The following is a 72089-nucleotide window of genomic DNA, read 5'->3' as shown; positions in this document are numbered from 1 at the left end:
TCATCTAAAATATTTTTTGGGACATCACGTTGCAAGGTCTGTGTCTTTTCAACAACATTGACAAAGACAACCATTAAAGTTATTGTCGATCCTTCAGAAGAACCTTTTTTTCGAGAACAAGATTTGAAAGTGTGGATTATGGGGTGAACAGGCCAAATGCCGACATAGACTCAATACTCTTCTAGAGTGGGCTTCTTTTAACAAATGATAAAATATGATCATTACATTGAGAGGATGGGATAACAATATCTTGACTACAAATTGTAGTATATTGATTGTCTTTCCACCCCTGCGAGGTGCGTGCACAACAAAAAGTGTATTACAAGAAACACATGTGAGCAAGGTCTTCATTATGACACTAGCTAACTTATTATATCAAAAGTCTACGGAGGATCAATACATTGCGATGGTCATAAACCAAAACTTAACTACAATTTTTGTACATTGGTCCACAAATAAAAATATAATAAAAAGTAATAACATTTCGTGTGAAAACAAATTTTAATATGTACACTAGTTACCTGTAGTATGAGCACCAGTCTTCATAGCTTTAAACCACATGGAGAGAGGTTCATCATCAGACATATTTAAAGGAAACCAAAATGTGGACATTTCTTATTCTTTGAGCAAAGCATCATTTCCATCAAACTCTCTCATTTTTTGAGCACCAGGGTCTTAATTAGAAGGTAAACAAATAGCTATTAATTTAAATAAAAATTAAACAGAAATGACCACTGACCAACAAATAGTTAACAAATAGTACTATATGAATACTAACTTACTTGTTTTAAAACAGCGGTTTTGAGTGTTTCAAACCATTTGGAGAGAGTTTCATCATCTAGCAATGGTGGACTTTTCCTCTTCTTTCATAAAGATTTTTCCTAAACAACGTGCAAAACTATTATGAGGTAAAATAAATGCTAGATGACCAGGTAGCTAATGATGGTGTTAAGTTTTACCACAAACAATTTTTGTTCCTTGAGTTGTAGATGAAAGGTCTATATGTGGGGTTCTTGATCGGTTCTTCTTCTTCCTTTTTTTAAACACACATTTTCATGGATTTGAACTGAGTCTTCATTCTACGATAATTTAGTATATTAATTTTTTACTTTAAAAATATTATTCAATTTTACCCTATTTAATCCATTAGAATTTTATACATAGTTAATTTTTATATAATAATTATAATTAGTATAATGTTCATTTTCTATTTTAGAAAACTAATATGATTTTATATGCATATAAATTTTGTGGTATATTTATAAATACAAATGTGTCATTGTGGTCCACCTCTTTCCCTCACCGACACACACTCTCCCCAAAAACAAAACTCACCTGCACATTTACCCTAATTTCAACACCATTATCCATGTCTTCTAAAAGATACAATTTCACTTTCTACTTAATTTCATAACTTGTTTATTTTTAACTGGTGAAATTTAAAGACCTCATGATATATATATACTATTTTCACTTTGTACATTTTTCATAACTTGTTATATTTTAATTTGTTCAATTTTATGTATTGACCTCTATGATATGATAATTAGAAATTAGAGTAACACATAAATACACACACATACATATACATATATATATTTTTCTCTCTCAATGTTTTTAAATAGATATTGAGTTATATATACCATCTATATAATTTTCTATTTAAAATCAGAGTATAAGCTCTATACATTTTTAGTTATGAAATTAGATGTTGAACATACCTACACATAGGTCATGGCACAATTTATGTTTTAAAAATCACCTAATTCACTCAAATTTTGAAATTAATATAATTTTTTATTATAATCCCAACAATTTTTTAGAAAAAAATTAGATGTTTATTGTAGAATAAAGTCCAGTTGAAAAGAAGAAAATGTGTGTTCAAAAAAAGGAAGAAGAAGAAATCCATCAAGAACCCTATAAACCCTGCAACTCAAGGTCCAAAATGTGTATGTGGTAAAACTTACCACCGTCATTAGCTACTACGTAAAGTTGCCAGAGTACGATTAACCTCCGGATTTGAAATCATTACCTCATTATAATTTTGCATGCTCTTTAGGAAAAATCTTTATGAAAGAAGGGAAAAAGTCCACCCTCCTTGTACCACCATTGAAATTGCTCGATGATGACCCTCTCTCCAAATGGTTTGAAACACTCAAGACCGCTGTTTTAACAAGTAAGTTAGTGTTCATATAGAACTTATTGTTAACTCTTTGTTGGTAGATGGTCATTCCTGTTTAGTTTTTATTTAAATTAATAACTATTTGTCTACCTCCTAATAAAGACCGTGGTTCTGAAAAATAAGAGAGTTTGATAGAAATGATGCTTTAGTGAAAGAATAAGAAATGTCCGCATTTTGGTTTCCCAAAAATATGTGAGACGACGACCTCTCTCCATACAGTTTAAATCTATGAAGACTGCTATTCATACTACAAGTAAGCTAGTGTACATATCAAAATCCGTTTTTAGACGAAATGTTATTACTTTTTTATTCAATTTTTATTTGTGGACCAATGTACAATAAGTTGTAGTCAATATTTTGTTTTCTCACCATCATAATGTATTTCGTAGAATTTTGATATAATAAATTAGCTAGTATCATATTGAAGGCCTTGCACAGATGTGTAGAAGTTTTTTGTAATACACTTTTTGCTAATGTAGGCACCTCACAAGGGAGGAAAGTTAATCAATGTACTACATATTGTCGTCAAGATATTGTTATCCGATCCTCTCAATATAATGATCATATTTTACCATTTATTAAGAAAAGCCCACTCTGGAAGAGTATTCAGTCTATGCAGGCATTTGACATGTTCCCCCAGAATCCACGCTTTCAAACCTTGTTCTCAGAAAAAGGGGGTTCTCGTGAAGGTTCGACAATAACTTTAATGGTTGACTTTGTCAATGTTGTTGAGAAAACATGCATCTTGCAACCTGATGACTCAAAAACATTTTAGAAGACACGGTGGAAATCTTTCATGATTTGGAAAATAATGGGTTTCATGTCAATGTAGTAGGTGATCGTGTAGTGCAATTTCTATCAATAAAGGACATGCGGGATGAACTTAAAGCTAAGTCAAAGGAAGCTACAGATCAGATCGAGGAAAAGGAAGAAAAAATCAATGATTTGGATAATCGCATAGGTTTAATGCAAGAAGAGCTTCCCTTGGCTTTGTCAACTAAAGAGCAAAAATATTCAACTATCGCTCATCGGAAATAAAACAGATAAAGTTGGACTATCTCCATATGAGGGGATTATGCATGTTTTTCTTTTTTTGGGGACTCTCAATCATTTATAACCTATTTCTTTCATCTTATTGGTTAGTGTCACATACTGACTTTATTGTGACACCAATAAATAAGTTGAAAGAAATAAGTTATGAGTGATTGAGAATCCCAAAAAAGGAAAAACATGCATAATCCGGTCATACGGAGATAGTCATTCTCTATCTGTCTTATTTTAGATGAGCAACAGTTGAATTTTTGTGCTCCTTAATTGACAAAGCCAAGGCAAGCTAATCTTGCAGTAAACGTATGCGATTATTCAAATCTTAAATATTTTCTTCCTCTTCCTCGACCTGATCTGTAGGTTTCTTTTCCTTAGCTTTATGTTCTTCCCGCTTGTCCTTTATTGATAGCAATTACATTACATGCTCACGTAATACATTGACGTCAAACCCATTATATTCCAATTTATGATGGATTTCTACCATATCATCTAAAATATTTTTTGGGACATCACGTTGCAAGGTCTGTGTCTTTTCAACAACATTGACAAAGGCAACCATTAAAGTTATTGTCGATCCTTCACAAGAACCTTTTTTTCGAGAACAAGATTTGAAAGTGTGGATTATGGGGGTGAACAGGCCAAATGCCGACATAGACTCAATACTCTTCTAGAGTGGGCTTCTCTTAACAAATGATAAAATATGATCATTACATTGAGAGGATGGGATAACAATATCTTGACTACAAATTGTAGTATATTGATTGTATTTCCACCCCTGCGAGAGGTGCGTGCACAACAAGAAGTGTATTACAAGAAACTGCTACACATGTGAGCAAGGTCTTCATTATGACACTAGCTAACTTATTATATCAAAAGTCTACGGAGGATCAATACATTGCCATGGTCATAAACCAAAACTTAACTACAATTTTTTGTACATTGGTCCATAAATAAAAATATAATAAAAAGTAATAACATTTCGTGTGAAAACAATTTTTAATATGTACACTAGTTACTTGTAGTATGAGCAGCAGTCTTCATAGTTTTAAACCACATGGAGAGAGGTTCATCATCAGACATATTTAAAGGAAACCAAAATGTGGACATTTCTTATTCTTTGAGCAAAGCATCATTTCGATCAAACTCTCTCATTTTTTGAGCACCAGGGTCTTAATTAGAAGGTAAACAAATAGCTATTAATTTAAATAAAAATTAAACAGAAATAACCACTGACCAACAAATAGTTAACAAACAGTTCTATATGAATACTAACTTACTTGTTTTAAAACAGCGGTTTTGAGTGTTTCAAACCATTTGGAGAGAGTTTCATCATCTGGCAATATTGGACTTTTCCTCTTCTTTCATAAAGATTTTTCCTAAACAACATGCAAAACTGTTATCAGGTAAAATAAATGCTAGATGACCAGGTAGCTAATGATGGTGTTAAGTTTTACCACATACAATTTTTGTTCCTTGAGTTGTAGATGGAAGGTCTATATGTGGGGTTCTTGATGGGTTCTTCTTCTTCCTTTTTTCAAACACACATTTTCATCGTTTTGAACTGAGACTTCATTCTACAATAATTTAGTATATTAATTTTTTTCTTTAAAAATATTATTCAATTTTACCCTATTTAATCCATTAGAATTTTATACATAGTTAATTTTTATATAATAATTATAATTAGTATAATGTTCATTTTCTATTTTAGAAAACTAATAAGATTTTATATGCATATAAATTTTGTGGTATGTTTATAAACACAAATGTGTCATTGTGGTCCACCTCTCTCCCTCACCGACACACACTCTCCCCAAAAACAAAACTCCCCTGCACATTTACCCTAATTTCAACACCATTATCCATGTCTTGTAAAAGATACAGTTTCACTTTCTACTTTATTTCATAACTTGTTTATTTTTAACTGGTGAAATTTAAAGACCTCATGATATACATATACTATTTTCACTTTGTACATTTTTCATAACTTGTTATATTTTAATTTGTTCAATTTTATGTATTGACATCTATGATATGATAATTAGAAATTAGAGTAACACATAAATACACACACCTACATATACATATATATATTTTTTTTCTCAATGTTTTTAAATAGATATTGAGTTATATATACCATCTATATAATTTTCTATTTAAAATCAGAGTATAAGCTCTATACATTTTTAGTTATAAAATTAGATGTTGAAAATAGCGACACATAGGTCATGGCACAATTTATGTTTTAAAAATTACCTAATTCACTCAAATTTTGAAATTAATATAATTTTTTATTATAATCCCAACAATTTTTTAGAAAAAAATTAGATGTTTATTGTAGAATAAAGTCCAGTTGAAAAGAAGAAAATGTGTGTTCAAAAAAAGGAAGAAGAAGAAATCCATCAAGAACCCTATAGACCCTGCAACTCAAGGTACAAAATGTGTATGTGGTAAAACTTACCACCGTCATTAGCTACTACGTAAAGTTGCCAGAGTACATTAACCTCAAGATTTGAAATCATTACCTCATAATAATTTTGCATTCTCTTTAGGAAAAATCTTTATGAAAGAAGGGGAAAAGTCCACCCTCCTTGTACCATCATTGAAATTGCTCGATGATGACCCTCTCTCCAAATGGTTTGAAACACTCAAGACCGCTGTTTTAACAAGTAAGTTAGTGTTCATATAGAACTTATTATTAACTCTTTGTTGGTAAGTGGTCATTCCTCTTTAGTTTTTATTTAAATTAATAACTATTTGTCTACCTCCTAATAAAGACCCTGGTTCTGAAAAATAAGAGAGTTTGATGGAAATGATGCTTTAGTGAAAGAATAAGAAATGTCTGCATTTTGGTTTCCCAAAAATATGTGAGACGACGACCTCTCTCCATACGGTTTAAAGCTATGAAGATTGCGATTCATACTACAAGTAAGCTAGTGTACATATCAAAATCCGTTTTTAGACCAAATGTTATTACTTTTTTATTCAATTTTTATTTGTGGACCAATGTACAATAAGTTTTAGTCAAGATTTTGTTTTCTCACCATCATAATGTATTTCGTAGAATTTTGATATAATAAGTTAGCTAGTATCATATTGAAGGCCTTGTACAGATGTGTAGAAGTTTTTTGTAATACACTTTTTCTTAATGTAGGCACCTCACAAGGGAGGAAAGTTAATCAATGTACTACATATTGTCGTCAAGATATTGTTATCCGATCCTCACAATATAATGATCATATTTTACCGTTTATTAAGAAAAGCCCACTCTGGAAGAGTATTGAGTCTATGCAGGCATTTGACATGTTCCCCCAGAATCCACGCTTTCAAAACTTGTTCTCAGAAAAAGGGGGTTCTCGTGAAGGTTCGACAATAACTTTAATGGTTTACTTTGTCAATGTTGTTGAGAAAACATGCATCTTGCAACCTGATGACCCAAAAAACATTTTAGAAGACACAGTGGAAATCTTTCATGATTTGGAAAATAATTGGTTTCATGTCAATGTAGTAGGTGATCGTGTAGTGCAATTTCTATCAATAAAGGACATGCGGGATGAACTTAAAGCTAAGTCAAAGGAAGCTACAGATCAGATCGAGGAAAAGGAAGAAAAAATCAATGATTTGGATAATCGCATAGGTTTACTGCAAGACGTGCTTTCCTTGACTTTGTCAACTAAAGAGCTGAAAGATTCAAATGTTGCTCATCTGAAATAAGACAGATAGAGAAGGACTATCTCCGTATGAGTGGATTATGCATTTTTCTGTTTGGGGACTCTCAATCATTCATAACCTATTTCTTTCATCTTATTGGCCCGTGTCACATACTAACTTTATTGTGACACTAACCAATAAGATGAAACAAATAAGTTATGAATGATTGAGAATCCCCAAAAAAGGAAAAATATGCATAATCTGGTCATACGGGGATAGTCATTCTCTACTTGTCTTATTTGAGATGAGCAATTTGTTGAATTTTTGTACTCTTTAATTGACAAAGCCAAGGCAACCTAATCTTGTAGTAAACGTATGCGATTATTCAAATTTTAAATTTTTTCTTCCTCTTCCTCGATCCGATCTGTAGGTTTCTTTGTATTAGCTTTTTGCTCTTCCCGATTGTCCTTTATTGATAGCAATTCCTCTACATGCTCACGTACTACATTGACATCAAACCCATTATATTCCAATTTATGAAAGATTTCCACCATATCATCTAAAATATTATTTGGGTTATGAGGTTGAAAGGTGTGTGTCTTCTCAACAACATTGACAAAGGCAACCATTAAAGTTATTGTCGATCCTTCGGGGGAACCCTTTTTTCTGAGAAAAAGGATTGGACGGGTGGATTCTGGGGTGAACAGGCGAGGAATGAGCTGTACCCTAACTTATTATATCAATAGTCTATTGTGGATTAATACATTTCTATGGTCATAAAACAAAACTTCACTACAATTTATTGTACATTGGTCCCCAAATAAAAATATAATAAAAAGTAATAAAATTTTGTGTGAAACCAAATTTTATTATGTACACTAGTTTAGTTGTAGTATGAGCAGTAGTCTTGATAGCTTTGAACCACATGGAAAAAGGTTCATCATGAGAAATATTTGAGGGAAATCGAAATGTGGACATTTCTTATTCTTTGAGCAAAATATCATTTCCATCAAACTCTGTCATTTTTTCAGCCCCGCGTCTTAATTAGAAGGTAAACAAATAGCTATTAATTTAAATAAAAATTAAACAGAAATAACCACTGACCAACAAAGAGTTAACAAAAAGTTGGATACGAATACTAACTTACATGTTAAAACAATGGTTTTGGGTGTTTCAAACCATTTGGAGAGAGGTTCATCATCTACCAATGGTGGACTTTTCCTCTTCTTTCATAAAGATTTTTCCTAAACAGCATGCAAAATTGTTATCAGGTAAAATAAATGCTAGATGACCAGGTAGCTTCAGTTGTAGATGGATGGAGTGTATGTGGCGTTCTTGATGGGGTTTTCTTCTTCATTTTTTTAAACACACATTTCCTTCTTTTTGAACTGAGACTTCATTCCACAATAATTTAGTATAATAATTTAAAAAAAATTCTTATTCAATTTTAACCTATTTAATTCATTAGAACTTTGTAAATAGTTAATTTTTATAAAATAATTATAATTAGTATAATGTTCCTTTTTAATTTAAGAAAACGAATAAGAATATGCATGCATATAAATTTTGTGGTATGTTTATAAACACAAATGTGTCATTCTGGTCCACCTCTCTCCCTCACCCACACACTCTCCCCAAAAACAAAACTCCCCTGCATATTTACCCTAATTTCAACACCATTATCCATGTCTTCTAAAAGATACAATTTCACTTTCTACTTTATTTCATAACTTGTTTATTTTTAACGAGTGAAATTTAAAGACCTCATGATATAGATATACTATTTTCACTTTGTACATTGTTCCATAACTTGTTATATTTTAATTTGTTCAATTTTATATATTGATATCTATGAATGATAATTAGAAATTAGAGTAACACATAAATACACACACATATATATACATATATACATATATATTTTTCTCAATATTTTTAAATAGATATTGAGTTATATATACCATCTATATAATTTTCTATTTAAAATCGGAGTATAAGCTCTATACATTTTTAGTTATGAAATTAGATGTTGAACATACCAACACATATGTCATGGCACAATTTGTGTGTTTAAAAATTATTTAATTCACTCAAATTTTGAAATTAATATAATTTTTTATTATAATCCCAACAATTTTTTAGGAAAAAAATTAGATGTTTATTCTAGAATAAAGTCCAGTTGAAAAGAAGAAAATGTGTGTTCAAAAAAAGGAAGAAGAAGAAATCCATGAATAACCCTATAGACCCTGCAACTCAAGGTACAAAATGTGTATGTGGTCATTAGCTACTACCTAAAGTTGCCAGAGTACAATTAACCTCAGGATTTGAAATCATTACCTCATAATAATTTTGCATGCTCTTTAGGAAAAATCTTTATAAAAGAAGGGAAAAAGTCCACCCTCCTTGTCCAACCATTGAAATTGCTCGATGATGACCCTCTCTCCAAATGGTTTAAAACACTCAAGACCGCTGTTTTAACAAGTAAGTTAGTGTTCATATAGAACTTATTGTTAACTCTTTGTTGGTTAGTGGTCATTTCTGTTTAGTTTTTATTTAAATTAATAACTATTTGTCTAGCTCCTAATGAAGACCCTGGTACTAAAAAATAAGAGAGTTTGATGGAAATGATGCTTTACTGAAAGAATAAGAAATATCCGCATTTTGGTTTCCCAAAAATATGTCAGACGACGACCTCTCTCCATACAGTTTAAGGCTATGAAGACTGCTACTCATACTACAAGTAAGCTAGTGTACATATTAAAATCCATTTTCACACGACATGTTATTACTTTTTTATTCAATTTTTATTTGTGGACCAATGTACAATAAGTTGTAGTCAAGATTTTGTTTCCTCGCCATCATAATGATCATATTTTACCATTTATTAAGAAAAGCCCACTCTGGAAGAGTATTGAGTCTACGCAGACATTTGGCATGTTCCCCCAGAATCCACGCTTTCAAACCTTGTTCTCAGATTAAGGGGGTTCTCGTGAAGGTTCGACAATAACTTTAATGGTTGACTTTGTCAATGTTGTTGAGAAAACATGCATCTTGCAACCTTATGACCCAAAAAACATTTTAGAGGATACAGTGGAAATCCTTCATGATTTGGAATATAATGGGTTTCATGTCAATGTAGTAGGTGATCGTGTAGTGCAATTTCTATCAATAAAGGACATGGGGGATGAACTTATAGCTAAGTCAAAGGAAGCTACAGATCAGATCGAGGAAAAGGAAGAAAAAATCAATGATTTGGATAATCGCATAGGTTTACTACAAGAAGTGCTTTCCTTGACTTTGTCAACTAAAGAGATGAAAGATTCAAATGTCGCTCATCTGAAATAAGACAGATAGAGAAGGACTATCTCCGTATGAGTGGATTATGCATTTTTTCTGTTTGGGGACTCTCAATTATTCATAACATATTTCTTTCATCTTATTGGCCAGTGTCACATACTAACTTTATTGTGACACTAACCAATCAGATGAAACAAATAATTTATGAATGATTGAGAATCCCCAAAAAAGGAAAAATATGCATAATCTGGTCATACGGAGATAGTCATTCTCTACTTGTCTTATTTCAGATGAGCAATTTGTTGAATTTCTGTACTCTTTAACTGACAAAGCCAAGGCAAGCTAATCTTGTAGTAAACGTATGCGATTATTCAAATTTTAAATTTTTTGTTCCTCTTCCTCGATCTTATCTGTAGGTTTCTTTGTATTAGCTTTTTGCTCTTCCCGCTTGTCCTTTATTGATAGCAATTCCACTACATGCTCACGTACTACATTGACATCAAACCCATTATATTCCAATTTATGAAAGATTTCCACCATATCATCTAAAATATTATTTGGGTATCAGGTTGCAAGGTGTGTGTCTTCTCAACAACATTGACAAAGGCAACCATTAAAGTTATTATCCATCCTTCACGGGAACCCTTTTTTCTGAGAACAAGGTTTGGAAGCGTGGAAACTGGGGGTGAACAGGCCAGGAATGAGCTGTACCCTAACTTATTATATCAAAAGTCTATGGAGGATTAATACATTGCGATGGTCATAAAACAAAACTTCACTACAATTTATTGTACATTGGTCCCCAAATAAAAATATAATAAAAAGTAATAACATTTTTTGTGAAAACAAATTTTATTATGTACACTAGTTTACTTGTAGTATGAGCAGTAGTCTTGATAGCTTTGAACCACATGGAAAAAGGTTCATCATGAGACATATTTGAGGGAAATCGAAATGTGGACATTTCTTATTCTTTGAGCAAAATATCATTTCCATCAAACTCTTTCATTTTTTCAGCCCCGCGTCTTAATTAGAAGGTAAACAAATAGCTATTAATTAATATAAAAATTAAACAGAAATAACCACTGACCAACAAAGAGTTAACAAACAGTTCGATATGAATACTAACTTACTTGTTAAAACAGTGGTTTTGGGTGTTTCAAACCATTTGGAGAGAGGTTCATCATCTACCAATGGTGGATTTTTCCTCTTCTTTCATAAAGATTTTTCCTAAACAGCATGCAAAATTGTTATCAGGTAAAAGAAATGCTAGATGACGAGGTAGCTTGAGTTGTAGATGGAAGGTGTGTATGTGGTGTTCTTGATGGGTTTTTCTTCTTCATTTTTTTAAACACACATTTTCTTCTTTTTGAATTAAGACTTCATTCGACAATAATTTAGCATAATAATTTTTAAAATAAAAATATTATTCAATTTTAACCTATTTAATTCATTAGAACTTTGGACATAGTTAATTTTAATAAAAATAATTGTAATTAGTATAATGTTCCTTTTTTATTTTAGAAAACGTATAAGAATATGCATGCATATAAATTTTGTGGTATGTTTATAAACACAAATGTGTCATTCTCGTCCACCTCTCTCCCTCACCGACACACTCTCCCCAAAAACAAAACTCCCCTGCACATTTACCCTAATTTCAACACCATTATCCATGTCTTCTAAAAGATACAATTTCACTTTCTACTTTATTTCGTAACTTGTTTATTTTTAACTGGTGTAATTTAAAGACCTCGTGATATACATATACTATTTTCACTTTGTACATTGTTTGATAACTTGTTATATTTTAATTTGTTCAATTTTATGTATTGACATCTATGATATGATAATTAGAAATTAGAGTAACACATAAATACACACACATACATATACATATATATATATATATATATTTCTCAATGTTTTTAAATAGATATTGAGTTATATATACCATCGATCTACATTTCTATTTAAAATCCGAGTATAAGCTCTATACATTTTTAGTTATGAAATTAGATGTTGAATATACCGACACATAGGTCATGGCACAATTTGTGTTTTAAAAAATACCTAATTCACTCAAATTTTGAAATTAGATGTTTATTGTAGAATAAAGTCCAGTTGAAAAGAAGAAAATGTATGTTCAAAAAAAGGAAGAAGAAGAAATCCATCAAGAACCCTATAGACCCTGCAACTCAAGGTACAAAATGTGTATGTGCTAAAACTTACCACCGTCATTAGCTACTACGTAAAGTTGCCAGAGTACGATTAACCTGAGGATTTGAAATCATTAGCTCATAATAATTTTGCATGCTCTTTAGGAAAAATCTTTATGAACGAAGGGGAAAAGTCCACCCTCCTTGTACCACCATTGAAATTGCTCGATGATGACCCTCTCTCCAAATGGTTTGAAACACTCAATACCCCTGTTTTAACAAGTTAGTGTTCATATAGAACTTATTTTTAACTCTTTGTTGGTAAGTGGTCATTCGTGTTTACTTTTTTATTTAAATTAGTAACTATTTGTCTACATCCTAATGAAGACCCTGGTACTGAAAAATAAGAGAGTTTGATGGAAATGATGCTTTACTGAAAGAATAAGAAATATCTGCATTTTGGTTTCCCAAAAATATGTCAGACGACGACCTCTCTCCATACGATTTAAAGCTATGAAGACTGCTACTCATACTACAAGTAAGCTAGTGTACATATTAAAATCCGTTTTCACACGACATGTTATTACTTTTTTATTCAATTTTTATTTGTGGACGAATGTACAATAAGTTGTAGTCAAGATTTTGTTTCCTCACCATCATAATGTATTTCGTAGAATTTTGATATAATAAGTTAGCTAGTATCATATTGAAGGCCTTGCACACATGTGTAGAAGTTTTTTGTAATACACTTTTTGCTGATGTAGGCACCTCACAAGGGAGGAAAGTTAATCAATGCACTACATATTGTCGTCAAGATATTGTTATCCGATCCTCTTAATATAATGATCATATTTTATCATTTATTAAGAAAAGCCCACTCTGGAAAAATATTGAGTCTATGCAGGCATTTGGCATGTTCCCCCAGAATCCACGCTTTCAAACCTTGTTCTCAGAAAAAGGGGGTTCTCGTGAAGGTTCGACAATAACTTTAATGGTTGACTTTATCAATGTTGTTGAGAAAACATGCATCTTGCCACCTGATGACCCAAAAAACATTTTAGAGGATACGGTGGAAATCCTTCATGATTTGGAATATAATGGGTTTCAGGTCAATGTAGTAGGTGATCGTGTAGTGCAATTTCTATCAATAAAGGACATGCGGGATGAACTTAAAGCTAAGTCAAAGGAAGCTACAGATCAGATCGAGGAAAAGGAAGAAAAAATCAATGATTTGGATAATCGCATAGGTTTACTGCAAGAAGTACTTTCCTTGACTTTATCAACTAAAGAGCTGAAAGATTCAAATGTCGCTCATCTGAAATAAGACAGATAGAGAAGGACTATCTCTGTATGAGTGGATTATGCATTTTTTCTGTTTGGGGACTCTCAATCATTCATAACCTATTTCTTTCATCTTATTCGCCAGTGTCACATACTGACTTTATTGTGACACTAACCAATAAGATGAAACAAATAAGTTATGAATGATTGAGAATCCCCAAAAAAGGAAAAATATTCATAATCTAGTCATACGGAGATAGTCATTCTCTACTTGTCTTATTTCAGATGAGCAGTTTGTTGAATTTTTGTACTCTTTAATTGACAAAGCCAAGGCAAGCTAATCTTGTAGTAAACGTATGTGATTATTCAAATTTTAAATTTTTTCTTCCTCTTCCTCGATCTGTAGGTTTCTTTGTATTAGCTTTTTGCTCTTCCCGCTTGTCCTTTATTGATAGCAATTGCACTACATGCTCACGTACGACATTGACATCAAACCCATTATATTCCAATTTATGAAGGATTTCCACCATATCATCTAAAATATTTTTTGGGTTATCAGGTTTGCAAGGTGTGTGTCTTCTCAACAACATTGACAAAGGCAACCATTAAAGTTATTGTTGATCCTTCACGGGAACCCTTTTTTTCTGAGAACAAGGTTTGAAAGTGTGGATTCTGGGGGTGAACAGGCCAAGAATGAGCGTTACCCTAACTTATTATATCAAAAGTCTACGGAAGATTAATACATTGCGATGGTCATAAAACAAAACTTCACTATAATTTATTGTACATTGGTCCCCAAATAAAAATATAATAAAAAGTAATAACATTTTGTGTGAAAATAAATTTTATTCTTTGAGCAAAATATCATTTCCATCAAACCCTCGAACGTAGGGGTTATCGAACTCCGATTCGGGCGTGCCATATATCAAATCGAATCTCTCAAAAAGTACTTTCTGAATCAATCATCCATTTTAGTGCAGAAATCAAGGTGTTTTTCTTATTTATTTATTTTAATTCGAATTATTTGATAATTAAAATATGAATTTTTGGTCTTGATGTTGTTTATGTGATTTGATGCTAGAATCATGTAGATCTTTTTTTCCTGATCATTTGGTATATTATACGATTAATTTGGAGTTCAATAACATATAGAAAATTCAGTTTGATTCTCGAATTTAAAAATTAGGGTTTATAGATTTTGAATGTTCTTAATTGAAATTTGGGCGTTTTTGATTCAAGAATTATTAGATAAAATTGATTCCACAGAATTGTAGATCGTTGAAAGACAAATGTATTGGTATATTTGTGATGAACAAACGATAGCCGAAAATCGTTGGTCGGAAAATTGAGGTCAACAGCGGTGTAAACTTTGATCAGTTTTTCAGGCTTGTTCAGGAAGTGTTTATGATTTGTGTTTGTAAGATAGTGTTCCTGGGAGTCAAAGCTTTACTTCATGTCAAAGCTATGCCTGCCGGCCGCCGAAGTTGGTAGAGCTTGTGGAAGACGACTGTAAAACTTACAGTTTAGTCCCCCAAGTTTTGAAACCATTTCATTTCTAATATTCCTGTTTTAAAATCTTTTAAAAATCCGATTTTAGTTTTAAAAATATTTAAAAATCAGATTTCTGATTTATTATTTTTAGAAAATGTATTCTCTTTTTAAAATATTTTCAGAAATTGATTTTTATTTATTTTAAAATTCCAAAATTTAGTATTTAATTTCTGTAAATTATTTTTAAGTTAAAAATAAATATTAATTAATATTAGTTGATATTTAATTATTTAATTAGTGAATTAATTTACATATTAATTGATCAATTAATTTAATTATTTCTTAGTTAATTTTAATTCATTATTTAATTAGATTTAATTATTTATTTTTGATTTAAAAATTCCTGAAAATTGTTTCGAGCTTTAAAATATTATCCAAAATTATTTTCAAGACTCGATAATCATTATAAAATTATTTTAAGGTCAGATTCGGGTGTTCGAACCCTATTATTTTGATATAATAAGTTAGCTAGTATCATATTGAAGGCCTTGCTCACATGTGTAGCAGTTTTTATTCATACACTTTTTGATGATGTAGGCACCTCAGAAGGGAGGAAAATTAATCAATGCACTACATATTGTAGTCAAGATATTGTTATCCGATCCTCTCAATATAATGATCATATTTTACCATTTATTAAGAAAAGCCCACTCTTGGAGAGTATTGAGTCTATGCAGGCATTTGGCATGTTCCCCTAGAATCCACGCTTTCAAACCTTGTTCTCAGAAAAAGAGGGTTCTCATGAAGGTTCGACGATAACTTTCATGGTGGACTTTTTCAATGTTGTTGAGAACAAATGCATCTTGCAACCTGATGAGCCAAAAAAAATTTTAGAGGATACAGTGGAAATCCTTCATGAATTAGAATATAATGGGTTTCATGTCAAATATTAAGCAAGTGCTGTATGTAAAGCAAGATTTTCAGGAATTCCCATACCCTAAATCATTTAATTATGTAGTAGAAAATTGCCACAAATATTACAAGCCATTAGTTTTCCGTAAATAATATTAATACTAATTAAAAAAAAACAAACATGAAGATAACTAGATAAGTTAATGCACCTGAAATTTGTATAATTTGTCAGAATTGTCAACTGAGATACAAATATTATCAACTGAAACAGACATATGCAGATACAGATAGAGAGTAATACAGAGAGATTCTGAAATATAATTATACTTCTCCTTTAAGCTGATGTAAAGACCTTGTGGATGCCTGAAAATGCTTCCATATTTCAGACAAGCTTCACCAACTACAGGAGTGTACACAATGGGGAGGAGCTCCTCAACATTATGGATTAGAAGCTTGTAAATTAACCTTTCATTTTTTCCTGAAAAGTTGAAAAGAAAGTATGACGAGACCTCCTGTTGCCTTGAAACATCCTTAAACATTGACGAGGTATGATAAACAATAGAATATGATCAACTTGAGGTAGGATATAAAAGAAGGAAAACTGATCACAATAATTCAAATTACAAACATATTTGTTATTTTAGGTAGAGGAACACCTGAAGATCCATCATAGCCATGTACTAAACCCTCAAAATAAACCCTAAATCGAAATACTAAAGCCCCAAATCAAAAGCCCTAAAAATAAACCCTAAATCGAAATACTAAATCCCCAAATCAAAAGACATAAAAATAAACCCTAAATCGAAAAAAAGTTCAAAATATCTGCAAAATTACCTGCAAAATCCACCAATGTAAAGCCCCCAAAGTATCTGCAAGTTAAAAACGAAGCTCAGATTTAGAAAACGTTGCCTAGATTTAGAAAACGAAGCTCAGATTTAGAAAAAATGTTGCCCATACTTACCAATTGAAAGAGTTTAAAGAGTGAGAAGGAGAGAGTGAATATCAGGCTTCGAATATCAGCTCAGATATTTGGCCTCTTGCGGAAAATGCAGAGCTCTGCCTTTTCTCTCTCAAATAAACTCCCGCCCTTATCTCTCGCACCGGTTACCTTTAATCATCTCGTTACTTCTTCAACTTTTCGTTGTTTTCCATCAATCTCTTGCTATTTTTCTTCATCATCCTAATGTTGGATTCCGACTCCAGAGCTTTCAAATAAAAGCCAATATGATGATAGTGTAGGAGAATACAATAAGAAGGTGAACGGAGGAGAGGATGGTGGAGGTGAGAAGGGGTGTGAAGATTCGAGTGAAGAGAGGGATTGAAAGACGAGGCGGCTACTGCTAATGATTTATGTTTGTTAGGGTTTTATATAAAAATGATAAATTTTTGGGGCTTGTATGTTAACGGACTAGGCCTTGACTTAATTAAGTCTTTACAATCATAATTTCTTAATTATTTTGATCAATATCTTGTTTCTTTTCTTTAAATTTTTTTAATAATATTTTAATTTTCGAGTATCAGCTCCGATTTAGAGAGAAAGAGTGAATTTTTGTTAAGGGGGAAAAATAGCCGCCCAATTATTTGGCCAGGGAAAGTGTGCAGATCTGTGTCTCAACATCATTTAATTATTTTTTCAGTTTTTTATTAAACATTTACAATTTTAAATATTATAAGAAAATTGTATAACTAATGTAAAATATATGTCAAAATAACACGAAATGATAAAATTAATCGGAACAATTATTTGTATAATTGAATTTTCGAACAAAATTTTTTAAAAAAATAGAAATCATTCGGGACAAGAATCTACAAGGGACCCGTGTTGACCGTAATTTTACTATTTTAAAAACATACGATATAAAATCTAAAATTTTTAAAAAAAATTACACATCTCAACAATTAGTAGGTAATATCATCCGTATGGTTGGATCGTTGAACAAGAATTTTGAAAAAAGGGAATCACCACTCGCGATAAGAGTTGGTTATAGGACCCCGCGTTGACCGTAATTTGACTATTATAAAAATACACGCTATAAAATCTAAATTTTTTAAAAAAAATTTACATATTTAAAAAATTAGTAGGTATCATCATCCATACGGTTGGATCTTTGAACAAGAATTTTAAAAAAATAGAATAATCACTTGGGAAAATACTAGGTAACAAGAACCTATGTTGACCGTAATTTGACTATTAAAAAAGCACGTGATATAAAATCTAAATTTTTTTAAAAAAATTTAAACATCTCTAAAATTAGAAGGTAACATCATTCGTACGGTTGGATCGTTGAACAAGAATTTTAAGAAAATAGAATCACCACTCGGGACAAGTCATGGTTATAGGAACCCGTGTTGACCGTAATTTGACTATTATAAAAACATATGATATAAAATCTAAATTTTTTAAAAACCATTCAGACATCTTTAAAATTAGTAGGTATCATCATCCGTACGGTTGGATTGGTGAACAAAAAATTTAAAAAAATAGAATCACCACCCGGAACAAGACTACGTAATGTGAACCCGTGTGCATCGGGGTTTGACTATTAAAAAAACACGTAATATAAATTTTTTTAAAACAAAATTACACATCTCTAAAACTAGTAGGAAATAAAATCCGTATGGTTGGATCAATTAAAAATTATATAAAAAATTAGAACATGAATATAACAATTTTTTTTAAGAATAGTACTATAACTAACGCAATACTAAATAACCTACTGCAACACCAGAAAGCAAAATGGAACACCTGAAGTGCCACGTCAGCTGCCACGTCATCAAGTGGGCCCCACTGTGTGCCGCGTCACCATTTTGGTCCCCCATGTGGGTCCCACTGATGCCACGTCAGCATGCCACGTCACTAGTGGGTCCCATATGGGGCCTAAAATGCTGACATGATATGACACGTCAGCATGCCAAGTCCGCACCCGTGGGTCCCCAACATGCCACCTCAGATTTATTTTCCACGTCAGCATTTATTAAATAAAAAAAATATCTAATGCAACGCTATGACCTCTACTGTTGCATGCTGCGCAACACTAACAGTTATTAGCAACAGTAGCTTCAATGTAATGTAACGCTTTCACCACTGTGTTGCAATAAACTGAAAATTTTATAGATAATGGAACGCTTTTCGTGCAACGCTGGATAAAAACCATTGCCTATGTGCACTTATGGCGTAGTGCAACTAGTTGAAGTTGGTGAGAAAAACAATGAACATACCCTGTGCTGGGATTTTCCTTCAAAATTGATAGACCTTGTTTTGTCAAAACATTCTTAAGGACAAGTTTCAAAAATATAGCAGATGTGTCACTAACATGTGTCACTCCTATAAAATATTGGAGTACCTCACCGAACTTATCCACATATCGTAAAACAAAAGACGTTTGTTCCTTCATTGAACTATCACGCGCACCATTTGTCAATATAGAAAACACACAATTTCCAATGTTTTTGATGATATCTTTCTGAATATTGGAGGAAGTGAGTTGATTATTCCTTGGGGCATTTTTGAGGCATACATTTTGTACTTTAGGAGACCGTTCATTGTACCATGTAGAATTTCTAAGAAATTACCTTTATAGGATGAATGTTCCGACTCATCATTTCTAAGAAATTACCTTTCTAAGAAATGCTAAACCACTTCTAAGAAGTAAACGGACCACATCGACACTTGCTGTTAAGCGAGTTCTGTAAGCCCCGTCAAATCTACCTTTTGCATCTGAGACACTGTATACTATACTTTGCCTTTGATCTATATAAGAAAAATATTGTATTTCGCAGTCATGATGAACACTCCCTAACTCTCCCACACGGTCTTTATATCTTTCTAATGCCTTCTTCCAATTTTGAAAACCTTTTTTCACAAAAACTGCATCACCAAATACTGTTTGCTCCTTGTTTCCTCTAAATAGATAGCATAAAAAACAAAATACAGCATCTTTTGACTCACTATATTCCAACAAATGACATGTTTCAAACCAACTCTTTTGGAAAAATCTATTTTTTTATGAAATAATAGTCGATGGAAAATTGTGTGCTAATGGTTGACCAGGTCCAATAAGAATGTAACGTCTTTTCACCTCATCTCGGATTTGAGAATCAAATTCTTCAATAGATTTTGGGAGTCCCAGACTATATCCTCATCATTTACCTCCATATCATTTTGAACTTTCTTTTTTTTTAATCCAGCTTTGCTAATTTCACATTCTGGTTCTCCATTTGACCCAATATTGCCTTCCAAAATCAATGGCCTTCAAACTTTGTCATAAAATTTAACATTTTCATGCAAACACACGTTACAAATTATGAGTATAAAATATTATAACTTAAATAAACAAATAGAATAAATTTTAATGATACAATGAATATTTCTCCCAATTTTAAGCGTCGTAATTATTTGGCACTTGGCAACATATTAATACTAATATTTAAACAGTTAAATAAGATAGAACAAAATTAAAGTTGAATAGGAAAATTTAAAATCATAAGATAATTTAGTAAATCAATAATTTTAATATATATGCACACACATGCACACATTTAAATATAAACTATAAAATAATTTTTTGGTCACACTATTATTTTTTTTGTCTCAAAAATTTCACACTATAAAAAAATGCACATGTTAACACTAAATATAAACTAAATATGAAGTTAATCAAGATAAATAGGAAAATTACAATTAAAATTGAACTTAAGAAACAAACCTAGTAGAGAGAATATAAATATTAAAAATGGTAAACACTGATGCCTTATTTATTTTTGTGGGGACAGTAACTTATGTTATCATATTGTTGGATTTATCGTGTTGTTGGGGCAGTTGTACCGTAAAGTAGAATACAGATGACCTGATCAATTGGTTAGTGGCAGATGACATGGTCTTTTTAGTTAGTGGGGTCACAGTACAAAAACTTATTATTTATATTTTAATATATAAAATTTAATAATAAAATTTTTAGTGTAGTGGGTCAAAGGACCCTGCATGACCCCAACTAGTCTGGTCACTGATTACAAGTAAGCTAGTGTACATATTAAAGTTCCTTTTCAAACGAAATCTTATTACTTTTTATTCAATTTTTATTTATGGACCAATGTACAATAAATTGAGTCAATATTTTGTTTTCTGACCATCACAATATATTGATCCTCCGTAAAATTTTGATATAATAAGTTAGCTAGTGTCATATTGAAGGGCTTGCTCACATGAGTAGCAGTTTTTTGTAATACACTTTTTGATGATGTAGGCACCTCATGAGGGAGGAAAGTTAATCAATGCACTACATATTGTATTCAAGATATTGTTATCCGATCCTCTGAACATAATGATCATATTTTACCATTTATTAAGAAAATCCCACTCTGAAAGAGTATTGAGTTTATGTTCCCCCAAAATCCATGCTTTCAAACCTTGTTCTCAGAAAAAGAGGGTTCTCGTGAAGGTTCGACAATAAATTTAATGGTTGACTTTGTCAATGTTATTGAGAAGACATGCATTTTAGAGGATACGGTGGAAATCCTTCATGAATTGGAATATAATGGGTTTTATGTCAATGTATAAGGTTATCGTGTAGTGCAATTGCTATCAATAAAGAATACGCGGGATGAACTTAAAACTAAGGCAAAGAAAGCTATAAGTCAGATTGAGGAAGAGGAAGAAAAAATCAATGATTTGAATAATCGAATAGGTTTACTGCAAGAAGAGCTTGCCTTGGTTTTGTAAACTAAAGAGCAGAAAGATTCAACTGTCGCTCATCTGAAAACAGACAGATATAGAAGTACTATCTCCGTATGAGGGGATTATGCATGTTTTTCTTTTTTAGGGGACTCTCAATAATTCATAAGTTATTTCTTTCATCTTATTGGTTAGTGTTACATACTGACTTTATTGTGAAACTAACCAATATAATGAAAGATATAAGTTATGAATGATTGAGAATACCCAAAAAAGGAAAAATATGCATAATGCGGTCATAAGGAGATAGTCATTCTCTATCTGTCTTATTTCAGATGAGCAACAGTTGATTTGTTTGCTCTTTAATTGACAAAGCATGGCAAGCTAATCTTGCAGTAAACATATGCGATTATTCAAATCTTTAATTTTTTCATCCTCTTCCTTATTCTGATTAGTAGGTTTCTTTGCCTTAGCTTTATGTTCTTCCCCCTTGTCCTTTATTGATAGCAATTGCACTACATGCTCACGTACTATATTGACATCAAACCCATTACATTCCACTTTATGAAGGATTTCCACCATATCATCTAAAAGAATTTTTGGGTCATTAGGTTGCAAAGTGCGTGTCTTCTCAACAACATTCACAAATTCAACAATTAAAGTTATTGTCGATCCTTCACGGGAACCCTTTTTCCTGAGAACAACGTTTGAACGTGTGGATTCTGGGGGAACAGGCCAAATGCCGACATAGACTCAATACTCATCTAGAGTGGGCTTCTCTTAACAACTGATAAAATATGATCATTACATTGAGAGAATCAAATAATAATATCTTGACTACAAATTATAGTAAATTGATTGAATTTCCTCCCCTGCGAGGTGCGTGCACAGCAAAAAGTGTATTACAAAAAACTGCTACACATGTGAGCAAGGCCTTCATTATGACACTAGCTAACTTATTATATCAAAAATCTAAGCATGATCAATACATTGCTATGGTCATAAAACAAAACTTCACTAGAATTTATTATACATTGGTCCACAAATAAAAATGAAATTAAAAGTAATAACTTTTTGTGTGAAAACAGATTTTAATATGTACACTAGTTTACTCGTAGTATGAGCAGCAATCTTCATAGCTTTAAACCACATGAAGAGACGTTCATCATAAGACATATTTAAGGAAAACCGAAATGAGGACATTTCTTATTCTTTGAGCAAAGCATAATTTCCATCAAACTCTTTCATTTTTTCACCGTAAACAAATAGCTATTAATTTAAATAAATATTAAATGAAAATGACCACTGACCAATAAAGAGTTTTATATGAATACTAACTTACTTGTTAAAATAACAGTTTTGAGTGTTTCAAACCATTTGGAGACACGTTCATCATGTAGCAATGGTGGACTTTTCATCTAATTTCATGAAGATTTTTCCTAAACAACGTGCAAAATTGTTATCAGGTAAAATAAATGCTAGATGACCACGTAGCTAATGATGGTGGTAAGTTTTACCACATATACTTTCTCTACATTGAGTTGTAGATGGTAGGTCTTTATGTGGGGTTCTTGATGGGTTCTTCTTCTCTCTTTTTTAAAACACACATTTTTTTCTTTTTCAACTGAGACTTCATTCTACAATAATTTAGTATATTAATTTTTTTCTTTAAAAATATTTTTAAATTTTAACCTATTTAATTCATTAGAATTTTATACATAGTTAATTTTTATATAATAATTATAATTAGTATAATGTTCCTTTCTCATTTTAGAATACGAATAAGATTATGTATGCATATAAATTATGTGGTATGTTTACAAACACACATTGTCACATGTGTCATTCTGGTCCACCTCTCTCCCTCACTAACACACACCCTCCCCAAAAACAAAACTCATGTGCACAGTTACCCCAATTTCAACACCATTATCCATGTCTTTTAAAAGATACAATTTTCAGTTTCTACTTTATTTTATAACTTTTTCATTTTTAATTTATCAAATTTAACGACTCTCATGATCTACAATTACTATTTTCAGTTTGTATATTGTTCATCAGTTGTTATATTTTAATTTGTTCAATTTTATGAATTAACATCTATGATATAATAATTAGAAATTAGAGTAACACATAAATACACGCACATACATACATATAAACATGTAAATATGTTTTATTTATTTTCTCAATGCTGTTAAATAAATATTGAGTTATATATACCATCTCAAATAACTGAGGAATTTATATAATTTAAAGAATTTAATACATACATGTGCAAAGATCATTTTAATTGTACAAAATGTAATATATTTATATAATAGAAACCAACCTTATTATAAATATTAGAAACCAATGACAAATTATAGCTTGAAATGAATCTCCACCACACAAATTTTATCCAACCTCTTTGTGTCTCCTCCCCTGAATTCCAACTGAAACTCCCTATAGTATATCTATTTATAAAAAAAATCTATATATTTTTAATTTTGTTTCATTAATGGACAAATGTTTTTTAAAATCTGACTTCATTATATATTTCTCTATCTTCCAGCAATTAATTTGTATACCATGTTTGCTATATTATGATGATAATCACTATTTATATTTAACACAATCACTAAACTAAAATTACTATAATTTCAGAACTTTCTAAATTTTAGTGATTCTTGTAAACATAATTAGTGATTTATTACTTTTCTCCCATACACCTTTCTCATATAACACACTTTTTTCCTAGTGTCCCATCTTTTCCCGCATGATATACCATTAATCTCCTAATACACCTTTATCGTACCACACCAATTGGAACACTACCCCATCATACTTAATAAATTAATTTTACCCCAAATATAATCAGAGCGGTGCCTGAGGGTGTGGAAGTGGTGTCTGTTAAAAATAGCACCTGTATATACCAGTTTATATATATATAAGTGTTTCTTTATCTGAGAGAAAACAAGATAGATGCACTAGTAAGCGTCTGTTTTATTTCAAAAGAAGAACAGTACAATATAAGAGATTGGTTTAGCTGATAATGGCTAAAAACCAGGGACACAACTGATTCTCCTAACACGACTGAAACACACGATTATTTCTCTGGACTCCTATAAAATCTCTACTACGTGAAGACTAATTCCACAAGCTGATCTCTAGACATGCAGCAGTAACAGGCACGTGCATGTGTAAAAAGAAACTTACATTAAATAAAATAACAAGCTTAAATTAAAAACCCAACAATCACCCTCCTAATTTAAGCTTGTTTGCTTAACTCCTTCACTCCCAGTAGTTTCCGCATTCTCTCAAATTTAACAGTAGTGAGGCTCTTCGTTAACACATCTGCTCGCTGAAACTCCGTGCTGACATGCTTGACAATTATCTCACCCCTTTCAATGCATTCACGGATAAAATGATAGCGGATATCTATGTGTTTGCTACGGCCATGAAACACTGGATTTTTGGCCAAATCGATCGCGGATTTGTTGTCTATGTATATAACCACAGGACTAACAAAATCTCCAGTTATTTGTTTCAACAGGTTCCGTAACCAAATAGCTTGGCACGCAGCCGCTGTTGCTGCCATGAACTCCGCCTCGCAGGATGAGAGAGCAATGCACCGTTGTTTTTGAGATACCCAGGTCACTAAACTTTCATTCAGGTAGAATACCATGCCTCCAGTACTTCTTCTGTCAACAACAAAACCACCCATATCGCTGTCAGAATAACCAGTGAGAATATTGTTTCCACCTTCCTTTGTGTATACCAGGCCAAAATCAATTGTACCCTTTATGTAACGCAGAATTCTCTTTGCTGCATTCATGTGCATCGTGGTGGGCTTTTCCATAAACCTACTCACCATCCCAACCGAAAAAGCAATATCTGGCCTCGTATTTACAAGGTAACGTAACCCACCTACTATACTTTTGAACAGAGTAGAATTCACAGGCTTACCGTTCTCATCCTTTGACATTGATTCCTTGGGATCCATCGGGTATTTGACTGGATTGCAGCCTGCCAATCCTGCTTTCTCTAGATTTTTTTTTGCGTACGCTGCTTGCTTCAATTCTATGTAATCAGCACCTTGCTCGACTTCAATTCCTAAGTAATAGGATAATCTCCCTAGATCACTCATTTCGAATCTGCTGCTCATCTTTGCCTTGAAGTCTTGAATGATTGACACACTTGTACCCATCACTAGTAAGTCATCCACATATACACCCACGATCAGAAACTCATCTCCCTCCCTTTTGGTGTAAACAGCATGTTCAACAGGACATCTCATGAATCCCAGTTCCTCAAGGCATTTGTTTAATTTCGCATACCATGCCCGGGGCGCTTGTCGTAGCCCATACAAAGCTTTTAACAGCTTGTATACTAAGTGCTCCTGGCCCGCTTTCTTAAACCCTTCCGGTTGAGAGACGTAGACTTCCTCAAGAATCTCCCCGTTGAGGAATGCCGTTTTTACATCAAGATGGTGCACCTCCCAACCATTTTTAGCAGCCAAAGCAAGAAGCAATCTGACGGTTTCAAGTCGAGTTACAGGTGCGAAGATTTCCTCGAAGTCAACCCCATGTTTCTGTACATATCCTTTAGCCACGATTCTAGCCTTGTGTTTCACAATTCTTCCATTAGCATCCTTCTTCAATTTGAATATCCACTTCAGACCAATAGCCTTATGTCCAGCAGGTAACTCTGTCAACTCCCAAGTTTTATTTTTCTCAACAGCCTCCATCTCTTTCTTCATAGCTTTCCTCCACTCCGTTTCTTTTGCTGCCTGTTCATAGCACACAGGCTCATCCACTCCCATGAGGTACAGTTCTTCGTCAAGCTCTATCTCTTCTGTATTGTCATAAATATCTGTCAATGATCTGTAGTTTCTGGGTTCGCTGCTGGTGGAATCTAGATCAGAGAGTGTCTCAGATGATTGAGAGTTTTCAGTTTCTGTTGTATGTTCATTTGTATTGTCTGAGCTCGCACTTTGAGATGTGAATGTTTCCTCCTCGCTTGTATTCTCGGCTGATTCTGTCACAGATATGTTCTGAACAACAAACATTTCAGGGTGAGTGATCTGCACTTCCTTATGTTTCTCCCACGACCACATTTTAGATTCCTCAAAGACCAAGTCTCGACTTACATGGATTGTGTTTGCCACTGGATCGTACACCCTGTATGCTTTTGTACCTGGCTCTTTGCCGAGATGAATTACAGGCTTACTACGATCATCGAGTTTTTTAGTGTATGCATTTGGAATCTTCATGTGGGCAACACAGCCGAAAACTCGGATATGTCCGATCTGTGGCTTGTAACCTGACCAGGCTTCATATGGAGTAATATCGGACACAGCTCTCGTCGGCAATCTGTTAAGGATATACACAGAATGACGAACTGCCTCACCCCAGAACATAGAGGGTAAGCGTTTCTCCTTCAAAAAGCTTCTAGCCATTTCTACCACAGTTCTATTCCTCCGCTCCACGATTCCATTCTGCTGTGGAGAGAAAGGGGCCGTGAATTGCCTGTTGATTCCAGCTTCCTCACAATAAGACATGAATTGCTTGGACATGAACTCCCCTCCTCTATCAGTTCTCAATGTTTTTATTTTCTTTTCCATACCATCTTCAACTTGTGCTCTGAATCTTTTAAAAACCTCGAAGGCTTCGTCTTTGGTTTTTAACATGAAAACCCACATGGCACGGCTGAAATCATCCACCAATAGAAAAAAGTACTTGTTTCCTGCAGGAGTTGTTGGTGTTATCGGGCCACAGAGGTCACCATATATCAATTCCAAGACTCTTTTTGTACTATAGTTCGACTGTGATGGAAACGGGTTCCTGGTTTTCTTCGACATTAGGCAGCCTGTACATGGTTCTTTAGGATGATTCACATTTGGCATGCCATATACCATTTTACTTGTGGACATCAGATTCATAGCCCTGAAATTAACATGTCCTAGTCTCGAATGCCAAAGCCACGAAGACTCATCTGACTTAGACAACATGCATTTAGATTTGCTGTTCTCAATAATAATTTTATAGAGCCCATTGTGAAAACGTCTTACTTTCATAAGCAGATTTCCATTCAAGTCTCGAACAAACAGATAGTCACCACGTAAAACAACCTCATTTCCAGATTCAGATAATTGACCGAGGCTAATGATATTACTACGAAGTGTAGGGATATAATATACCTCATTTAAAATACGCTCCTCCCCGTTCTTGCAGTTCAGCACTATGTTTCCCTTCCCTTTGATATGAACTGTTGAACCATCTCTAAATTTGACTTGTCCAGTTATCTTCTCATCCAGTTCTCTGAATTTTGATTTTTGACCCGTCATGTGGTTGCTTGCGCCATTGTCTAAGTACCACAAGTTTGAGTCACCTTTTGCCTTTTCATTTTCAGCAGTGTTCAACTTTGGGGCTATCCTTTCTTCATTCAACATCACACTAGCATTTTCCTCTTCACGCTCTGTTAGCAACAGAGCTGGTTCATCATCTTGAATCTGGGCTATGTTAACCTCCTGTTTTTGATCTCTGTCACGTCGCGGTTTGCGACACTCTGCTGCATAGTGTCCATGTAGTTGACAGTTAAAACATCTGACTCGGCTCTTATCTCGCACCAGTCGATTATTGTCCCTTCCACGATAGTCATTGTTATTTTTAAAACGTTGCCCAGACTCTGATCCTCCCTTGCTCCCTCGCTTGAGCCATTCCTCTCTAGTGAGCAATAACTTGCTCTCCTCGCCTTCTCTTTTCAACCATTCTTCTTCTGTGAGCAGCAACTGCCCTCCATTGACCTCTACTTGGCCACGTATTCTTTCTTCATGTGCCTTAAGCGATCCAACAGCCTCCTCGACGGTCATAGTTTCCAGATTCCCAAACTGTTCAATGGTGGACGCTATTTGTAGAAACTTTGAGGGTACTGCTCTGAGCAATTTTTTCACCACATATTCCTCCTCAATAGTTTCACCTAGGGCTCGTATATTCGTCACCAGGCCATGTAGCTTCATGCAGAAATCATCTAGGGATTCCGTGTCTTTCATGTTCAGCATCTCGAACTCGGTTTTTAGAGTCTGTACCTTCGCTTTCTTTACTCGTTCTGCTCCCAGGCACATGGTTTTTATGGAATCCCAAGCTTCTTTAGCCGTCTGTTTTTCAGCAACGGACAAGAGAATGTCCTCAGGTATGGCTTGATATATCGCAGCGAGTGCGATCTTGTCCATTCTGTCCTCGACCTTCGCCGTGTCGTCTTTTGGCTCCACTGCATCCCAAACACCGTGTGCCTGCATAAACACTTTCATCTTTAAAGACCATGCTGTGTAATTTCCTCTTGATAGCATGGGATAGCTCAAACTGACTGCACCTTCCTTTACTTTGCTTGTCTCGATCGTAGTCATTCTTGGCATATATTTGGGCATTCACAGGTTGCTAGCTCTGATACCAGAATGTTAAAAATAGCACCTGTATATACCAGTTTATATATATATAAGTGTTTCTTTATCTGAGAGAAAACAAGATAGATGCACTAGTAAGCGTCTGTTTTATTTCAAAAGAAGAACAGTACAATATAAGAGATTGGTTTAGCTGATAATGGCTAAAAACCAGGGACACAACTGATTCTCCTAACACGGCTGAAACACACGATTATTTCTCTGGACTCCTATAAAATCTCTACTACGTGAAGACTAATTCCACAAGCTGATCTCTAGACATGCAGCAGTAACAGGCACGTGCATGTGTAAAAAGAAACTTACATTAAATAAAATAACAAGCTTAAATTAAAAACCCAACAGTGTCACCCCACAAGCCCTAAAATATGATAGGCCACATTTTTCTATATACAGGTGTGTATACATATGTATACTAAAATATGATTAAGAATGTTTAGTAAATTTTTTTTTTAATATTAAAAATTTGTAAATGAAAAATAATTGGAAAATATTATACATTTAAATAATTTTAAATTATTATCTTGAATAAATCATATTACTTCTAAAAATACAAATATAAAAATCATTTAAAATTGAAAATTGCATTGTAAATCACCATTAATTCTCTAGTATGATGAGGTAAACTACTACTTTTAATAAAAAATTATAGTTAACTAATATAATTATATATACTTATTTTCTATTGGTGACAATATATACATTATTATGTCATTTAAATAATGATTCAAATTTCACGTATATTATTCATCTTAAATATATCCATATTTAATGTATATATTATATGAAACAAGTCAATTTTATATCAAATAAATTAAATAATGGGTTTAGAAGATCTAAATTACAAGTAAATATTTAAATTAGTTTTATTTGACTATCTTTTTTGTTTATCAATATTATATCTTACTTTTTTATAAAAATAATATATCATAAGTCACATGTATAACTTATCTCTTTAAGATAAATATTTAACTTCTAAAATATAGTATAACATATTAAAAATTACATGAATAACTGTTTTTTAGTAATATTTGTTATGTAATAAAATTACTTTTTGTACTTTAATTATTATATTTTGTTTATAAACTTTAGTTTTTTATTATTTTATGTAAATTTTTTTAAAAAAATTTAGTAGGGCACTTTTTTTGATTTTGAACAGGGCACTTAAAATTTGAGGCAGGGCTATAATAAATCATCACTAACTTCTGCGACCAACAAGATTGACCATTTTCCTCAAATTATGTCATAAAAATATGTTTGTATATATCTTTTACGTATAAAACATTTGGTGATTTTTATAATATAAATTGGTGATTTGTGTGATATAAATGAGTTATTGTTGTCATAAGCTTTAGTGATTGAAGTCATACTGTTAGTATTTATATTAATATATCATGTTCAAATTTCAGATTTGGTGTTTTTTATTGGAAATTGCTGGTTGATATCGGTGACTGTTCATTAATTTTATATTTGGTTAATATATAATCTCCCCTTATTTGAGAGTAATCGTTCAATAGACCCCAAACACCAACACCCTTGTTGTGTATTTTTAACTTTGATCATCTTCATCATTTTGTGTTATACGGTTGGATTATATATTAATCTAAACATATTATTTTATTAATTGTATTTTGCATTAGAATAAGTCAGCTACACCTGTACGTAGTTGCATAAGAATAGGTCTCTGGTAGTTGAGTTTGGGTAGGAGAGTCGTGTGGCACTAACGGGAGTATGCTCCTGGTTTTTAGCTGTGACACTTAGCTTGATAGTTGAAATATCACTGTGTAATTTCTTTTCAAATTAAGAGAGTAATCCACCAGCCTTTGAGTTGAGTATCCAAGTTAGCTAATTACTTGTGTCATTTGCATATTCATTTTATCTAATATCTGGTATCAGAGCTTCAGTAAGTAACCCTGGTGAATGCCCAAGTATATGCCAAAATTAGTAACCATGGAACCCAGCAAAACAAAAGAAAACACAGTTGGCCTAACCTACCCAATGCTCACAAAAACCAATTACACAACATGGGCACTAAAGATGAGAGTTTTCATGCAAGCGCATGGCGTGTGGGGAGCAATCGAGCAGAAGGATCCAAATGCAGCAGTAGAGGAGAGAATAGACAAGATCGCAATGGCAGCAATTTATCAAGCAATTCCCGAGGAGACATTGTTATCTGTTGCAGAGAAGAAAACGGCGAGAGAAGCTTGGGATGCCATAAAAACCATGTGCTTAGGAGCTGATAAGGTGAAGAAGGCAAAAGCTCAAACTCTTAAAGTTGAGTTTGAGTCAATGACCATGAAGGAGACAGAGCAACTTGATGACTTTTGTGCGAGATTAAATGGTGTGGTGACGAACATTCGAGCACTAGGCGAAGTAATTGAAGAAACATACGTGGTCAAGAAATTACTGAGAGCAGTGCCAACAAAGTTCCTGCAAATTGTTTCAGCAATTGAACAGTTTGGAAATCTGGATACTATGTCTGTGGAAGAAATCGTGGGCTCACTCAAGGCTCACGAGGAGAGGTTAAAGGGACAGACAGAGACCAATGGAGGGCAACAACTATTACTTACTGAAGAGGAGTGGGAAAAGCGAGAAGCCAGTGAAGGACAGTTGCTGTTGTCACGAGAGGAATGGCTGAAAAAGGCAAACAAAGGAGTGGCTCGAACCAGTAATGAGAATCGTGGTAGAGATTATGGACATGGACCACGTGACAGAAACAAATTGAGGTGTTACAACTGTCATGCCTTCGGACACTATGCAGTAGAGTGCAGAAAACCAAAGAGAAATAGAGAACAAAATTCTGAGGTGAACCTGACCCAGACAACAGATGATGAGCCTGCACTTCTTGTACTGGAGTGTGGAAGCGAAGAAAAGGGTACGGTTCTGTTGAATGAAAGTGGAGTGAACCCAAAGATGGAGTCGAATATTGGCAGCCAAACTGGAGAATCAAATGTTTGGTACTTAGATAACGGGGCGAGTAATCATATGTCCGGGCAACGATCGAAGTTTCGAGACTTGGACGAAGGAATAACTGGCAAGGTGCGGTTCGGGGACGGATCCACAGTTGATATAAAAGGAAAAGGGACAGTGCACTTCACTTGCAAGAATGGAGAGGAACGAGCCCTGCAAGAGGTATACTTTATCCCTACACTTTGTAATAACATAATTAGTTTGGGCCAATTATCTGAGAGTGGTAACAAAGTAATTTTAAGCGGTGAATATTTGTGGATATATGATGAGAATGGAAAGTTATTTATAAAAGTAAAGAAGTCTCATAATCGTTTGTATAAACTGGTTATCGAGGAAAACAGAAATGCTTGCTTGTTGTCAAAAACAGAAGAAAAATCATGGCTCTGGCATCTACGCCTAGGCCATGTAAACTTTCAGGCAATGGGTCTTATGTCCAGAAGTGGAATGGTACATGGCTTGCCAAACATTGTTTACCCAAAGGAAAGCTGTCATGGATGTTTATTGTCAAAACAAGCCCGACGCCCATTCCCATCTAAAACTGGGTTCATTGCTACAAAGCGTTTGGAACTGATTTACGGAGATATTTGTGGCCCAATATTGCCATCAACTCCAGCTGGGAATAGATACTTCTTGCTACTGGTTGATGATTTCAGCCGTGCCATGTGGGTGTTTATGATAAAGATAAAAGATGAGGCTTTGAGTATGTTCAAAAAATTCAAAGCATTGGTCGAAAATGAGTCAAAGGAGGTGATACAGGTGCTGAGAACGGACAGAGGGGGTGAATTTTGCTCTAAAGAATTCTCAGCGTTCTGTGAAAATGTTGGAATAACCAGGCACTTCACGGCTCCCTATTCCCCACAGCAGAACGGAGTCGTGGAGAGACGCAATAGAACCGTGGTGGCAATGGCCAGGAGCTTATTAAAAGAACGAGATATGCCTTCATGGATTGGGGTGAAGCAGTCAGACATGCTGTGTTTCTGCTAAACAGGTTGCCAATGAGAGCTTTAACAGAATTAACTCCATACGAAGCATGGTCGAAGAAGAAACCACAGATCGAGTACTTGAAGGTTTTCGGGTGCATTGCTCATATGAAAGTGCCAAGTGTGCACGTAAAAAAATTAGACGACAGAAGTAAAATGGTTGTTCATTTGGGAAGAGAACCCGGGACAAAAGCATACAGATTGTTCGATCCAAACACAAAGGCCATACATGTTAGTAGGGACGTTATCTTTGAAGAGGCAAAAGGTTGGCAGTGGAAGGGAAAGGAAAAAGAAAGCCAGCAACAAGGAAGCATGTTTACAGTGACTGGGTATCAAGCCGAAATAGGTTCAGGAGATGGGGGGAATGAAGTTGCAGATCTCAGTGAAAATCATGAAACAGGGAGCACAGAAAGTGGTTTGCCGAGTACACCAGTTTCGCAGAATGAAGTTGCAGATCTCAGTGAAAGTCATGAAAAAGGGAGCACAGAAAGTGGTTTGCCAAGCAGATCAGTCTCGATTGAATCAGGCTCACAAACTCTACAGACAATGTCCAGTGAAAGCAGCGAGCCAACAAAATTCAGGAGACTCAATGAAATATACAACTGCACGGAAGAAGTGGAGCTTGTTGATGAACTGTTACTTCTGGAAATGGATGAACCAGTGAAGTATAGTCAAGCGGTAAAAGAAAAGGTTTGGCGAGGTGCTATGAAGGCTGAACTTGATGCCATCGAGAAAAATGGAACGTGGAAGCTGACAGAATTACCACCAGGAAAAAGGGCCATAGACTTAAAATGGGTCTTCAAACTTAAAAGGGATACCAACGGAGACATTGTAAAACACAAGGCCCGCTTAGTCGCAAAAGGTTATGTGCAGAAGTGTGGCATCGACTATGAGGAGGTCTTTGCTCCGGTTACTAGATTAGAGACAGTGCGTTTGTTGATAGCACTTGCTGCAAGGAATGCATGGGAAATTCACCATCTTGACGTGAAAACAGCGTTTTTAAATGGAGAATTGCAAGAGGAAGTCTACGTGAATCAACCGGAGGGATATGTGATAGAAGGTCATGAAAGGAAGGTTTACAGATTGTTCAAGGCGCTATATGGCTTACGACAAGCCCCACGGGCTTGGTATGCTAAATTGAATAAATGTCTTGAAAAATTAGGCTTTGTCAAGTGTCCTTTTGAGCAGGCTGTTTATACAAGGCGTGAAGGAAATGAGTCACTTATAATCGGGGTGTATGTCGACGATTTGCTCATCACCGGTTCAAGCGTAACAAGTATCACAAAATTCAAGAAACAGATGAACAATGAATTCGAGATGAGTGATCTCGGAAAATTGTCATACTATCTTGGCCTGGAAGTAGCTCAGGGAAGTGGTTTTATTGAGTTGAAGCAAATGTCTTATGCAAAGAAAATTCTTGAAAAATCTGGTATGACTGAGTGTAGTCCAGTTAGGTACCCAATGGACCCAAAGTTTCAGTTGCACAAGGATGAACAGGGCAGTCCAGTTGACTCAACAGAGTTTAAGAGCATGGTAGGAGGGCTGAGGTACTTGGTTCACACCAGACCGGACATAGCCTACGCAGTTGGAGTGGTAAGCAGGTATATGGAGAGACCCACGACGTTACATATGAGTGCTGCAAAACGAATTCTGCGTTACGTCAAAGGCACACTAGAATATGGGTTAACATATGTGAAGGGTCGTGGAAATTATCTACTGTCAGGATTCTCAGATAGTGATTTAGCAGGAAATTTAGATGATAGGAAGAGCACGGGGGGCATGGCGTTTTACTTGGATGAGTCGCTGATTACATGGGTGTCACAGAAGCAGCGGTGCGTAGCTCTATCTTCATGCGAAGCTGAGTTTATGGCTGCCACTGCAGCAGCTTGTCAGGGAATCTGGCTACAGAGAGTTCTCAGCAACATTGCAGATGCACCAGTTGGACTTGTAACAATTTATATAGATAACAGGTCAGCCATTGACCTGGCTAAGAACCCTGTTTTCCATGGTCGTAGTAAGCACATAGACGTGCGTTATCACTTTATTAGAGAGTGCGTAGAGAAGGGCTCAATTGTTATCAAATACATCAGTACCAACGAGCAGAGAGCCGACGTTTTAACGAAGCCAATGTCCATTGCCAAGTTCGAAAAGATGCGCGAGTTGCTTGGAGTTAAAAACCTCAAACACGTTTAGATTAAGGGGGAATATGTTGGATTATATATTAATCTAAACATATTATTTTATTAATTGTATTTTGCATTAGAATAAGTCAGCTACACCTGTACGTAGTTGCATAAGAATAGGTCTCTGGTAGTTGAGTTTGGGTAGGAGAGTCGTGTGGCACTAACGGGAGTATGCTCCTGGTTTTTAGCTGTGACACTTAGCTTGATAGTTTAAATATCACTGTGTAATTTCTTTTCAAATTAAGAGAGTCATCCACCAGCCTTTGAGTTGAGTATCCAAGTTAGCTAATTACTTGTGTCATTTGCATATTCATTTTATCTAATATATACAAGCTATTGATTTATATAATATAAATAATGATTGAAGGTAGGTGATTATAGAAATCGAAAAATTTAGTGATATATAATGATGGCGGGTGGAGATAGATCACACATGGTGGTGGGTTGAGGTAGATTGGAGATGGTGGTTGATTAGTTGTAATGGAGAGTAAAGAAGGTGGTACACAACCAGCTTGTGTGTAGGTGATGTTGGAAGTGGGTTGGGCTTTTAAAGTGCCGTGTCATTAGTTATTTCCTTAGTTTCTAGTTTTGATTTTAAGATTCTTTCTATTTGAACAGCGCCCTATAAATATTATATATATAAATATATTTATAAATAATATATATATACAGTAAAATATTTATATATTTATATATATACTGAAAAACTCAATATAACATGGGATCTATGGAGACCTAATATATTTGGAGACCTTGGAGACTTACTCTGGTACCGTAGGATCAATTATCAACCTATGGTCTAGATTAAATGAAAAGTAATGTTAATTTTGTAAATAATGTAACTTTGAAGGGTAGTGTCCTGCATTTGTTATTAATTGATTTACGTAATATATTTGTAGAAGAGTCGTGTAATTCTAAATTACATATGTGCGGTTACAATTATTTATCAATATTATACATAGCTTTTCTTGGAGATGGAGAGAGAGATGGAGGAGAACATATGTGAAAATGCAGTTGCAGCACTTTGTCAATCACGAGGAAAGGTATGATATCAAAACATGTTCAAGTAGTATACTTTTTTGTGTCAGGTTCAAGTTGCACTACTTTTAATTAAGTATGTCTGATTACTTTAATTTTTACATTCAAGTACAATACCCTTCTTCATGTACTGCACTTTTTATTTGAATTGTTCTTCGAATTTTTCAGGTTAATCCACGTCAATTTTATGGATATATGATCAACTTATATACTTATGTTTAGCAAAGTGATTTCAATGAGATTTATATAAAGTAATTAGTGAGTTTAATTTTGATAATCAAGATCATGAAACGTACTTGGTTATTTTATTTTATTTGAATATAGGAAAAAAAATGTTGCAATTTTTTTTCCAGATTTGGATTATTAGTAGTGCAATTGATTGGTGTGTTGTTTGTGTGGAATGCAAATTGATTTAATTTTTAATATCCTAATTTTATTTAAATTTTCAGGACAGTAGGTAAAGAAGTTTGTGTATGATAAAGGGAAGAGAGCAAAAATTGAGAGTGAGAAATAACTACATGCACCGACGGATATATAAAGGTGTTGGTATGTCTACTCCTAATGGTAGTAAGAGGAATTTGTTCTAAATATGGAGAAAGAGGTTGGAGTTCAAAGAACATTACACCAAGAACAAATCAGAAGAAGTGCAGAACTTTTGTTTACAGAATTTTTTGAATTTTAAAAAAATGTATATTTTTTCAATGAATATTGATGTCGGAGATTGCAAAACTTTGTTTACGACTCTTTCCGATTTTCAAAAAATATTTTTCGATTAATGTTGATGTTGACATTAAATTGGACTGCTTTGCTAATACCAAAATAGAAGTGCAGAACTTATCAAAAAGAAGAAGCGCAAAACTTATAAAAAAATAAAAGCACAAAACTGTGTTAAGCTGATTATGTGAGTTAAAAAAGGAAAATAGAAATGTGTTTCATAGCAACATACTAGTACTGGGGTCTGAATATAAAAAAATATTTGCACTAGAGTTTAGAATTTTAACAAAGATATTGTAGTTTCATTTGGTGAACAGTGAGTTGTAGTAACATCTAATACATATGCCTTTGAATTGGACATGTTACGATGTTAACAAATATATTTATCAAACTTTCACAAGAACATTCGTTTCTACAATCCTACAATCACGTTATTTGTAACTGTCAGATGGTTTTATTCACACGTATAATCAGGTGTACATGCAGAACAATATACAGAGACTAATATGACTTCATAATTATTAATTTAAAATTATAAGAAATATAATTTATGACCGTTAGATTAAGTAAAGATGGATGGTCAAGATTAAGGACTCCAAGTCTCCAATTAAAATAGGTCTTCACTGAACTTTCTTCGTAATATATATATATATATATATAAATATTTATATATATACATATATAATATATTTTATAAAAAAATCTTCTTAAAATGGATAATGTAAATTCTATTAAATATTAAATATTCACTTTGTAATTGGTGAAATTTAACGCGCTCATGATCTACATATAATATTTTTACTTTGTACATTGTTTCATAAATTGCTATTTTTAATTTGTTCAATTTGATGTATGGACATCTATGATATGATAATTAGAAATTAGAGTAACACATAAATACACACATACATATACATATAAATATTTATTTCTCAATGCTGTTAAATAGATATTGAGTTATATATACCGTCTATATAATTTTCTATATAAAATCTCAGTATAAGTTCTATACATTTTTTAGATATGAAATTAGATGTTGAACATACCGACACATGGGTCATGGCACAATTTATATTTTGAAAATTGCCTAATTCACTCAAATTTATAAATTAATATAATTTTTTATTATAATCCCAACAATTTTTTAGAAAAAAACTAGATGTTTATTGTAGAATAAAGTCGAGTTGAAAAAGAAGAAAATGTGTGTTTAAAAAAAAAAAAGAAGAACCCCATATAGACCGGTGTGCAACTCAAGGTACAAAAAGTGTATTTGGTAAAACTTACCACCATTATTAGCTACCTAGTCATCTAGCATCTATTTTACCTCATGATAATTGTGCATGCTCTTTAGGAAAAATATTTATGAAAGAAGAGGAAAAGTCCACCCTCCTTGTACCACCATTGAAATTGCTTCATGATGACCCTCTCTCCAAATGGTTTGAAACACTCAAGATTTTAACAAGTTAGTGTTCATATAGAACTTATTGTTAACTCTTTGTTGGTAAGCCATCATTTTTGTTTAGTTTTTATTAAATTAATACTATTTGTCTACCTCCTAATTAAGACCCTGGTGCTGAAAAAATAAGAGAGTTTGATGGAAATGATGCTTTGCTGAAAAAATAAAAAATATAGGCATTTTGGTTTTCCTTAAATATGTTAGACCACGACCTCTCTCCATACGGTTTAAAGCTATAAAGATTGCTGTTGCTCATACTACAAGCAGTGACGAAGCCAGGATTATATTAAAGTGGGGGCACAACATAATTATAACTAAAAAAATTTCTAGTAGTATTTAATAGAAATTAAATTTTACAATGTTCATAAAAAGAGCCACTATTTTTTTTCTGGCAAAAAATTTCTACGGGTTTTCATATTCTGAAAATGATCCAATATAACTTCAGTATCTGCTTGAAGAAATATTTCTTTCTGAATATAGTAGAGCATGCAGTCATTAAGAAAATCATCATCAATCTTGTTACGCAAATCAGTTTTGATGATTTTCGTAGCCAAAAAAGTCCTTTCAACACTAGTCGTTGCAACCGGTAGGACCAAAGCCAACTCCATTAGTCGATACACCAAATGAAATGCACGATGAAAATCTAACTTAACCATTTTTTGGAGAGAACTCCAATACCATCGAGATTAGCAAAATGTTTCTTTCGCCGCATTTTAATTATGTAAACCTTGAGTTGCTCGTTGAGTTGCATTATATCTGAGGAATAGAAATGGTCTAGATATAGTTCATCAAAGTGAAGTAACCTTGACTGAATAAATTTATCAAATGAATTCCTACGATCAAGACATCATATGCACATTAATAAGTCACTATATATATAAAAATACTTATACAAGAGTGAATGAAATAATAACCGACAAAAAATGTCAACATAATAATAATGGTGGTAAGTTGGGCAGTTTGAGCTCGAAGGTGACTAGGAACACGGTCTTCCATGTTGATGATGCGAATATCATATTTCAAGTAAAATGATTTAACTGCTTCCAAAAATTATCCCAGCCATCATCTCTCATTTTTTGTAATCGTAGTTTTGTTGTGTCAACCAAACCAATTGAAGATACAATATTTTATTTTTTCTGTTGAAGAAAATAAGATAACTCTAAGGTCAAGCCCAAAATATCTCTCATCAAGTGAGCTATAAATATAAATTTGTAGCTCTCCATTTTGTTAACCAAGCCAAGAACTGTACCACGTTATTTCTTACGAACACCATCATTATATACATCTCCAAGAACTTTCAGTAGTGTAGACCACATAGCCAAAATACGAATTATGGTTTTATAATGTGATCCCCAATGTGTTTCACCCGGTCTAGCCAAACTTGTTTCTTGATGCATTCGCGTTTCAGTTGTTTTTTCAGACTTTTCCAAATTTTGAACAATCTGATTATGTTGTTTTTGTCTAAGAGCATCCTTTCTCTTATAAGAAGCATCAACCATATTAACAATCATGGAAACATAGTCAAACAATTGACTCACGACTTGAATCTCTTTTGCAATAGATACCACAACTAGTTGAAGTTGGTGAGCAAAATAATGAACATACCATGCGCTGGGATTTTCCTTCAAAATGAGTGTCTTCAATCCATTAAGCTCTTCTCGCATATTTGAAGCTCCGTCATATCCTTGTCCTCTAACTTTTGAAATTGATAGACCATGTTTTGTCAAAACATTCTCAACGGCAAGTTTCAAAGATATAGCAGATGTGTCACTAACATGTGTCACTCCTATAAAATATTTGATTACCTCACCGAACTTATCCACATATCGTAAAACAAAAGGCATTTGTTCCTTCACTGTTGGAGAGATGTTCATAATCTAGCATTGGTGGAATTTTTCTCTTCTTTCATAAAGATTTTTCCTAAACAACATGCAAAATTATTATGAGGGAAAATAAATGCTAGACGACGAGGTAGCTAATGATGGTGGTAAGTTTTACCACATACACTTTGTGTACCTTGAGTTCTAGATGGAATGTCTATATGTAGGATTCTTGATGGGTTCTTCTTTTTCTTTTTTTTAAACAGACATTTTCTTCTCTTTGAACTGACACATTATTCTACAATAATTTAGTATATTATTTTTTTTCCTTAAAAATATTATTCAATTTTAACCTATTTTATTCATAGTTAATTTATATATAATAATTATAATTAGTATAATGTTCCTTTTTTATTTTAGAAAACTAATAAGATTATGTATGCATAGAAATTTTATGGTTTGTTTACAAATAAACATTGTCACATGTGTCATTCTCGTCCACCTCTCTCCTTCACCAATACACACCCTCCCCAAAAACAAAGCTCCCCTCCACATTTACCCCAATTCAACACCATTATCCATGTCTTCTAAAAGATACAATTTCACTTTCTACTTTATTTCATAACTTTTTTATACACTAGTTGAGTTACTAGTTTACCAAAGACTATTAAATGGTAACAAATTTGATCAGCTAACTAAGAAACTAAATTGTGTCATATGAATTGGTTGTTAATTAAAAATCCACATCTTTTGTGCAATATAAACTTGTTATAGATGAAGTCAACTAGTTTTCAACCATAGAATGTCAAAGTACTATTTTGTTTCATTATTTTTCCTTTTCATTCTACTTTTATAATTTATCAAGAATTTATTAGTTTTTAAAAATATTATATACATGTAAAATTATAATTTACATTATATAAAATTATTTGAATATTTTAAATCTATAGTTTTGAAATTTTTATTAATTTAAAGAATTTAATACATACATGTGCAAAGATCATTTTAATTATACAAAATGTAATATATATATATATATGAGTAAAGGGAAATGGTCAAATAGAAACAAACCTTATTCTAAAAACTAGAAACCATTGATAACCACTAATTTTACAGCTTGAATTGAATCTCTACCTCACAAATTTTATACAACCCCTTCTCTCTCCTCCATTAAATTCCAAATGTTACTCCCTCTCGTATATCTATTTATAAATAATTTTCTATCCATTTTTAATTTGTTTTTTCCATTAATCGGCAAACCTTTTTTTTAAAATATTACTTCACTATATGTTTCTCCATCTCCCAGCAATCAATTTGCATACCATATTTGCTATATTTTCGACGATGATCACTATTTATACTTCACGGGATCACTAAACTGAAATTACTATAATTTCAGAACTTTCTAAATTTTAGTGATTCTAGTAAGCGTAATTAGTGATTTACTGCCTTTCTCCCGTACACTTTTCTACTATACCACACCTTTCCCTTGGTGTCCGATCTATTTCCCGATCATATACCATTAATCTCATACTACACCTTTATCCTAGTGCACCAATTGGAACACTCCCCCCCTCAGTCTTAATAAATTAATTATACGCTTACTATAATAAATCATCACTAACTTCTCCGACCAAAAGATTGACGATTTTCATCGAATTATGTCATAAAAATATGTTTGTATATATCTTTCTCGTTTATAACATTTGGTGATTTTCATGATGTAAATTGGTGATTTGTGTGATATAAATCAGTGATTGTTGTCGTACGTTTTAATGATTGAAGTCATACGTATTAGTATTTGTATTCATATATCATGTTCAAATTTCAGATCCAGTGTTTTTTATTGGAAATTCATTGTTGTTATCGGTGATTGTTCAATAATTTTATATTTTGTTAATATATAATCTCCCCCTATTTCACAGTAATTGTTCAATAGACCCCAAGCACCAACACTTTTGTCCTGTATTTTCAACTTTGATCATCTTCATCATTTTCTGTTATACAAGCTATTGATTTATATAATATACATAATGATTGAAGGTAGGTGATTATAGAAATTGAAGAATTTAGTGGTATGTAATGATGGCGGGTGGAGATAGATCGAACATGGTGGTGGGTGGTAGATTGGAGATGGTGGTTGATTAGTTGTAATGGAGAGTACAGAAGGTCATACGGAAACCGCTTGTGCGTAGGTGAGGTTGGAAGTGGGTTGAGTTTTAAAGTGGTGGGTCATTAGTTAATTACCTTAGTTTCTAGTTTAAATTTTAAAGTTCTTTCTATTTGAACAACCCCTAATAGATATTATATATATAAATATATTTATAAATAATATATATAAATATAGGCAAATGATCAAATAGAAACCTAATTTAAAATAAAAACTAAAAACCAATCCTCCACCATTGATCTATTAGCTCCCTCATTAATCACAGCCGTTCATTTCCTTTATTAAAAAAATAAAAAGACAGAGATATGCGTATTAATCATATCATAACCGTTTTCAGTTTCTCTCTCCTCAATCTATCTCTCTCTTTCGTACATCTCTATCTCTCAAATCTCTATTTGGATACAATCTCTCTCGAAGCTATCTTGTATACTATCTCTGTTTCTTCGTCTCATTCGTATGCGCTTGGATCATTAATTAGCTTTTTAAAGATGATAAGAGCGGATTTGTTGAAAATCAGTAATAATCAAGGTAAATATGTATTGTTTTATTTATGTTACTATTTTTGTTGATTAAATTTGTGTTTTTTTTATTTAATACTTTAATTCGATATAATTTTCAGTCAATTATTGTTTCTAACTTTTTTAGTGATTGTTTGCTTTATTAAACTGTTTTAGTGATTTTTTCTGTGAATACTTGATATTGCTATCTAATACTTTAATTCGAAGATATTTTAATGTTGAACTGATTTGAAAGTTGAATTAGATGAAAGTTATATTCATTGTTTTATGTATTTATTTGAGTATTTTTACTGATTCATTGTTTAACTGTTTCAATGCTTGAGTTAGATCTAGTTGTTTAAATGATGAAAGTTATCTTTTTGTTGAACTTATTCGAAAGTTAAATTAGATGAAAGTTATATTCATTAGTTAGATTGAGTATTTGAGCTGTTTATATTAATGTTTCTTATGAAAGTGTTTAAAGTGTTAATGAATCAGTTACGGATTATATGTTTTAGTTGAGTTTTTCACCTATTTTTTAGTTATTTATAATTTTTATACATTTTTAATCCATTTATAATTATTTTAATCAAGGATATGTTTCTATGCTTAGGTTCGAGTTGTGGCCACTCGTCTCGGATTAATTCTGGTCTAATTAGTAGTGGAGGTTCAGAAGTTAGTGAAAGTTCTGTTACGGATTATATTATTTCACCTGGTGTTATGAAGTATTATTTGCCTAGTTATGTAGGTGATATTAGTGTGCCATTCGAGAATCAGGTCTTTGACAATTTAAATAAAGGTTACTGTTTTTACAAAGAATATGCTTGGTTGAGTGGTTTTGGGGTTCGCAAGACAGCAGAGAAGAAAGATGTTGATCGGACTATTACACTTAAACATTTTGTTTGTAGTTGTGAAGGATTCAACGATCATTATGATGAAAAGAAAGCTCTTAAGAAAAGACGCACAGTTTCTCAAAGTTATGGATGCAAAGCCAAAATGATCTTGAAGTACATGGGTGATAACAAGTATTTTATTAAAAGTTTTATTAAAATGCACAACCATCCATTAGCTAGAGAAACTGGTTGGCAGTTTTTGAAGGCTAATAGGGAGATGAATATTAGTCTTACAACTATTTGGTTTGATGCTTCGAAAGTGAATATTGGTGTCAGTAAAAGGTTTTATTTTGCGACGAAAATGGCTGGTGGTTTTGGGAATGTAGGTGCCAACTTACATGATTTTAGAAATTTTAGTAGGGATGTTAAATCATTTGTTGGTGAAAGAGATGGGCAAATGATCATTGACAAGTTTAAAGTCATTCAGGAAACTTCGGAATCTTTTTATTTTGCTTATGAGGTTGATTCTGATGGGCACTTGACGAAACTTTTTTGGGCCGATACAATTGGTCGACGAAATTTTGAGCTTTATGGTGACGCGGTATCTTTTGATACAAATAAGTAAGAAAAGTGTACATTTTATAGAATAACTAGTTAACTTTTCTATAGTATTTAGTGATTTTGTTAGTAATTACTATTGATTTTCATGATACAGGTACAATATGATATTTGCCCCTTTCACTGGTGTAGATAAACATGACAAGTGTGTTACTTTTTCTGCTTGCCTTTTCTCACATGAGAATATTGAGGATTATACTTGGGCTTGTGATCACTTTGTCAAAGCTATGGGAAGAAATCCAGTTGTCATTCTTACTGACCAGTGTCCTGCTGTGAAGGTCACTGTACATAATTCATTTTCTGACAAAAATGGTTTAATTGCTAGTAAACATCGTCTATGCATGTGGCACATTATGCAAAAATTCCGTATCAAGGTATTGTTCATGTAAAGATTATTTTTTTTATTAATCTTTGTTACATTATTTCATAGTTAGATACTAAATGTTAATTACCGTATTAATATTGTAGTGGAGCAACTTTTGTGAAGTTGTAATTTATAATATTTTACAAGCAATCACTAATTCTCTCTAAGAAATATCACATCTTTACTCATGTGGTATCTTTTGGGAAAAATATACACTGATAAATGGAGTTATACAGTCTAATGGTACTCTGCCTTTGAGAATAGCAATGCAAAGCATATTTTTTTCATTTGTGAATCCTGTATTGCCGATAGATACATGATACGGATCAACTGATGTATGGGAAGTATGTTGTATACTATATATCACCCACTATTTTATATTGTATTAGACATTACAGGTTATGAATAATAGGATATGCAGAATTGTATGGTCACCTATTTATTATATTACTAATAGTATGTTTCTCTTGAAAAAAATTACAGCTTGGTAATCGTTTATGAGAGACAGATTTTATGGAGAAAATGAAGACTTACATATGGTCTTCAATTTTAGAGACTGATGAGTTTGAGAGAGGGTGGACGAAAGTTTTAAAAGAGTTCAAATTAGACGAGCATAAGTGGATTTCAGACATATATTCTATCAGATCTTCTTGGATTCCATCATTATTTAGAGATGAGCCTATGTTTGGTCTAATGAGGACAACATCAAGATCAGAGAGTGAGAATTTCTTTTTTGGTCAGTTTCATAGGCAAGGAGATACTCTATGTGAATTTTGGTTGCGTTTCCAAAGTGCAATGGAACGGCAAAGGAATGAAACTGAAAGGCTGGATCATGAGTCAAAAACTTGCATTCCGGAGACATTATCAACATGGTTTATTAAAGATGATGCAGCAACTTTGTTCACTCGTGCTATATTTTATAAAGTTCAGGAAGAAATAATTTCTTCTTGTTTAGATATGCAAATAAAGCGAATGAGTGAGGAGATAAATGGGGTTACACACTTGGAAATTAGGTATGTCAAAGTTAAAGATAAACTATTCAAGGTGACATTTTTTACTGGTTTTAAAAAGGTTGATGTTTTATAAATGACAATAAGTGCTTATATGATTAATGGTGGTAAGTTAATTTAATATTGCTTGGTTTTATCTGTTTGTAAATATCTTTTAGTTGCCCTAAATATTCTTGTATTCTATTAAAATTATTTAAATATATTTTTGTTGCAGGCTTTAATTAGTTGTCTTTTAAGATTTATATTTATTTTTAATGAGTTCTTAATTTAGTTTTTAACTTTAGTATTTGAATTTTTTGACGCAGGTGTCTGTTAGTAAGGATCATGCTGTTTGTTCATGTAAAAAATTTATAATGTGTTGAATATTTTGTAGACATGCCTTTTGTGGTTTGAAATAAATAGGAGGTACAAAGTTTCCTATGAGCCTTGCTCTAAATCATTGGATGAAAATTGATAATTCAGGGACTATGTCTAATTCAGTTTCAGTATCAAATGATTACATAAAGATACAATAAGCCTCTCTCAAATGGAGAAATATCTGGTATGATTTTCGTCAAGCTGTTAGCAAGACTGGAATGGTGTTTGAGAAGCTCGATTTTGTGCATCAAACTATAAAATAGTTGAATACGGATTTGGATGTTCAAGGTGGTTGTGATGTATTTAGTAAGAGAGATCACATTGCTGCTATGGTTGGGGAACAGCCTAGCGAAGACATTTCAGTACTCGTGCCAAATGTGTGCAAGAACAAAGGAAACTACTTCAAAAGACTGATTGACCTGAGAGAGAAAGCTTTGAATAAATCCAAAAAAAGAAGTCGGCAATGTTCATTGTGTAAGGCATATACTCATGATGCGAGGAGATGTGTTAAGAGGAATAAACTTGTGGCAGAGTAAATTATTGAACTATATTAGTTAAATTACTCTGATATGATAAATTTAGTTTAGAAAGTACTAACAATACATTAAATTTGTTTATACAATTTTAAACTAGTCATGTCTCATAATTCTCTTTTATTGTTTTTGGTTTGTTACTGGAAATCTATATATACTATTTTTTTTGTTATTGATGGAAAATCTGATTGGATTTTAACAATTATTTTTGAAATCAGTTGTGAATGTGATATTTACAAGAGAGAAAGACAGAGAGAGAGAGATTAGAACAATTTAACCTCAATGTCAAAATGCTACTAAAAAAACTCCAACTATATATGATTGTCAAATATATTGATTATTACTGATTTGTATGATATATTATACTGATTAAGATAATAGACAATACTGATTTGTTGTTTATGTATTAGTGATTGACAACAAATATATTGATTGGTGTTACATATTTATACTAACAGCAAAAATATAAAAGACTAAATATATAATAAATATCAAAGCACTATTTCAGTTTTAATATGGATTCATTCAATCATGAATGATAAAAATAATCATAAAATTACTTAGTCATTGTACTGAAATACAATTTCATGCTTGATTATAATCAAAATACTGTTAAAAAAGTTGTAACTGTATATGATTGTCATATATTTGTTTTATTACTGATTTGTATCATATGTTATAGTGATTAAATCAACAGAAAATACTAATTTGTTGTTATGTATTAGTGATTGACAACTTTATACTGATTTGTCTGACATAAAAGACTAAGTACAGAAATACCGGAGTAATCAATAGACAAAAAACAAAATAATCGACACATTAATTTCAGTTTTAAAATGGATTCATTTGAGTCATGAACAATAACAATGGCAATCACAATCTAAAAATCAACAATTTTTGGGTGTTATGACACATTCCAAAAATTACTAAGTCATTGTACAATTACTAATTCAATGTACTGAAATAAAATTTCAAGCTTGATCAAATTTGTGAGTGAGGTTAGATGCAAATGTAACCATCTTTTTTTACTTGGACTAGCACTGTGAAGTTTATTATTAGCCACTTTCATCATTGTCTTCTCAACATCATCTTTGAATAATTTCTCTGCTTCTGATATGATTGTACTGCTCTTTTCATTAATGTGAGATGTCAATATAGCAGTGTTGTATTTTGTTCGAAGCTTTACCATTTGTGTGAACTAACCACACTGCAATGAAAATAAATATAATATACACAAGTTATAAATAAAAAACTAATGTAAACAAATACTGCTTATATATTTAACAAAATAACAATACCAAAACAAAACTACTAATCAAACTAACATATAAAAGTAGTAGTGTTTGATTTTTCTTACCCCTTCAGTCTTTAAATTACTTTTCCAACTCTGTGTATTTCCCATAAATGTCTCCATATGTCTCATTAAAAAAATAGCACAGTTATTTGCATTTTCTTTTGTTTGCCACGACATCCTCAAGCAAGAAATCTTTAACTTACGAAGCGTCTGAGACATAGCTTCAAGACCATTCCCTTACAAATATTTGATGAAGTGAGAGTGCTGCAATTTAAACAATAGGTAAGTTTATTACATTCAGTATGAGTTCCTACTTCTAACGCTAATTATATCACCAAGGACTAATTGTAATTTTATCATATATGTGTGTTGTATGGGTGTAGTAATCATACATGCACACGATTATTATCAATAATGAAGGAGACCCGACAGCGGAATATAGACATAAGTAATCTCGTACTACATTATTAATTTAGTGCTACATTATCAATTAAAATGATTAAGATAATTAGATTACCAAAATATTTTGTATTTTTCCATAGTACTACTTTGGTTCTTCATCACGCTTTATGCTGTCAATGAGAACTTAAGCTGGGTTTTTCAAATTATAACATATCAAATAGTAGTGTTCATATGCATATAAAGGGAAGAACACCTGTAAAGATACAAAAAAAACATGCCAATGATGTGTAAGATTTAATTAGTAATATACCATGTCTACATCCTGAAGTTTCCTTGTAGGGTATTTCTCTAGAATAGCATCCATATTATTCAAGAAGATAGGATATGTTTGAGCAACTTTCCTATTTGGATCAAGGCTCCAATTCTGTATGTAAGAATAATGTTAATATAATGAAAAATATTGCAAATATTTATCTATTAATCAAAATATAGTAAATTACCAAACCACCAATAGAACAAAAGAAATACAGTGGCGATTCTTTTGCCTTATAGTTCTCAGTATCATTCAGTATTATAGACCATGTGTCGACTACAGAGTAGTACACTTTTGCATCAGATTTCAATGGATACAAATGCTCTCTTATGCATTTTATTCCATTCCAATCAAATACGTCTTCCCTGTAAAATAGAACATAAAAGAAGAACATATCAAAACTTAAGGAAATAATAAATAAAGCACCTTATATTCCACATATTTAATATTCTCCTAATTTTACGGTTAAAAATAAATGAATTACTTACAGTCCATCTCTATTTGTCATTGACATGTATCTCCACATTGTAATATCTTCAGAAGTATATTTTGCATTAATATCAATAATTCTATTGATATATGGAGACTTTACATATGGACCCAACTTTATCACTCTTGTACTTTTCTCTCTAAGCATCTGTTTTGGGGTCACAAAATCTTTATTTCCAACATCATGTTCATGTTCTTTATTAATATCGTCACAGAATTGGTTCACAATATAATAATCCACTCAAAGTGCAAATGATGGAATGGATGCAAGATCTTTCTTCTCAATCTCAGATAACTCGATGTTTGGTATGATCCCCTATTCCAAATATAATATATCTATAATATCCATTCGACTTAGAGGATCTCGATCCAAATTAACTACATCATCACTCTCAGAAAACTCGATGTTTGGAGTGCACACCTCTTTATCAGTTGTTACTTCTGCCCCTTGTGTTCTTTCATCACTAAAACTTACAGTTGCATTCTTTGTAGCAACTTCTATATTTAGATTGCAAGGTTCTTCACCATTTTTTGCTTCTTCCTGTTTATCCTACTCATTTACACTTGCAGATCCACTTTTTCTAGCAACTTCAACATTTGTTTTATCAAAAATTTCATTGAACACATCTTTAACAACTCTGAGTTCCATATTATCTGGATATTTTTCCATAGCACTCAAAAGATCCTTCTCAAATTGAATTTTTGAATTAATTATATTTGTTGCTCTGTCACGCAACAAATCCACATAATCTTGACAATGAACATTGTATTAAAATGGACATTCAATAAGTTTTCTTATATTTATTACAGATATCAATAAACATTACTAACAGAATCAATTAATTAATAAATTACAGTTTAATGATTAGTGAAATGTACTTATGTGACCAGCTACTACTTGTAGTTAGCTTATTGGTTGAATTTTACACCGTTTATAACTTAGCTAAAATATTGGTTGAATGAACATGATTTAGTATTATAAATCATACACAGTTTATTAAGATAAAGTCATCTTGAAACACTTGATTACAATTTCATTATTCTATCGTGTATTAATCTATAGTAAGGTTATTAATCTATTCTGATTTATATGTGTGTAGCTGCCGTTGGAAAAGAATTCATGGCAAAAGACATGGCGTTCAAGAACACAACAGAAGCAGAAAAGAACCAGATTACACACCAGGGTTCTAGAGCACAAATTACAGATAGTCAAGTTAAATTACTAATCAAAAAGTGTATGCGAATAATCTACAATATTAGTGTATGCGAATAATCTACAATATTACCTGATCTGCCATGTTACTAATATTGTCTTCTGATTTGTCATCTTCTTCATTTTCAATTGGTATAGACTCATTGCACTCCTGACCATCTTTTATGTGTTCACCCATTTCATCAGTATTACAATTATGTTGCATAAAAATATAAAATACAATTAGTTCATTGATATGTAATAATTTTATCAGATAGAGAAATAGTTTTTGATGTTTTCCTACTTTAAATTTTTGCATATTTTACACTAGTTAATTGTTTTTAATATCATACTTCTGATTTTACCTTAGCTTGTGGCCACTCATTCCATCCGTCATGAACATGTTCTTGACTAGGCAAATTATCATCATCAAGAGAAGTATATTGATCCCAAGTCTTCTGTAAACAAAATAAGTAAGTCTAAAAATTTATTTTAAAAAACTGTGAGAAAAATCTTTAAATTATCCATGAACTATGTTACCTTTTTTGACATTTCAGTGATATTCTCTTCATTTGGCCATGATCCGTCATTATTGTCGATATCATTTGTTACTTTCTGTTGTGCCGATTTCCCATCATCATTCAACTCTTTATCATCTTTCTCTCCTTCACTCATATTTCCATTCAATAAATTCTTCTATATAGACAAACAGAATACATTGTAAATATAACGACTAACTGCACTATATATTTTTAATATTGTACTATATGCAATGAATGAACTTATAAATTATGTTATACCCTCTCCACAGTTGGACTTTTTTGTGATTGTGATTGTGATTGTGATTGTGAAAAGTACTCCTTTAGCGTAGATAGAATTCTTCCTTTCCCAAACTCTCCAGTATAAACCTCCATTGCTTGCCTTTCTTTCAGTTTTTCCTCTGTCCATCCTTTAAAAATGGGAAATTTTCTCTCAACTAGCTGAACAGCCCTGTTCTTCACTCGGTCAACATAGAACAACTAATAATAACAAATAAAATAAATCTTATTAGTAAGATTAATAGTAATATTTATCAGTAAGTAATTATTTTAACGGAACAAAAGAATTATCTTACACTAAGAAATATTTGTGAGCCTCTGAAAAATGTTGAAGATGTATTATTCCAACTGTCTTTAACCATTACTAGATATTGAATCAGAAAAGCAGCCTAGTTGTATGAAACACAACTATCCAAGCCATCAAATTTTACTAATTGTTTATCAACGTACGAATGAGTAGCTGTTCCTATGAGAACGTTTGATAGAACAACTAAAAAATTGATTTTAAACATCTCTGTCACATTCCTTTCTTCTCTAATCTTCTCAACAACTCGAGGTGCTGTTATTTGCTCATTTGGAAACTGAGATAGCCATTATTTCAATATTCTCGAAGTGTCTTCATTTGTCACTGGTTCAACTTTTTTACCTTTATGAGGTAGTCCAAGTACATAGAATATATCCTCTTCAGCGATCTCAATATTTCCTTTCTCAATTTCTATCATCACACTCTTATGGTCAAATGTTTGAACTACTTTTGAACTTAATTTTGATGGTATCATCTCCAAATCAAAATCAAGCAATGCACCAAATCCAGACTTTTTCACCCATTTTTTCTGATCATCGGACAGATGAAACACTACTTCGCTAAAAAGTCTTGGAGAGTTTCTAATTACAGCTTTTTTCTGATTGTCATTTTCTTAATAGAATTCAATAATCACAAAATTAATATTGCTAGCTAAAAAGTAATGTCTAGTCTCTTAACTATAAATATGATAATTATAGAGTGTTCTTTTTGTGATTTTTTTGTTATTAAATACTGATCTACGACAACTAAAATATATATAATACAATTTAATACCTGATCATCGATATTTGATTTTCTTTTCTAGGTTTTTCTCTTTTTTTTGGTTCTTGATCTTTATTCATCATTAATCTCTGAAAAACAGGAAAATATACATATATATAAAAAGATTGTCAGTTATTCAGTTATTCATTAGTACAATGAATGAAGAACCAAAAATAAAAATTAATTAGTAAATATACTAATTTTATAGTTAACACTAATTAGTAATTATTTATTATTATAAATACCTTTCGACATAATTTTATTTTTTTTATCTTCTCATGTGCTCCTTCTTCATAACCTGTTGTTTGTTCAATAGTATCTTCATCTCTATTTTTATCCACAGATTTGTCTACAACTTATTATATTAATGGCACATAACATTTTTTTGGTTTAAAATATTGTTTGGGAACAAGGCATGCATAAAATTATAAATTAGACTTTAGCTATATATATGAAACTTGCTGGAATCTTATGAATGAGTGTTAAGAAGAATATATAACATTTTTCATTGAGATGAGGCAAGTCTGGAATGTTGGTACATATGTTCTCTATATACAAACTAGGCTAAACAAGTTTACCAAATCATATAAAAATTTTGTATTTGTCTAATTCGAGACATATACAATCTTTCATGCTCAGCTAATAATCTGTCATCACTACTCACAAGTTAAATCCCCTGTACTACACTCACAACCATTGAAAAAAGGTAGGATATTCTTGGCCTATATGTGTTTGTAGGAAGTATAGTTCCATTCTGTTTTTGAATTCATTAGTGAAAGTTCTAATTAGCTTTTCTTATCACCACCATCTTAACTTTGAAGACTAGAATTCTGTCAAATCACAAATATGGCATATATTTCTATACCACACACACACGGGTAGAATTTGAGTTTCTTTTGAATGAGTTCAGAAGATGGTGCCAGCTACCCAAAAATCATTCCCTTGTTTCTAGTTCTAAATAGGGTTGGCCTTGAAGTTTACATGATTCAAGTCAAAATCAGTTTACGAGACCCTAAGTAATATACAAGCTGCAGTTTTCATATAACTAGTATTTAAAAAGAACTCAGAAAATCACTAAAAAATTGATTATTTTCACGCGTTTACAGAAAAATACCTCACGAAAAAGACTTAGTTGAGGTCTTTTAGCTCTTGCTTTCTTCCATTTAACTGGTGGCATTGTAACATTTTCTTCCATAGAAGAATCCTTGTCTCTCCTTTTATTGTTATGTTGATTCTCTACACATATTAAATTAATGATTAAATCTTTTTATTAAAAAAACACTAGATTCATGTTATTAATTTAAAATTTTATATACCTTTGGGTACTTCTTTCATTATATCTTCATCTGTGCTTTCAGAGTCTGTATAAGCAACCAACTCAACAACTTTTCCTTTTGATGGCGATCTTAATTTTTGAAGGCGTCCATCTTTTTCCTACAAAAAATGCAGTTACATATTATCATACAGGAATTAAACATATCTCAAAACATTGGTAACTAGAATCATATTTCATTTTATTGATTTTTTAAATAAACAAGCTTCAGATCTAAGACACATAGTTTTTTAATAGGAACATCTAACACAGCTCTTAGAAAAATATAAAAATGCACTATAAACGCATTCCACTCAAACATTTAGTCACAAAAACTGAAATTAATTGAATGTAAAGTAACGTTCAAATAACACTATCCAACTAATTATGTTCATTGTTCATAGATATCTCCCACGTATCCATACACAAACTCACACAAACTCACAAAAGAATTAGTATAAACTCGAATTCTATTCTAACTAAAAAGCTCAACTCAACTTTTAATCCGGGCGTCCAAGCAAAATTCGGTCAATCCAAGCTCAAATTATCAATATGAGTCTATTCCATTCCTTAAACAACCCTAATTTCTCATAAATATCTCAACAAGTAATGCATTCACCGTTTCAAAGTATATCTTGAAAATGAGTATAATCAGTATAATACAAACATTCAAACACATTAATCTAAGAAAAAATATGAACCTAATCAGTAAAATACACAACACTTTTTGTTCACATAATCAAATCTAAAAGCATAAAAATTAGAATCACAAATTTTGAATACATACTGTATTAGCAGTTAAATTAGTCTTAAATCAGTGATTAAATACTAATTAACATCTATTTCAACTATACAATAACAACATCACTTTATAGTTTTATGACAAAATTTAATTAAAAAACCACAACAATAAAAAAACACATATCGAGTAATAATCAACTAATAAAAGTGATAATCGATTGATGTTTACTGTCGATAAATTTTGCACATAGAAACATCTCATGTTTTCAAAATATATCTTAAAAATAGGTAAAATCAATAAAACTCAAACATGGAAACATATTAATCTAAAAAAGATTATAAACCTAAATTGTAAAATACAGAACACTTTCTCTTCACATAAATACTGATTTTAGACACAAATTATAAACACAGAGTTTCAACACATACTCTATTATTAGTTAGATGAGTGATTAAATACCGATTAATATCTATTTCAACAAAACACAACATCTATTAGGAAGAGTATTAATCAGTAAGAGCTTAAAATTTTAGAAACACAAACTAGGAAGAGTATTAATGAGTAAAACATACTCTATTAGTAGTTAGATCAGTAATTAAATACTGATTAACATCTTTTCAACAACACAAAAACATGATCAATCAATATTTTCATGACAAAAATTAATTAAAACCTACAGAAATCACAAAAAAAAACATACATCTATGAATACAACTTTATATCAACCAATACAACATATATCAATTAATAATCTACTAATGCAAGTGATAATCGATTGATGTTTACCGTTGATAAGTTTTTACTGATTTTTTGAAGAACAAGCTTCAGATCTACAAATTTTGAGCGATTTGTTTGATATTTGAACAACTTCCTTCAAATTCGTACTGATAATCTCTATATAAAGTGATGAATATGATTTTTTTTGTTTGATTGTAGCGGTTGAATTGATAATAAATGACTTTCAAGTTATAACTATTTTGTATGTATTGTGTGTGTATATGAGCCAAATATAATTTTGGATAATGGGTAACTACTTTTTATTTTGGGCTGGTCTGGATGGTCTTATTTTTGGGCCAAGTTTGGATTGGGCTGGGTTTTTAGTTTTTATTTTAATTTGGTTTGTAGCTGAGTAGGACTCTATAAATATATATATATATATATATATATATATATATATAATGAAAAACCGAATATAACATTCAAAGTATATGAGACAGAATAATATTAATAAATAAAAAATAATTGGAAGAGCACAAAAAAGATTAACCTAGAAAAACATAAAATCTAAACAAGAAGACATGAAAATTGTGGAAGAACTTAGAATACTACAAATCAATGTAATATATATACATATATAAATATATATATATGCACATATATAATATAAATTTATAAAAAATTCTTCTTAAAATGGATACTGTAAATTATATTAAATATTCCATAATTGCCTCAAATAAATAACAAATAAGGTAACGTAATTATAATTTTTTATTTTAAGTAAACATTATATTCTTCAAAATATACCTTCAACTTAGTCATTTTTAAGTAAATTTATTTAAATTAATGTAATATTGAACTTAGTATATTCTTTTTTCTTTATAAATAGTTAATTTATTAGAATTTTATACATAGTTAATTTTCATATATTAATTTTCATATATTAATTTTCCTTTTTTTATTTTAGAAAAAGAATAAGATTATTTTTGCATATAAATTCTGTGGTATGTTTACAAACACACATTGTCACATGTGTCATTCTGGTCCGCCTCTCTCCCTCACCAACACACACCCTCCCAAAAACAAAATTTCCTTGCACATTTACCCCAATTTCAACACTATTGTTCATGTCTGCTAAAAGATCTCACCCTCAAACACACACCCTCTGTAAAAACAAAACTCTGCTACACATTCACCCCAATTTCAACACCATGTCTGCAGGTACAATTTTCACTTTTAGCTTTATTTCATAACTTGTTCATTTTTAATTAGAGAAATTTAACAACGCTCATGATCTACATATAATATTTTCACTTTGTACATTGTTTCATAACTTGCTATATTTTAATTTGTTCAACATTATGTATTGGACATCTATGATATGATAATTACAAATTAGAGTAACATACAAATACACACACATACATACACATATATATATATATATTTCAATGCTGTTAAATAGATATTGAGTTATATATACCATCTATATAATTTTCTATTTAAAATCCGAGTATAAGCTTTATATATTTTTTACATATGAAATTAGATGTTGAACATACAGACACATAGGTCATGACACAATTTGTGTTTTCAAAATTGCATAATTCACTCAAATTTTGAAATTAATATAATTTTTTATTATAATCCCAACAATTTTTAGAAATAAAAAACTAGATGTTTATTGTAGAATAAAGTCCAGTAGAAAATGTAGAAAATGTGTGTTTAAAAAAAGGAAGAAAAAGAACCTCATATAGACCCGTCTCCAAACCAAGGTACAAAAAGTGTATGTGATAAAACTTACCACAATAATTACCTACCTAGTCATCTAGCATCTATTTTACCTGATAATAATTATGCATGCTGTTTAGGAAAAATCTTTATGAAAAAAGTGGAAAAATCCACCCTCCTTGTACCACCATTGAAATTGGTCCATGATGACCCTCTGTCCATATGGTTCGAAACACTCATGATTTTAACAAGTAAGTTAGTGTCCATATAGAATATATTGATAACTCTTTGTTGGTAAGTGGTCATTTTTATTTAGTTTTTATTTAAATTAATTTCTATTTGTACCTCCTAATTAAGACCCTGGTGTTGCTGAAAAAATAAGAGAGTTTGATGGAAATTATGCTTTGTTGAAAGAATAAGAAATATCCGCATTTTCTAGAATAAAGTCTAGTTGAAAAAGAAGAAAATGTGTGTTAAAAAAAAGGAAGAAGAAGAACTCCATCAAGAACCCCATATAGACCGTGGTCTGCAACTAAAGTTACAAAATGTGTATGTGGTAAAACTTACCACCATCATTAGCTACCTAGTCATCTAGCATCTATTTTACCTGATAATAATTTTGCATGCACTTGAGGAAAAATCTTTATGAAAGAAGGGGAAAAGTCCCCTCTCCTTGTACCACCATTGAAATTGCTCGATGATGACCCTCTCTCGAAATGGTTTGAAACACTCAAGACGGTAGTTTTAACAAGTACATTAGTGTTCATATAGAACTTATTGTTAACTCTGTGTTGGTAAGTGGTCATTTTTGTTTAGTTTTTATTTAAATTAATAACTATTTGTCTACCTCCTAATTAAGACCCTGGTGCTCAAAAAATAAGAGAGTTTGATGGAAATGATGCTTTGTGAGGTTACTACATATTAAAATCGATTTTCAAATGAAATGTAATTTATTTTTTGTTCAATTTTTATTTGTGGACCAATGTACAATAATTGTAGTCTAGTCAAGATTTTGTTTTCTCACCATCACAATGTATTTTTCCTCCGTAGAATTTTGATATAATCAGTTAGCTATTGTCATATTGAAGGCCTTGCTAACATGTGTAGCAGTTTTTTGTAATACACGTTTTGCTGATGTAGGAACCTCACAAGGGAGGAAAGTTAATCAATACACTACATAGTGTAGTCAAGATATTCTTATCAGATCCTCTCAATATAATGATCATATTTTACCATTTATGAAGAAAAGCCCACTCTCGAAGAGTATTGACTCTATACAGGCATTTGGCCTCATCCCCAGAATCCACGCTTTCAAACCTTGTTCTCAGAAAAAGAGGGTTCTCGTGAAGTTTCGACAATAACTTTAATGATTGACTTTGTCAAAGTTGTTGAGAAGACATGCATCTTGCAACATGATGACCCAAAAAATATTTTAGAGGATACGATGGGAATCCTTCATGAATTGGAATGTAATGGGTTTCATGTCAATGTAGTAGGTGATCGTGTAGTGCAATTGTTATCAATAAAGGATACGCGGGATGAACTTAAAGCTAAGTCAAAGGAAGCTACAGATCAGATCGAGGAAAAGGAAGAAACATCAATGATTTGAATAATCGCATAGGTTTACTGCAAGAAGAGCTTCCCTTGGCTTTGTCAACTAAAGAGCAGAAAGATTCAACTATCGCTCATCAGAAATAAAACAGATAAAGTTGGACTATCTCCATATGAGGGGATTATGCATGTTTTTCTTTTTTTAGGGACTCTCAATCATCTATAACCTATTTCTTTTATCTTATTGGTTAGTGTCACATACAGACTTTATTGTGACACTAATAAATAAGTTAAAAGAAATAAGTTATGAGTGATTGAGAATCCGCAAAAAAGGAAAAACATGCATAATCCGGTCATACGGAGATAGTCATTCTCTATCTGTCTTATTTCAGATGAGCAACAATTGAATTTTTGTGCTCCTTAATTGACAAAGCCAAGGCAAGCTAATCTTGCAGTAAACGTATGCGATTATTCAAATCTTAAATATTTTCTTCCTCTTCCTCGACCTGATCTGTAGGTTTCTTTTCCTTAGCTTTATGTTCTTCCCGCTTGTCCTTTATTGATAGCAATTGCATTACATGCTCACGTAATACATTGACGTCAAACCCGTTATATTCCAATTTATGATGGATTTGCATCGTATCAACTAAAATATTTTTTGGGTCATCAAGTTGCAAGGTGTGTGTCTTCTCAATAACATTGACAAAGGCAACCATTAAAGTTATTGTCGATCCTTCACAGGAACCTTTTTTTCGAGAACAAGGTCTGAGAGTGTGGATTATGGGGGTGAACAGGCCAAATGCCGACATAGACTCAATACTCTTCTAGAGTGGGCTTCTCTTTAACAAATGATAAAATATGATCATTACATTGACAAGATGGGATAACAATATCTTGACTATAAATTATAGTATATTGATTGTATTTCCTCTATTACAAGAAACTGCTACACATGTGAGCAAGGTCTTCATTATGACACTATCTAACTTATTATATCAAAAGTCTACGAATGATAAATACATTGCGATGGTCATAAACCAAAACTTCACTACAATTTTTGTACATTGGTCCAGAAATAAAAATATAATAAAAAGTAATAACATTTAGTGTGAAAACAAATTTTAATATGTATACTAGTTACTTGTAGTATGAGCAGCAGTCTTCAAAACTTTAAACCACAAATTTTAATATGTACACTAGTTACTTCTAGTATGAGCAGCAGACTTCATAACTTTAAACCACATGGAGAGAGGTTCATCATCAGACATATTTAAAGGAAACCGAAATGTGGACATTTCTTATTCTTTGAGCAAAGCATCATTTCCATCAAACTCTCTCATTTTTTCACCACCACGGTCTTAATTAGAAGGTAAACAAATAGCTATTAATTTAAACAAAAATTAAACAGAAATGACCACTGACCAACAAATAGTTAACAAACAGTTCTATATGAATACTAACTTACTTGTTAAAACACCGGTTTTGAGTGTTTCAACCCATTTGGAGAGAGTTTCATCATCTAGCAATGGTGGACTTTTCCTCTTCTTTCATAAAGATTTTTCCTAAACAACATGCAAAACTGTTATCACGTAAAATAAATGCTAGATGACGAGATAGCTATTGATGGTGTTAAGTTTTACCTCATACAATTTTTGTTCGTTGAGATGTAGATGGAAGGTCTATATGTGGGGTTCTTGATGGGTTTTTCTTCTTCCTTTTTTCAAACACACATTTTCATCTTTTTGAACTGAGACTTCATTCTACAATAATTTAGTATATCAATTTTTTTCCTTAAAAATAGTATTCAATTTTACCCTATTTAATCCATTAGAATTTTATATATAGTTAATTTTTATATAATAATTATAATTAGTATATTGTTCATTTTCTATTTTAGAAAACTAATAAAATTTTATATGCATATAAATTTTGTGGTATGTCATTGTGGTCCACCTCTCTCCCTCACCGACACACACTATCCCCAAAACCAAAACTCCCCTGCACATTTACCCTAATTTCAACACCATTATCCATATTTTCTAAAAGATACAATTTCACTTTCTACTTTATTTCATAACTTGTTTATTTTTAACTGGTAAAATTTAAAGACCTCATGATATACATATACTATTTTCACTTTGTACATTGTTTCATAACTTATTATATTTTAATTTGTTCAATTTTATGTATTGACATTTATGATATGATAATTAGAAATTAGAGTAACACATAAATACATACACATACATATACATATATATATTTTTTTTCAATGTTTTTAAATAGATATTGAGTTATATATACCATCTATATAATTTTCTATTTAATATCCTAGTATAAGCTCTATACATTTTTAGTTATGAAATTAGATGTTGAACATACCGACACATAGGTCATGGCACAATTTGTGTTTTAAAAATTACCTAATTCACTCAAATTTTGAAATTAATATAATTTTTTATTATAATCCCAACAATTTTTTAGGAAAAAAATTAGATGTTTATTGTAGAATAAAGTCCAGTTGAAAAGAAGAAAATGTGTGTTCAAAAAAAGGAAGAAGAAGAAATCCATCAAGAACCATATAAACCCTGCAACTCAAGGTATAAAATGTGTATGTGGTAAAACTTACCATCGTCATTAGCTACTACTTAAAGCTACTACTTAAAGTTGCCAGAGTACGATTAACCTCACGATTTGAAATCATTACCTCATAATAATCTTTATGAAAGAAAGGGAAAAGTCCACCCTCCTTGTACGATTAAAATTGCTCGATGATGACCCTCTCTCCAAATAGTTTGAAACACTCAAGACTGCTGTTTTAACAAGTAAGTTAGTGTTCATATAGAACTTATTGTTAACTTTTTGTTGGTAAGTGGTTATTTCTGTTTAGTTTTTATTTAAATTAATAACTATTTGTCTACCTCCTAATGAAGACCCTGGTACTGAAAAATAAGAGAGTTTGATGGAAATGATTCTTTACTGAAAGAATACGAAATGTCCGCATTTTGGTTTCCCTAAAATATGTCAGACGACGACCTCTCTCCATACGGTTTAAAGCTATGAAGACTGCTACTCATACTACAAGTAAGCTATTGTACATATTAAAATCCGTTTTCACACGAAATGTTATTACTTTTTTATTCAACTTTTATTTATGGACCAATGTACAATAAGTTTTAGTCAAGATTTTGTTTTCTCACCATCATAATGTATTTCGTAGAATTTTGATATAATAAGTTAGCTAGTACCATATTGAAGACCTTGACACATGTGTAGAAGTTTTTTGTAATACACTTTTTGCTGATGTATGCACCTCACAAGGGAGGAAAGTTAATCAATGCACTACATATTGTCGCCAAGATATTGTTATCCGATCCTCTCAATATAATGATCATATTTTACCATTTATTAAGAAAATCCCACTCTGGAAGAGTATTGAGTCTATGCAGGCATCTGGCATGTTCCCCCAGAATCCACGCTTTCAAACCTTGTTCTCAGAAAAAGGGGGTTCTCGTGAAGGTTCGACAATAACTTTAATGGTTGACTTTCTCAATGTTGTTGAGAAAACATGCATCTTGTAACCTGATGACCCAAAAAACATTTTAGAGGATACAGTGGAAATCCTTCATAATTTGGAATATAATGGGTTTCATGTCAATATAGTAGGTGATCGTGTAGTGCATTACTATCAATAAAGGACATGTGGGATGAACTTAAAGCTAAGTCAAAGGAAGCTACAGATCATATCGAGGAAAAGGAAGAAAAAATCAATGATTTGGATAATCGCATAGGTTTACTGCATGAAGTGCTTTCCTTGACTTTGTCAACTAAAAAGCTAAAAGATTCAAATGTCGCTCAACTGAAATAAGACAGATAGAGAAGGACTATCTCCGTATAAGTGGAGTATGCATTTTTCTGTTTGGGGACTCTCAATCATTCATAACCTATTTCTTTCATCTTATTGGCCAGTGTCACATACTGACTTTATTGTGACACTAACCAATAAAATGAAATAAATAAGTTAAGAATAATTGAGAATCCCCAAAAAAGGAAAAATAAGCATAATCTGGTCATACGGAGATAGTCATTCACTACTTGTCTTATTTCAGATGAGCAATTTGTTGGATTTTTGTACTATTTAATTGACAAAGCCAAGGCAAGCTAATCTTGTAGTAAACGTTTGCGATTATTCAAATTTTAAATTTTTTCTTCCTCTTCCTCGATCTGATCTATAGGTTTGTTTGTATTAACTTTTTGCTCTTCCCGCTTGTCCTTTATTGATAGAAATTGCACTATATGCTCACGTACTACATTGACATCAAACCCATTATATTCCAATTTATGAAGGATTTCCACCATATCATCTAAAATATTTTTTGGGTTATCAGGTTGCAAGGTGTGTGTCTTCTCAACAACATTGACAAAGGCAACCATTAAAGTTATTGTCGATCCTTCACGGGAACCCTTTTTTCCGAGAACAAGGTTTGAAAGTGTGGATTCTGGGGGTGAACAGGCCAGGAATGAGCTGTACCCTAACTTATTATATCAAAAGTCTACGGAGGATTAATACATTGCGATGGTCATAAAACAAAACTTCACTACAATTTATTGTACATTGGTCCCCAAATAAAAATATAATAAAAAGTAATAACATTTTGTATGAAAACAAATTTTATTATGTACACTAGTTTACTTGTAGTATGAGCAGTAGTCTTCATAGCTTTGAACCACATGGAAAGAGGTTCATCGTGTGACTTATTTGAGGTAAATCGAAATGTGGACATTTCTTATTCTTTGAGCAAAATATCATTTCCATCAAACTCTTTCATTTTTTCAGCCCCGGGGTCTTAATTAGAAGGTAAACAAATAGCTATTAATTTAAATAAAAATTAAACCGAAATAACCAGTGACCAACAAAGAGTTAACAAACTATTCTATATGAATACTAACTTACTTGTTAAAACAGTGGTTTTGGGGGTTTCAAACCATTTGGAGAGAGGTTCATCATCTACCAATGATGGACTTTTCCTCTTCTTTCATAAAGATTTTTCCTAAACAGCATGCAAAATTGTTATCAGGTAAAATAAATGCTAGATGACGAGGTAGCTTGAGTTGTAGATGCAAGGTGTGTATGTGGCGTTCTTGATGGGTTTTTCTTCTTCCTTTTTTTAAACACACATTTTCTTCTTTTTGAACGGAGACTTCATTCGACAATAATATGGTAAAATAATTTTTTTAAAAAAATATTATTCAATTTTAACCTAGTTAATTCATTAGAACTTTTTACATAGTTAATTTTTATAAAATAATTATAATTAGTATAATGTTCCTTTTTTATTTTAGAAAACGAATAAGAATATGCATGCATATAAATTTTGTGGTATGTTTAGAAACACACATTGTCACATGTGTCATTCTCGGCCACCTCTCTCGCTCACCGACACACACTTTCCCCAAAAACAAAACTCCCCTGCACATTTACCCCAATTTCAAAACCATTATCCATGTCTTCTAAAAGATATAATTTATCTTTCTACTTTATTTCATAACTTGTTTATATTTAATTGGTGAAATTTAAAGACGCTCATTGTAACATCCGGGACATAACGTATAATTATTTTTATCAATGAATGATTATTATGTGATTGTAATGTGAATTTTTGGTGAATTATCTGATGATTGATAATAATATTTGGATGTTTGTATATGATTAAATGTGAGTATGTTAATTTTCATTTGTCCAGAATAAAATATAAATAGTTAAGGTATTTTTCTTGTAATTTTTGGAGTGTTATATGATTTTATAGTGATTTATGAATTTATTAATTATTTTCTGAATAATTACAAAAATGTTTTATAAAGCCGGGAATTGTCCAACTTCGACTGTTTTTACGTTTTTACAACCCGAAACACTTCCAAAAACTCCTTCCTAACCTAATCTTGTAATTCTGGACATTTTTCGTGTTTTAACTTTAACTTTTTCGATCCGGATTACGATTTGACTCGTACACGTCCCGGTGCGAGATTTTCGATACAATAATCATTTCGATAAATCAATAAAACTTGTATTCTCAAAAGATGAGATAATATTACATTATTTTTGTATAAAAAGCCCGGTTTGGATAATTATCCAATACAGGTATCAAATCGGATCATTTTTACAGTTACTTAGCGGCTAAGTAACTAATTTATCGATGCAATACGATCCAACATGAACCAATATTCCATAAATATAAATAGCCCTTTTCTTACTTTATTTTATTCGTATAATTATAATCAATCAGTTAAACAGATAAAATACAGAGAAAACCCTAATTATTCATTACTTTCTTGAAAATTAAACCCTCGAACGAAGGAGTTATCGAACTCCGATTCGGGCGTGCCATATATCAAATCAAAGGTCTCAAAAAGTACTTTCTGTATCAATCAACCATTTTATTGCAGAAATCAAGTTGTTTTTCTTATTTATTTTTTTTAATTCGAATTATTTGATAATTAAAATATGAATTTTTGGTCTTGATGTTGTTTGTGTGATTTGATGCTTGAATCATGTAGATCTTTTTTCCTGATCATTTTGGTATATTATACGACTAATTTGGAGTTCAATAACATATAGAAAATTGAGTTTGATTCTCGAATTTAAAAATTAGGGTTTATAAAGTTTGAATGTTCTTAATTGAAATTTGGGCGGTTTTGATTCAAGGATTATTAAATAAAATTGATTGCACAAAATTGTAGATCGTTGAAAGACAAATGTATTGGTATATTTTTGATGAACAAACGATAGCTGGAAATCGTTGGTCGGAAAATTGAGGTCAATGGCGGCGTAAATTTGATCAGTTTTTCCGGCTTGTTCAGGAAGTGTTTGTGATTTGTGTTTATACGATAGTGTTCTAGGGAGTCAGAGCTTTACTTCATGTTAATTCCAGCCGATTCTGGGAAGTTTCATGGTGGCCGGAAAAAGCTCTAGGCGGCGGCTATGCCTGACGGCCGCCGGAGTTGGTAGAGCTTGGGGAAGACGACTGTAAAACTTATAGTTTAGTCCCCCACATTTTGCAACCATTTCATTTCTAATACTCATGTTTTAAAATCTTTTAAAAATCCAATTTTAGTTTTAAAAATATTTAAAAATCAGATTTCTGATTTATTCTTTTCAGAAAATGTATCCTTTTTTTAATATATTTTCAGAAATTGATTTTTATTTATTTTTAAATTCCAAAATTTAGTATTTAATTTCTGTAAATTATTTTAAGTTAAAAATAAATATTAATTATTTAATTAATTAATATTAGTTGATAATTAATTATTTAATTAGTCAATTAATTTACATATTAATTAATTAATTAATTAATTTATTTATTAATTAATTTTAATTCATTATTTAATTAGATTTAATTATTTATTTTTGATTTAAAAATTCCTGAAAATAGTTTCGAGCTTTAAAATATTATCCGAAATTATTTTCATGGCTCGATAATCATTATAAAAATATTTGAAGGTCAGATTCGGGTGTTCGAACCCTATTATTTTGATATAATAAGTTAGCTACTGTCATATTGAAGGCCTTGCTCACATGTGTAGCAGTTTTTATTAATACACTTTTTGTTGATGTAGGCACCTCAGAAGGGAGGAAAGTTAATCAATGCACTATATATTGTAGTCAAGATATTGTTATCCGATCCTCTCAATATAATGATCATATTTTACCATTTATTAAGAAAAGCCCACTCTTGGAGAGTATTGAGTCTATGCAGGCATTTGGTATGTTCCCCCAGAATCCACGCTTTCAAACCTTGTTCTCGGAAAAAGAGGGTTCTCGTGAAGGTTCGACGATAATTTTATTGGTGGAATTTTTCAATGTTGTTGAGAACATATGCATCTTGCAACCTGATGAGCAAAAAAACATTTTAGAGGATACAACAGAAATCCTTCATGAATTGGAATATAATGGGTTTCATGTCAAATATTAAGCAAGTGCTGTATATAAAGCAAGATTTTCAACAGGAATTCCCATACCCTAAATTATTTAATTATATAGTAGAAAATAGCCACAAATATTACAAGCCATTAGTTTTCCATAAATAATATTAATAATAATTAAAAAAAACAAACTCGAAGATAACTAGATAAGTTAATGCACCTGAAATTTGTATAGTTTGTCAGAATTGTCAACTGAGATACAGATATTATCAATTGAAACAGACAGATGCAGATACAGATATAGAGTAATACAGAAAGATTCATAAATATGTAAAGACCATGTGGACGCCTGAAAATGCTTCAATATTTCTGACAAGCTTCACCAACTATAGGAGTGTACACAATGGGGAGGAGCTCCTCAACATTATGGATTAGAAGCTTATAAAATAACCTTTCGTTTCTTTCCTGAAATGTAGAAAAGAAAGTTTGATGAGACTTCCTGTTGCCTTGAAACATCCTTAAACATTGACCAGGTATGATAAACAATAGAATATGATCAACTTGAGGTAGGATATAAAAGAAGGACAACTGATCACAATAATTCAAATTACAAACATATTTATTATTTTAGGTAGAGGAACACTTGAAGATCCATCATAGCCATGTACAAAACCCTCAAAATAAACCCTAAATTGAAATACTAAAGCCCCAAATCAAAAGCCCTAAAAATAAGCCCTAAATCGAAATACTAAAGCCCCAAATCAAAAGCCATAAAAATAAACCCTAAATCAAAAAAAAGTTCAAAATATATGCAAAATTACCTGCAAAATCCACCAATGTAAAGCCCCCAAAGTATCTGCAAGTTGAAAACGAAGCTCAGATTTAGAAAACGTTGCCCAGATTTAGAAAACGAAGCTCAGATTTAGAAAAAACGTTGCCCATACTTACCAATTGAAAGAGTTTAAAGAGTGAGAAGGAGAGAGTGAATATCAGCCTTCGAATATCAGCTCAGATATTGGCCGCTTGCGGAAAATGCAGAGCTCTGCCTTTTCTCTCTCAAATACACTCCCACCCTTATCTCTCGCACCGGTTACCTTTAATTATCTCGTTACGTCTTCAACTTCTCGTCGTTTTCTATCAATCTCTTTCTCTTTTTCTTCATCATCCCAATATTGGATTCCGACTCCAGAGCTTTCAATTAAAAGCTAATATGATGACAGTGTAGGAGAATATAATAAGATGGTGAGCGGAGGAGAGGATGGTGGAGGTGAGAAGGGGTGTGAAGATCCGAGTGAAGAGAGGGGTTGAAAGACGAGGCGGCTATTGCTAATGATTTATGTTTGTTTGGGTTTTATATAAAAATGATAAATTTTTGGGGCTTGTCTGTTAACGGACTAGGCCTTGACTTAATTAAGTCTTTACAATCATAATTTCTAAATTATTTTGATCAATATCTTATTTCTTTTCTGTAAATTATTTTAATATTATTTTAGTTTTCGAGTATCAGCTCCGATTTAGAGAGAAAGAGTGATTTTTTGTTAAGAGGAAAATAGCCGCCCAATTTTTGGCCTAAAAAAGTGTGCAGATCTGTGTCTCAACATCATTTAATTATTTTTTCAGTTTTTTATTAAATATTTAGAATTTTAAATTTATAATAAAATTGTATAAGTAATGTAAAATATATGTCAAAATAACATGACAATGATAAAATTAATCGGAACAATTATTTGTATAATTGAATTGTCGAACAAGAATTTAAAAAAAAATAGAAATCATTCGGGACAAGAATCTACAAGGAACCCGTGTTGACCGTAATTTTACTATTTTAAAAACACACGATATAAAATCTAATTTTTGTAAAAAAATTACACATCTCAACAGTTAGTAGGTAATATCATCCGTATGGTTAGATCGTTGAACAAGAATTTTAAAAAAATAGAATCACCACTCGGGACAAGAGTTGGTTATAGGACCCCGTGTTGACCGTAATTCGACTATTATAAAAATACACGCTATAAAATCTAAAATTTATAAAAAAAATTTACACACTTTAAAAATTAGTAGGTATCATCATCCGTACGGTTGGATCATTGAACAAAAATTTTAAAAAAATACAATAATCACTCTGGACAATACTAGGTAATAAGAACCCATGTTGACCGTAATTTGACTATTAAAAAAGCACGTGATATAAAATCTATTTTTTTTAAAAAAAATTTAAACATATCTAAAATTAGAAGGTAACATCATCCGTACGGTTAGATCGTTAAACAAGAATTTTAAGAAAATAGAATCACCACTCGGGACAAGTCTTGGTTATAGGAACCCGTGTTGACCGTAATTTGACTATTATAAAAACATACGATATAAAATCTAAATTTTTTAAAAAATATTTAGACATCTCTAAAATTAATAGGTATCATCATCCGTACGGTTGGATTGTTGAACAAAATTTTTAAAAAAATAGAATTATCACCCGGAACAAGACCACGTAATGTGAACCCGTGTGCACCGGGGTTTGACTATTAAAAAAGCACGTAATATAAATTTTTTTAAAAACAAAATTACATATCTGTAAAACTAGTATGAAACAAAATCTGTACGGTTGAATCAATTAAAAATTATATAAAAAAATTAGAACATGAATATAACAAATATTTTTTTATGAATAGTACAATAACTAACGAAAAACTAAATAACCTACTGCAAAACCAGAAAGCAAAATACAACGCCTGAAGTGCCACGCCAGCTGCCACGTCATCAAGTGGGCCCCACTGTGTGCGACGTCGGCATTTTGGGCCCCCCATGTGGGTCCCACTATTGCCACATCAGCATGCCACGTCACTAGGGGTCCCATATGGGACTTAAAATGATGACATGGTATGACACGTCAGCATGCCACATCAGTACCCGTGGGTCCCCAACATGCCACCTCAGATTAATTTTCCAAGTCAGCATTTATTAAATAAAAAAAATATCTAATGCAACGCTATGACCTCTACTGTTGCATGCTGCGTAACACTAACAGTTATTAGCAACAGTGGCTTCAATGTAATGCAACGCTTTCACCACTATGTTGCAATAAACTGAAAATTTTATAGATAATGCAACACTTTTCGTGCAACGCTGGATAAAAACCGTTGCCTCTATGCACTTATGGCGTAGTGCAACTAGTTAAAGTTGGTGAGCAAAACAATAAACATACCCTGTGCTGGGATTCTCCTTCAAAATTTATAGACCATGTTTTGTCAAAACATTCTCAAGGACAAGTTTCAAAAATATAGCAGATGTGTCACTAACATGTGTCAGTCCTATAAAATATTGGAGTACTTCACCGAACTTATCCATATATCGTAAAACAAAAGACGTTTGTTCCCTCATTGAACTATCACGTGCACCATCTATCAATATAGAAAACACACAATTTCCAATGTTTTTGATGATAACTTTAATAGTTTGTTCTGTGCAAGCACCGAAAATATCTTTCTGAATATCGGAGAAAGTGAGTTGATTATTTCTTGGGGCATTTTTTAGGCATACCTTTTGTACTTAGGAGACCGTTCATTGTACCATTATAGAATTTCCAAGAAATTACCTTTATAGGATGAATGTTCCGACTCATCATTCCCGCAAAAAGCTAAACCACTTCTAAGAAGTAAACGGACCACATCGACACTTGATGTTAAGCGAGTTCTCTAAGCCCCGTCAAATCTACCTTTTGCATGTGAGACACTGTATACTATACTTTTCCTTTGATCTATATAAGCAAAATATTGTGTTTTGCAGTCACGATGAACACTCCCTAACTCTCCCACATGGTCTTTAAATCTTTCTAATGCCTTCTTCCAATTTTGAAACCCTTTTTTCACAAAAACTGCATCACTAACTATTGTTTGCTCCTTGTTTCCTCTAAATAGGTAGCATAAAAAACAAAATACAGCATCTTTTGACTCACTATATTCCAACAAATGACATGTTTCAAACCAACTCTTTTGGAAATATCTGTTTTTTCATGTAATAATAGTCGATGGAAAATTGTGCGTTAATGGTTGAGAAGGTCCAATAAGAATGTAACGTCTTTTCACCTCATCTCGGATTTGAGAATCAAATTCTTCTATAGATTTTTGGAGTCCCGGACTATATCCTCATCATTTACCTCCATATCATTTTGAACTTTCTTTTTTTTTAATCCAGCTTTGCTAATTTTACATTCTAGTTCTCCATTTGACCCATTATTGCCTTCCAAAATCAATGGCCTTTAAACTTTGTCATAAAATTTTAACATTTTCCTGCAAACACACGTTACAAATTATGAGTATAAAATATTATAACTTAAATAAACAAATAGAATAAATTTTAATGATACAATAAATATTTCTCCCAATTTTAAGCGTCATAATTATTTGGCACATGCCAACATATTAATACTAATATTTAAACAGTTAAATAATATAGAACAAAATTAAAGTTGAATGGGAAAATTTAAAATCCTAAGATAATTTAGTAAATCAATAATTTTAATATATATGCACACACATGCACATATTTAAATATATACTATAAAATAATTTTTTGGTCACACTTATTTTTTTTTCTCAAAAATTTCACACTATAAAAAAATACACATGTTAATAATAAATATAAACTAAATATGAAGATAATCAAGATAAATGGGAAATTTACAATTAAAATTGAACTTAAGAAACAAACCTAGTGGAGAGAATATAAATATTGAAAATGGTGAACACCGATGCCTTATTTATTTTTGTAGGGATAGTAACTTATGTTATCATGTTGTTGGATTTATGGTGTTGTTGGGGCAATTGTGCGGTAAAGTAGAATACAGACTGATCAATTGGTTCGTTAGTGGGGTCACAGTACAAAACCTTATTATTTATCTGTTAATATATAAAATTTAATAATAAAATTTTTAGTGTAGCGCGTGAAAGGACCCTCCATGACCCCAACTAGCCTCGTCACTGTTACAAGTAAGCTAGTGTACATATTAAAATTCGTTTTCAAATGAAATGTTATTACTTTTCATTCAATTTTTATTTATGGACCAATGTACAATAAATTGAGTCAATATTTTGTTTTATGACAATCACAATAAATTGATCCTCCGTTAAATTTTGATATAATAAGTTGGCTAGTGTCATATTGAAGGCCTTGCTCACATGAGTTGCAGTTTTTTGTAATACACTTTTTGATGATGTAGGCACCTCATGAGGGAGGAAAGTTAATCAATGCACTACATATTGTATTCAAGATATTGTTATCCGATCCTCTCAATATAATGATCATATTTTACCATTTATTAAGAAAAGCCCACTCTGATAGAGTATTGAGTTTATGTAGGCATTTGACATGTTCCCCCAAAATCCATGCTTTCAAACCATGTTCTCGGAAAAAGAGGGTTCTCGTGAAGGTTCGACAATAAATTTAATGGTTGGGTTTGTCAATGTTATTGAGAAGACATGCATCTTGCAACCTGATGACCAAAAAAAATTTTTAGAGGATATGTTGGAAATCCTTCATGAATTGGAATATAATGGGTTTAATGTCAATATAGTAGGTTATCGTGTAGTGCAATTGCTAACAATAAAGGACAAGCGGGATGAACTTAAAACTAAGGCATAGAAAGCTATAAGTCAGATTGAGGAAGAGGAAGAAAAAATCAATGATTTGAATAATCGAATAGGTTTACCTCAAGAAGAGCTTGCCTTGGTTTTGTAAACTAAAGAGCAGAAAGATTCAACTGTCGCTCATCTGAAATAAGATAGATAGAGAAGGACTATCTCCGTATGAGGGGATTATGCATGTTTTTCTATTTTAGGGGACTCTCAATAACTCATAAGTTATTTCTTTCA

At 32.0% G+C, this 72089-nt stretch overlaps 4 protein-coding genes across 4 annotated transcripts; 3 read left to right on the top strand and 1 right to left on the bottom strand.

Moving 5' to 3' along the window:
- Positions 1 to 13234: 13234 nt before the first annotated feature.
- Positions 13235 to 13660, top strand: LOC141695807 (DUF724 domain-containing protein 5-like). Its single transcript, XM_074500020.1, has one exon. The coding sequence runs from the start codon at positions 13235 to 13237 to the stop codon at positions 13658 to 13660; it is 426 nt and encodes a 141-aa protein (XP_074356121.1).
- Positions 13661 to 39723: 26063 nt separating this feature from the next.
- LOC141695806 (uncharacterized) lies at positions 39724 to 40344 on the bottom strand. Its single transcript, XM_074500018.1, has one exon. It carries the CDS (start codon positions 40342 to 40344, stop codon positions 39724 to 39726), a length of 621 nt encoding a protein of 206 aa, XP_074356119.1.
- Positions 40345 to 40426: 82 nt separating this feature from the next.
- On the top strand, positions 40427 to 45273 carry LOC141695805 (protein FAR1-RELATED SEQUENCE 5-like). Its single transcript, XM_074500017.1, has 4 exons — positions 40427 to 40457; positions 43571 to 44411; positions 44506 to 44782; positions 45256 to 45273. The coding sequence occupies exons 1-4, from the start codon at positions 40427 to 40429 to the stop codon at positions 45271 to 45273; spliced, it is 1167 nt and encodes a 388-aa protein (XP_074356118.1).
- Positions 45274 to 45294: 21 nt separating this feature from the next.
- Positions 45295 to 46675, top strand: LOC141695804 (protein FAR1-RELATED SEQUENCE 5-like). Its single transcript, XM_074500016.1, has 3 exons — positions 45295 to 45816; positions 46088 to 46111; positions 46403 to 46675. Exons 1-3 carry the CDS (start codon positions 45295 to 45297, stop codon positions 46673 to 46675), a joined length of 819 nt encoding a protein of 272 aa, XP_074356117.1.
- Positions 46676 to 72089: the final 25414 nt, after the last annotated feature.

This window comes from Apium graveolens, chromosome 11, assembly GCF_009905375.1.
Source record: "Apium graveolens cultivar Ventura chromosome 11, ASM990537v1, whole genome shotgun sequence".
In the NCBI taxonomy this organism is placed as follows: Eukaryota; Viridiplantae; Streptophyta; class Magnoliopsida; order Apiales; family Apiaceae; genus Apium; species Apium graveolens.
Note: the sequence above shows the minus strand (reverse complement) of the source record. Positions and strands in the feature narration are given on the sequence as shown.

Bases quoted from the DNA above. Each gene is read 5' to 3' on its own strand.
- LOC141695807 (XM_074500020.1), top strand. From the start codon at position 13,235: ATGCAGGCATTTGGCATGTTCCCCCAGAATCCACGCTTTCAAACCTTG.
- LOC141695806 (XM_074500018.1), bottom strand. From the start codon at position 40,344: ATGAACATCTCTCCAACAGTGAAGGAACAAATGCCTTTTGTTTTACGA.
- LOC141695805 (XM_074500017.1), top strand. From the start codon at position 40,427: ATGCTAGACGACGAGGTAGCTAATGATGGTG. The intron at 40,458-43,570 runs GTAAGTTTTACC...TTCTATGCTTAG, and splicing joins CGAGGTAGCTAATGATGGTG to GTTCGAGTTGTGGCCACTCG. The intron at 44,412-44,505 runs GTAAGAAAAGTG...TTCATGATACAG, and splicing joins GTATCTTTTGATACAAATAA to GTACAATATGATATTTGCCC.
- LOC141695804 (XM_074500016.1), top strand. From the start codon at position 45,295: ATGAAGACTTACATATGGTCTTCAATTTTAGAGACTGATGAGTTTGAG. The intron at 45,817-46,087 runs GTGACATTTTTT...TTTTTGACGCAG, and splicing joins TTAAAGATAAACTATTCAAG to GTGTCTGTTAGTAAGGATCA. The intron at 46,112-46,402 runs GTTTGTTCATGT...ACTATAAAATAG, and splicing joins CTGTTAGTAAGGATCATGCT to TTGAATACGGATTTGGATGT.